This window comes from Rutidosis leptorrhynchoides, chromosome 8 (assembly GCF_046630445.1).
Source record: "Rutidosis leptorrhynchoides isolate AG116_Rl617_1_P2 chromosome 8, CSIRO_AGI_Rlap_v1, whole genome shotgun sequence".
Classification (NCBI taxonomy): Eukaryota; Viridiplantae; Streptophyta; class Magnoliopsida; order Asterales; family Asteraceae; genus Rutidosis; species Rutidosis leptorrhynchoides.
The window spans coordinates 26,005,676-26,077,764 of record NC_092340.1 but is presented as its reverse complement, the minus strand read 5'-3'; the positions used below and the strand labels follow the sequence as shown (position 1 = coordinate 26,077,764).

The window sequence follows — 72,089 nt, the reverse complement described above, 5'->3', positions numbered from 1 at the left end:
ACTATGACCTTGTGAAAGGAGATGTCCTCCCGACTTCTCCAATGCCTAAGAGTGTTAGGGACCTAAGTCCAGAAGTGTCGTTAGATCATCGAGTAGTGGTGTAGAATGAAAGAGATAAGTGACGGTCATGAAAGCGTACGGGATACGAGTTAACTTGCGGAAACTGAACATCCTTCTAATATTCATACATTGTATGTGGCTAATTAGGGTGAGCTCGGGGTGCGGTTACTCCGACAAGTCCTCACATATCTCCTCCTTCGAGGATCAACTTTAGTGGGTGTGTAATCCGAGGGGTACTCCTTCTAGATTGCGTGAAGTAATGTTTCGATCTCTGGAACGGCGGAACAGTAGTAACAGGTGGATTACATTACTAGTTCTTAGGGTTAGACGAGTGGGAAAGTAGTTCAGAAAAACATCTGAACTGGGAAGGATAAGTTCTCCAAGTCGGTACAGCAAAAAGCAGACGGGCAGCAAGCACGTAATCAGGCATAGTAACTACAGCAGCCTAGGTCGTCTACAGCAGTACATAGCATGGCAATAATAATAGTATTGAGCATGCAATCAAAAGCAGATAGTAGCATGCAGTAGCGAGAATAAGCAGAGCATACAGCGAGTTTACATGGCAGTAAAAGGAAACGGTAGCATGCAGCAAGTTCATACGGTAGTATAAGTAAGCAGTAACATGCAGCAGTAGTAAGCAGTAACATGCAGTAATATAACACAGTAGCATGCAGCAGGTTCCGCAGGAACAAGTAAACGAGCAAGTTGTAGATTAGTCCTATTAGTGAATCCTACTCGGTCTGGTCTAGACTCACTAATGCAACCTAATTCCCTACAACCAATGCTCTGATACATAGGGTTTGATACCCCGTACAAAACCATCATGTACGGTTCATCAACAACAGGATCATTACAAGGTCAAACACTATATGCTGTTTGAAAACCAGTTTTGCATTCATAAAAAGATTGCATTTTACAAAAGATAACGTGCTTCTTATGAATAGAAGCATTAACATAAGTATGTGACCCAAAGGTCGTTACAAAGCCATTGTTTAAAAAATAATGTAAGATACGAATGCAAAAGAAAAGTTCCATGATTGAGACATCTCTAAGTAATGCAGTGAAAATCAAACACAGCAGGTCCGTAACAGCAAGTCTATAACACCAAGACAGCAAGTCTAACAGCGAAAGCAACAACGTCTAAGCACCTGAGAAATACATGCTTAAAAAGTCAACACGGATGTTGGTGAGCTATAGTTTGTTTGTAATCAGTAATGTAGACCACGAGATTTCAGTGCTTCAACAAGCAGTTTAAATTAGTAATTCGAATCAGTATGATAAAGTATATGCTTATCCGTGGGCACCCGGTAACTAACTTAACGTAATAATAATACCCCCTAAAAGTACACTTGGCGAGTGCATATGTCCTCGAAGTATCAAACACCCGTTAAATGCTAGCGCGACTAGCCCAAGTGGGGATGTCAAACCCTATGGATCCATATCTAATATTCGCGTTCACCGGTTCAAAACCAATGATTAAACGTTACCGTGCTAAGGGGAATCTTTATGCCGTTATATAACCCACACATATGTAAAGTTTAAGTACTCGTGTCAAGTAAGTAAAACATAAAAAGCGCATGTATTCTCAGTCCCAAAAATAGTATAAGTAAAGAGGGAAGCTATAACTCACAGTGATAAATGCAGTAAAGTCGATATGCAAAGTATGCAAGTAGTAAGTCGGTACGAAAGGTCGTTGTGACAACCCGGAAATTTTTGACCAAATTTAAACTTTATCTTTAAATGATTTAACGTTTCCGACACGATAAGCAAAGTCTATGAAGTTGAATCTCAAAATTTTAGAACTGTTTCATTACATTTGACTGCTCTCGACGATTCATGAACAATTATATGTATGTATATATATATATATATGTACAAGTAAAAAAACGACTTTCCTACAGTAAAACACTATTTGCTACAGTAAAATGACTTTGCTACAGTAAAACACTATTTGCTACAGTGAAACGTATTTTACTACAGTGCTACAGTGAAAACGACTTTGCTACAGTGATTTGCTACAGTAAACACTATTTGCTACATTAAATACTATTTGATACAGTAAACACTATTTGCTACAGTAAACACTATTTGATGTCGACGAACTAGCAAACAAAAACGGATAAGGCGGCCATGCGATCGCATGGCAAAAACACTGAAAACTCATGCGATCGCATGAGGTACTGTAGCATGCCACATACTATAAAAGCTCGATTCATTCCTCCGTATTATTATTTTTTTATATTATTATTATATTATTATTATTATTATTATTATCATTAAGATTAATATTATTATTATTAATCTTATTATAATACTATTATTAGTAGTATATATACCTAAAATACTACGACGAGGTTATGAGCGTGTCACCTTCAAAATGGGTTTTTGAGCGGAATAGAGCTAAGGAAATTATGAGTTATTGCCAAGGAGGTTATGGGTAATGTTCGAGGGTATATTTGTGAATCAAATCTAGTGTTTATCATCTCTGTTGCGTCTACGTACTTTCCTACAATATTGAATCTCAATATTGATATGTAAGCACTCATATTTTATCTTTTATATATTAATTGTGTATCCATGTCTAGTGCTCGAGTATATATATTTATACATGCTTGTATGCTAAATTTCATCGTTAAACAGTTTATGATGAATCACGAATTAAATACATATATTACTGGTAAAAGGTATATGATATGCATGTTTTTGAAAAGCTGGCGAAAAATCAATGACTTTTCATTAGATATCGAATAGTTTCGATGAACGGATTAAAAGATATGATCAACCGAATTATGATTGATGTTAATTGAAATTGCTTTTGAATCTACAATTAAGATTTAAACAACTTGTTTACGAGATAGATAAAATGGATTTTTGAATATTACCAACCGAGTAAATAACTCCTTATATAAGGTATGTCTCGTTTTGTTGAACTATTGTCAAAATTGACTTTTTGAAACGACTTTGGATAACTTTTGTATGTCAATCTCGAGCATTAGGATTGTTATACACTATGACCTGACCTAGCATGATAGACATTTATTGACCAACATATGTTCTCTAGGTTGAGATCTATGGTTATTTGGTAATCCGAGTTTCGATCACATTTTGGTGAACGACTTTATATGCTGCTAAGGTGAGTTTCATTTGCTCCCTTTTTAAATAATTTTGCAATATATATTTTTGGACTGAGAATACATGCACTTTATTTTAAACGCAATGGATACAAGTACATACTAAATTCTACACTGAGTTTGAACCGAAAATCCCTTAGCTTTGGTAACTAGTAACTGTCAGTTATAAGAACTGGTGGGCGCGAGTAGTAGTATATGGATCCATAGGGCTTGATATCCCCGTCTGAGCTAGAGCACTAGCCTTTTAACGAACGTATGCTATTTGAGAAGCGTACATGTTGGTTTGCGTGTATTATTAAGATGATTATACAAAGGGTACAAATTATATATACGTTAAGTTTAGTTACCAGGGTGCTCAATTTCGTAGAATATTTTGATAAACGTTTCTGGATTGAACAACTGAAATCTTGTGATCCACCTTTATATACAGATTATGCGCAACATTAAAACTATGAACTCACTAACCTTTGTGTTGACACTTGTTAGCATGTTTATTCTCAGGTTCCCTAGAAGTCTTCCGCTGTTTGCTTATATGTTAGACAAGCTATGTGCATGGAGTCATACATGGCATATTTTTAAAGGAAATGTTGCATTCACCAAATCATCACCATGTATCTTATTTTAACTGCATTATCAATGGAAGTATTATTGTAAATTATTATATTACGGTGATTGTCTATATGTAGAAATCATCAGATGTCGAAAACCTTTGATTTAAATATTCATTTATGGTGTGCCTTTTCAAAAGAATGCAATGTTTACAAAACGTATCATATAGAGGTCAAATACCTCGCAATGAAATCGATGAATGACGTGTTCGTCCATATGGATTTGGAGCGATCGTCATAGTCGTCAACCTAAGTCAAAGGTCACTAGGTCAGTATGTTGTCCCAAAAGGTTTAAAATTGCGTAAATTAAGTTTAAGTGTCATTATCAACATCATCATCATTCATCAACACTAAGGTAAGTTTAACAAGAATAGAGATCGAAACAAAAGGCTGATTCGGACAGCTGTTACTACCTCTATACAAATTGAAAAGACGCGTAGTTAGTGGATATGGCTCCGTATGTGAGTCCTCTAACCGCTGACCAATTTTTAGAACCTAACTCGTCTTCGTTTGACCGTGGCGACGGTTTAAGTGCGAGTAGGTCAGAAATTTCAGCACAACGTTACAAAGGCGTAGTGACTTTCAGAAGGCTATAAATCCTAAAATGCATATTGGATTAAGTCGAGGCCTAAACAAAAATTCATCTACTCAAAATGAATTATCTGAAAATCAATTTTCCAGGAGTCCAGGAGTCTGATCAGACCCCGAAAAACAGCAAACAAGTGCTCCGGTGAGGTTCTTGGTGCTTGATGCTCATCACGGTTCTCATCCTTGATGCTTGTAAGCTTCAAGTGTACAACTCTTTAATGTTTTAGCATCACTTTGAACAAGGTTCAACCATCAATACACAACTAAGAGTAAAATCTATCATTCTGCAAGTTTTGAACATCAAGATTGCCTCTTTATTGCATAGATCAAATAAAGCTTTAACCTTTGTCCATTTTACACAAGTTTATGCATCTCCAACATATGTGATGATGAAGACTTGATCTTTATCATTACAACAAACACAAAAAGATTCCAAGTAAGTGAGATCTACAATAATAACTTAGATCTCAAGTATTAAGAAAACCCTAAGCTAGAAAGCTTGGATCCTTACAAGATTAATGAGACCATAAGCTAGAAAGCTAAGATCTTTAACAAAATAATGAAAATAATGAGACCATAAGATAAAAAGCTAAGATCTTTAGCATAATAATGAAACCCTAAGCTAGAAAGCTTGGATCTTTAGTGTTCTTGAAGATCTTGAAGCATAAAGCTTGGATCTTTAAGATACATGAAGATCATAAACACAAGTTTTGATCTTTATAACAAAACAAAGAAATTACAAGCTAGATCTAACAAGTAAATGAAGATTCCAAGCTAGAAAGCTTGAATTTTTCATGTTCTTGAAGAATTCAAACCCAAGTTTGAATCGATAAGATATAACAAGATCAAAAGCTAAAAGCTAGATCCATAAAATGATGATGATGATGTCGACTTTATGAAGAAGAAAATTTAAAACTTACACTTTTTAGAGTGAGAAAGACTAGAGATAGAATTAGAGAGTAAGTGTGTGTAATTTGTAAATGAGAGCAAGTGTGAATTGTGAGGAAATAGCTTGGTATTTATAGGAAATGAGGGTGGTGGGGAGGCTCCGAAACCGTAGCCTTTGGGAGGGGACAAGGGGGACCAACTTTTGCTTTTTGGTTAATGGTTCTCTAAAGTTGGTGCTTATGTTAGGATCACATGCAACATTAAGGATAATGCTTAACAAAAATGCTAGTATGTTCCCTCTAATAAATGGGCATCTGTCTTTCATTATTATGGGTCACTAACTTATTATAATTGGGCTAATTAAATAATCCATTAGCTAGTGTTGGGTGGGCTAAAGTCCAACAAGGTAGAAAGTCCAACAAGACTAACTAGTATGCTCTAGTAATTTACTAAGCATAATTAAGCATCCAAAAACCCAAGTAATTGTTATTATAAAATAACAATTAGTGTTTCGTAGTCATAATATTCCGATTATGACCAAAGTTAAACGTGTACCGAAATACATAGCTCGTTTCAAACGTCAAGTGACACCAACGGTCGTAAAAGCTTTCGGGGATCAAGTTAAGTGATTACACACTTAATAGCACGTTGTAAGATATTAATGAGAGTAATTAATCATTAAATAAGATCCCAGAGCATAAACTAGCTCAGTACGCACATATACGCAGTTTCGTGAAGGCACAAAGCACAAAAGCAAGTCGGAAAAAGCCGGGTCGTTACACTATGGCTCAAGTCTAACATGAATATATGATTTATATACTTGTTCTTGTCATTTTGATGTAACTAGCTTGAACTTGAAATGGGTGTGTTTGATTTTGAGATTTGGTTGCTTAAATGCTGTAACATGTTAAAAGTACATGTATCAAATGTGTTACTATCATCACTAGCTTCAATTTGGTATGTAGGTTGACATGGAAAAGCTTCATAAACATAATTGTTAAATTTGTGACTTTGAGTTAGGGTTTGATAGAAGTAAAATGAATTTTTGATGCATTAATGTAACATCCCGCCTTTTTTCCGTCAACTTTTCTGTTTAACTATTTAAGTTCCGTTAGATGTTTATAACACATCTCGTTAATATGCGTTTGAATTATCTTGTTAGGTAATTCCCGCACCCGATTTAAGTTGAGGGACCAATCTTGCCAATTGTTGAAACTTGTGACTAGGTCAAAGAGTCAAACTCTCATTCTATCCATTCATTCATCTCTTCCAATTTCTTAATACTTCAACTTTTCCTCTCAACCTCAAGAACAAAGATTCATCATCCAAAACCGAGCTAGTGATCTTCTTGCCAAACAAAATACATATTTGAACTCCTCGTGATCTCCTCTTCGATTCCATACCGATTTCATCAATTTTGGGTAACTTTCTAAAATCACTAATCTTTGTGTTCTTGAGATTTTTAAAGTTATAAGTTTGTTAATTAGTGTCTATGGCTCAAGTCTAGTTTGTTTATGTGTTTTGTATGCTCGTTTTTGATATTTTGAAGTAACTAGTTCATATGGAAAGTTAACATGTTTAATCTTGAGTTTTAAGTGTTTATATGTTGTTTGATGTTATGAGTTCATGTTTTAATCTTGTTCCTAGTGTTACTAGCTTCATTTGGATGTAAAGATTGATCAAAGAAACCCCTTAAACTTGATTATGAAATTTGGTGATTTTTGGTTAGGGTTTCATGAACTAAGAATGAATTTTTGATGCATTAAATGACATGAAATGTTAATGGTAAGTGTTAGGTTGTGTTGTATGCTTAATTACCTTCGAAACGGCATATTGTTCATGTAATTTGGTTGCCGAATCATTAAATGGCATTTATGACTTGTGTGTATTGAATGAGGGTCACTAAATGCGGTTTTTGGTTGTTGTATGTGAAAGTTTAATTGATAATAAGTGCATAGTTATGTTCCTCGTCAAAATACCTTTCCGGTGATATAAAATACATGCCTTGAATGTTTGCGGTTTGTAAATTGTGTGGGTTTGAGTTTTGATTCGTGTACTTAGGAGTTCAGCAAGCAGGGCCTGAAATCATGCCTAGACGCCGTCCCAGGAATCAGGACGCCGTCCTGCCCTTAAAACCTAGACGCCGTCTAGGCTACCAAGACGCCGTCTTTCTCTTTAAAATGGGACGCCGTCTAGCCTAATTGGGACGCCGTCCCATTTCACTAAAGTGGGCTGTTTGCGAGGCCTTTTGACATAAAATGTTTAGGACGTTCTAGACCTCCAATTTATGTGTAACTTGTTTTAACATGCTTATATATGATTAAAAACTTCAGAAAATTTGTCCGAGACCCGACCCGAACGCGTTGACTTTTTCGTTGACTTTGACCCGACCAAGTTTGACTTTTTGTCAAACTTAACCAATTGATTATGCAATCTTCCTAACATGCTTTTATACTTGTATCTTGCATGAAACTTGACAAATTGCTTCACATGCTATATTAATCGAGTCGTATTGAGCCATAGGACTAATTGAACAACTTTGACCCCTCGTGACTTTCGTTATTAATACAACCTATTTGTTTAGGTCAAGACTAGCATTGTTACTGCACGTTTACTTGTCGAAGTACTTTTTGGTTCGTGCATACAAGGTGAGATCATAGTCCCACTTTTACTCTTTTAAACTTACTTTTGGGATGAGAAAACATAAACGATACTTTTGAACTAAGTGAACACAAGAACGGGAAAACAAACATTCTACATACGAGTTAGAACGAAAATCCTCAATCCGATTATCATTAGTTACATCAGATGGTGTAAGCGAGAACTTATGTTATATGGCCATATGGGTTTGACAAACCCTCATTCAAACGGTTCGCTACCGTTTACGAATGAAATATATTTTCGGGAACAGTGTTGTTCTAGCACTAATTGATGGGGTATTCAACGGACGGAACGTTAAGCTTTGATAATTGGGTGCTCGTGAATATTAACTTTTAGAATGTACTATGGCTTTATCGATGTTGCAAATCTTGTGGTTCAACTTACTATTACTCATTTACTTATTTAAACCTATGATTTCACCAACGTTTTTCGTTGACAGATTCTCTATGTTTTTCTCAGGTCCTTGAACTTAAGTGATACATGCTTCCGCACATACTTTTTGATACTTGCATTGGATGTCGAGTATACTTGCATACGTGGAGCGTCTTTTTGGCTATTTTAAACTATGTCGCGCGTGTTTCACATGAATAATAACTTTTGTTATGTACTTGTCTTGGGAATTACTTTTGTAAACATTGGAACATCCTTTATGAATTGTATGCGACATATTTTCGGTCAAACGTTATCTTAAAGACTTATAATCAGGTAATGGGACCCACGTAGCCGACGCCGTCACTTGACGATTTGTCGGGGACGCTACAGTTGGTATCAGAGCCTAGGTTGTAGGGATTTAGAGTTCATTTGTGTCCATCCCGAGTCATAGGGTACATAGGTGAATCTAGACTACAACCGGCATATAGACTGAAGTAGGAATTATTTGACTAATTGTGCATTTATACTCGAACTCTTCTATCATATCTAACTCGTATTCGATCTTGATCTTACGTTGATAAATTTTGTTGATGCGCCACCTTGACTTTATGAAGTAATGTTAAATGCACATGAGAATCAGGGTAATATAATTTCCGGGATTATATTACGGTGATTCACATGGACGTTTCGACATTATGACATAAAGAATTTAAGGCGGGTCAAGGATAATTTTCTCTCTATCTTTATTCCATATCACGGTTAGTATTATTTAGAATACTAACCAACGGTATTCTTTTGTTTTGAAGGAACAATGGCTCCTCGTCGCGTACGCCGCAACGAAACTCCAGAACAAGCTCTCGAACGGATGATAGCTACCGCCGTAGATGCGGCCATGGCCGGTCACTCTTCCAACAACAATAACAATAACAACAGCCACAACAACAACAACAACAATGGAGCCGGTAACTCAAACGAGGGATGCTCCTACAAAGCTTTCATGGGGTGCAAACCTCACACTTATGATGGAACCGGTGGACCGGTTGTGCTTACTCGTTGGTTTGAACAAACCGAGGCCATCTTTAGCATAAGCGGTTGTCGGGATCAAGACAAGGTCAAATACTCCACCCACACGTTCTCCGGTGTTGCTCTCACTTGGTGGAACACCTATGTTCAATCGGTGGGTACCGATGAAGCTCATGCCCTCTCTTGGGCCGATTTGAAGGAAAAGATGATTGTCGAATACTTTCCGCGCGAAGAAACCCGAAAGCTCGAGGAAGAACTAAGAGCTTTGAAAGCGGTCGGAAACGATCTTAAGGCTTATAATCAACGCTTCGCCGAACTATCCTTAATGTGTCCTAATCTTGTTAACCCCGAATCTCAAAGGATTGAGCTCTACATGCTCGGTCTTCCAAAAAGCATCAAACAAGGGGTGATGTCATCCAAACCCACTACTCATCAAGCCGCTATGAACATGGCTCGCCAATTAATTGAAACGGTTGATGAAATCGTAGTACCGGCTCCTAAGGCCGAGGACAAGTCGGGTGGCAACAAAAGGAAATGGGAAGCCACTCCATCAACTAACTACAACAACACCTTCACCAAAAAGCCCTTCAACAACGACGGCAAGAAGGGTTATGTCGGAAACTTACCTTTGTGCAACAAGTGCCACAAACATCATTACGGCGAATGTAACAAGCTAATTTGTCACCGTTGCCAAGGAATTGGTCATAGGGCCAACAATTGCACAAGCACCGCCCCCGTCGCTCGAAAGGGGCTCAATCCTCCAAAAACGGTCACTTGTTACGAATGTGGCCAAACGGGCCATTATAAGAATGAATGCCCGAAAAAGAAAGCCAACCCCAACAACCGAGGTCGAGCCTTTAACATCAACACCGAGGAAGCCCGAGATGACAATGAACTAGTCACGGGTACGTTTCTTCTCAACAACTCTTATGTTACTTGCTTATTCGATTCGGGTGCCGATAAATGTTTTGTGTCTAAGACTTTGGCTCCTACCCTTTGCACTCCACCACACCCTTTAGATACTACTTATTCCATCGAAGTGGCCGACGGAAAACTCTTAAGTGCCGACACATATTACCGGGGGTGTACTTTGAACATTTTGGGTAAGGAATTTGAAATTGACTTGATACCCATGGAATTAGGGAGTTTTGATGTAATAATCGGTATGAATTGGATGGTCAAAAATAAATCTCACATTCTTTGCGATCTTCACGCAATCCGAATTCCTATCGAGAATGGTGAACCATTGATTGTCTATGGCGATAAGAGTTGCACCAGACTCAACCTTGTTTCGTGCCTTAAAGTTAGAAAACTGCTTCGCAAGGGTTGTTTCGCGATTCTTGCTCACGTTAAGAAAGTCGAGTCTGATGAGAAGCACATCGATGATGTGCCAATTGTTAGTGACTATTCCGATGTATTTCCCGACGAATTGCCGGGTCTTCCGCCTCATCGACCGATTGAATTCCAAATCGATCTTATTCCGGGAGCCGCACCCGTAGCACGTGCACCATATAGACTCGCCCCATCCGAAATGCAAGAATTGCAAAGTCAAATCCAAGAACTACTTGATCGTGGTTTTATCCAACCTAGCCATTCACCTTGGGGCGCTCCGATTTTGTTTGTTAAAAAGAAAGACGGATCCCTACGAATGTGCATTGATTATCGTGAACTAAATAAATTGACGGTCAAGAACCGATATCCTCTTCCTCGCATCGATGACCTCTTTGATCAACTACAAGGGTCTTGTGTATATTCGAAAATCGATCTCCGCTCGGGTTATCATCAATTGAGGGTTAAGGGGGAAGATGTTTCCAAAACCGCCTTCCGAACTCGTTATGGTAGTTATGAATTCCTTGTCATGCCATTTGGTCTCACTAACGCACCGGCGGTGTTCATGGATCTTATGAACCGCGTGTGCAAACCGTATCTCGATAAATTCGTTATTGTGTTCATCGATGACATATTGATTTATTCTAAAAATGAAGAAGAGCACGAACAACATCTCCGACTTGTGCTTGAACTCTTAAGACAAGAACAACTCTATGCCAAATTCTCCAAGTGTGAATTTTGGTTAAAGGAAGTTCAATTTCTTGGTCATGTTGTAAGTGACCAAGGTATTAAAGTCGATCCAACGAAAATCGAAGCCATTAGCAAATGGGAGACTCCTACTACTCCTACTCACATTCGTCAATTTTTGGGTCTCGCCGGGTACTATCGTAGATTCATCGAAAATTTCTCTTTGGTTGCACGTCCTCTAACCGCATTGACTCACAAGGGAAAGAAATTCATTTGGGCGACCGAACATGAATCAGCATTCCAAATCTTGAAAACGAAGCTAACCACCGCTCCTATCTTGTCACTTCCCGAAGGCAATGATGACTTTGTTGTATATTGCGATGCCTCAAAACATGGTTTTGGGTGTGTATTGATGCAACGAACGAAAGTCATTGCTTATGCTTCTCGGCAACTCAAAATTCATGAACGAAACTATACGACACATGATCTCGAACTCGGAGCCGTTGTCTTTGCACTTAAAATGTGGAGACACTATCTTTATGGAACCAAGAGTACTATCTTCACCGATCACAAAAGCCTTCAACACATTTTCGATCAAAAGCAACTAAACATGAGACAACGAAGGTGGATTGAAACCTTAAACGATTACGATTGCGAGCTTCGTTACCATCCCGGGAAGGCAAATGTAGTAGCCGATGCCTTAAGTCGAAAAGAAAGAGCGGTGCCTCTCCGTGTCCGAGCTTTAAACATCACCATTCACACCAACCTTAATAGCCAAATTCGGGTAGCTCAAGATGAGGCTCTCAAGGATGAAAACATCTCTCTCGAACACTTGAACGTCCTCACCTCTCGATTCGAAGTTAAAGAAACCGGACTCCGATATTTCGCCGGAAGGATTTGGGTGCCTAGTTATGGGGACCTACGAAGCCTTATTTTAGATGAAGCCCATAAGTCACGATACTCGATTCACCCCGGTGCCAATAAGATGTACCACGACCTTAAACAACTATATTGGTGGCCGAACATCAAAAGAGACGTAGCTACTTATGTTTCCAAGTGTTTGACATGTTCCAAAGTCAAAGCCGAACACCAAAGACCGTCCGGACTACTTCAACAACCCGAGATCCCGCAATGGAAGTGGGAAAGGATAACGATGGATTTTATCACCAAGCTACCAAAAACGACGGGCGGTTATGATACCATTTGGGTTATTGTTGACCGTCTCACCAAATCCGCACACTTCCTTGCCATGAAAGAAACGGACAAAATGGAGAAACTTGCACAACTTTACATTAAGGAGATCGTAGCCCGACACGGTGTACCTTTATCGATTATCTCCGACCGAGATGGCCGTTTCGTTTCTAGATTTTGGCGTACATTGCAAGAAGCGTTGGGAACGCGTTTAGACATGAGCACCGCATATCATCCTCAAACCGATGGACAAAGCGAACGTACAATTCAAACCTTAGAGGACATGTTACGAGCTTGCGTGGTTGATTTCGGAAAAGCTTGGGACAAGCACTTACCTCTCGCCGAGTTCTCTTACAACAATAGTTATCACGCGAGTATTAAAGCCGCACCTTTTGAAGCGCTATATGGCCGCAAATGTCGTTCACCTCTTTGTTGGGCCGAGGTAGGCGACGTGCAAATCACCGGACCCGAACTCATTCACGAAACCACCGAGAAAATCATTCAAATTCGAGATAGGCTTAGGACGGCCCGAAGTCGTCAAAAGAGCTATACCGACAAACGACGCAACGATCTTGAATTTCAAGCCGGTGACCGAGTAATGTTAAAAGTCGCACCTTGGAAGGGTGTAATCCGTTTTGGGAAACGCGGGAAGCTAAATCCGCGGTATATTGGTCCTTTCGAAATCTTGGAGCGTATTGGAACCGTTGCTTATCGTTTAGATCTTCCGCCTCAATTGAGCTCCGTTCATCCTACTTTCCATGTATCCAACTTGAAAAAGTGTCTTGCCGAACCCGATATCGTCATTCCTCTCGAGGAGCTCACCATTGATGACAAACTTCATTTCGTGGAGGAACCGGTTGAAATTGTGGACACCTCCGTCAAGACATTGAAACAAAGCCGAATCCCGATTGTTAAAGTCCGTTGGAACGCCAAAAGGGAACCCGAGTTTACTTGGGAAAGAGAAGACCAAATGCGAAAGAAGCACCCGCATCTATTCCCGATTCCGGAACCGTCAGATTCCGAGGAAGAAACAACGACTACAACGCCTGCTTAAATTTCGGGACGAAATTTCTTTTAAGGTGTAGGTAATGTAACATCCCGCCTTTTTCCGTCAACTTTTCCGTTTAACTATTTAAGTTCCGTTAGATGTTTATAACACATCTCGTTAATATGCGTTTGAATTATCTTGTTAGGTAATTCCCGCACCCGATTTAAGTTGAGGGACCAATCTTGCCAATTGTTGAAACTTGTGACTAGGTCAAAGAGTCAAACTCTCATTCTATCCATTCATTCATCTCTTCCAATTTCTTAATACTTCAACTTTTCCTCTCAACCTCAAGAACAAAGATTCATCATCCAAAACCGAGCTAGTGATCTTCTTGCCAAACAAAATACATATTTGAACTCCTCGTGATCTCCTCTTCGATTCCATACCGATTTCATCAATTTTGGGTAACTTTCTAAAATCACTAATCTTTGTGTTCTTGAGATTTTTAAAGTTATAAGTTTGTTAATTAGTGTCTATGGCTCAAGTCTAGTTTGTTTATGTGTTTTGTATGCTCGTTTTTGATATTTTGAAGTAACTAGTTCATATGGAAAGTTAACATGTTTAATCTTGAGTTTTAAGTGTTTATATGTTGTTTGATGTTATGAGTTCATGTTTTAATCTTGTTCCTAGTGTTACTAGCTTCATTTGGATGTAAAGATTGATCAAAGAAACCCCTTAAACTTGATTATGAAATTTGGTGATTTTTGGTTAGGGTTTCATGAACTAAGAATGAATTTTTGATGCATTAAATGACATGAAATGTTAATGGTAAGTGTTAGGTTGTGTTGTATGCTTAATTACCTTCGAAACGGCATATTGTTCATGTAATTTGGTTGCCGAATCATTAAATGGCATTTATGACTTGTGTGTATTGAATGAGGGTCACTAAATGCGGTTTTTGGTTGTTGTATGTGAAAGTTTAATTGATAATAAGTGCATAGTTATGTTCCTCGTCAAAATACCTTTCCGGTGATATAAAATACATGCCTTGAATGTTTGCGGTTTGTAAATTGTGTGGGTTTGAGTTTTGATTCGTGTACTTAGGAGTTCAGCAAGCAGGGCCTGAAATCATGCCTAGACGCCGTCCCAGGAATCAGGACGCCGTCCTGCCCTTAAAACCTAGACGCCGTCTAGGCTACCAAGACGCCGTCTTTCTCTTTAAAATGGGACGCCGTCTAGCCTAATTGGGACGCCGTCCCATTTCACTAAAGTGGGCTGTTTGCGAGGCCTTTTGACATAAAATGTTTAGGACGTTCCAGACCTCCAATTTACGTGTAACTTGTTTTAACATGCTTATATATGATTAAAAACTTCAGAAAATTTGTCCGAGACCCGACCCGAACGCGTTGACTTTTTCGTTGACTTTGACCCGACCAAGTTTGACTTTTTGTCAAACTTAACCAATTGATTATGCAATCTTCCTAACATGCTTTTATACTTGTATCTTGCATGAAACTTGACAAATTGCTTCACATGCTATATTAATCGAGTCGTATTGAGCCATAGGACTAATTGAACAACTTTGACCCCTCGTGACTTTCGTTATTAATACAACCTATTTGTTTAGGTCAAGACTAGCATTGTTACTGCACATTTACTTGTCGAAGTACTTTTTGGTTCGTGCATACAAGGTGAGATCATAGTCCCACTTTTACTCTTTTAAACTTACTTTTGGGATGAGAAAACATAAACGATACTTTTGAACTAAGTGAACACAAGAACGGGAAAACAAACATTCTACATACGAGTTAGAACGAAAATCCTCAATCCGATTATCATTAGTTACATCAGATGGTGTAAGCGAGAACTTATGTTATATGGCCATATGGGTTTGACAAACCCTCATTCAAACGGTTCGCTACCGTTTACGAATGAAATATATTTTCGGGAACAGTGTTGTTCTAGCACTAATTGATGGGGTATTCAACGGACGGAACGTTAAGCTTTGATAATTGGGTGCTCGTGAATATTAACTTTTAGAATGTACTATGGCTTTATCGATGTTGCAAATCTTGTGGTTCAACTTACTATTACTCATTTACTTATTTAAACCTATGATTTCACCAACGTTTTTCGTTGACAGATTCTCTATGTTTTTCTCAGGTCCTTGAACTTAAGTGATACATGCTTCCGCACATACTTTTTGATACTTGCATTGGATGTCGAGTATACTTGCATACGTGGAGCGTCTTTTTGGCTATTTTAAACTATGTCGCGCGTGTTTCACATGAATAATAACTTTTGTTATGTACTTGTCTTGGGAATTACTTTTGTAAACATTGGAACATCCTTTATGAATTGTATGCGACATATTTTCGGTCAAACGTTATCTTAAAGACTTATAATCAGGTAATGGGACCCACGTAGCCGACGCCGTCACTTGACGATTTGTCGGGGACGCTACAATTAAATGCTTTGCAATGTGGTTTGTAAGTGTTTAGTGGTATTATATGCATAATTACCTACAAAACAGCATATTATATGTATGCATTTAATTCCCGAATCATAAATGTGCATTTATGAACTTGAAAGCATTTATGGTGGGCATTTAATGAGCTTTCAACTTGGGTTTGTTTATTGTAAATGATGTTTTTGATTGATGAAATGTGTTTAGTTGTGTTCCTTGTTAAATTACCTTTCCAACGATGTATGGCATGCGTTTTGAATGTTTTCGGTCCATGAGTTATGTTAAATTGAGTTTTGGTTCGAGACTTAACAAAATGCTGCAAACAGCACTTTTTCCAGGAACGCGCGCCGCGTACCCTTTCGCGCGCCGCGCAAATGTGAAGTTTCAAATGCTTAACCCCTGAGATATTACCTGACCTGTTTCCACGCCTAAATGCGCGCCGCGCACTCCTGCGCGCACCGCGCATATCTCCAGGCCAAATTTCTTTGTTGTTTTATTTTTCACAAACTTTTTCCCGATTAACCGCAACTCCGATTAGCATGAAATTTGGATAGCATGCTCACATATGATTTCTCATCATGGGAAAATTGTCGGATACCCGACCCGACCCGGTTGACTTTGACTTTGACCAAGTTTGACTTTTAGTCAAACCTAACAAAATACGTATGCAATCGTTCTAACTTGCTTTTATACTTGTATCTTGCATGAAACTTGACAACGTGATTCACATGCTATATAATTGAGTCGTAACGAGCCATACGACTAATTGAACAACTTTGACCAACCGTGTTTACCGTTATTGATACAACCTATTTGTTTAGGTCAAGACTAGCATCCGTTCTTACACACATTCACTTGTGAAATGCCTTTACACTTTTGCACTCAAGGTGAGATCATAGTCCCAATTTTACTCTTTTTAACTTACATTTGGGATGAGAAAACATAAACGTTTCATTTTATAAAGTGAACACAAGTACGAAAACAAACATTCTACATACGAGTTAGAACAAAATCATCAATTCGATTATCATTAGTTACACTTGCCGGGTGTAAGCGAGAACTTATATTGTATGGCCATATGGGTTTGACAAACCCTCATTCGGACGGTTCGCTACCGTTATTCGGATGAAATATATTTTCGAGAAACAGTGTATGTTCTAACACTATTGTGATGGGGTTCGTGGAAAGTTAAGCCTTGATAATTGGGTGCTCGTGATAACAAATTTTAGAATGGTTTACTATTATTTCAACGTTATAAATCTTGTGGTTCATTTGTACTTACTCACTTACTTACTTAAACCTATGATTTCACCAACGTTTTTCGTTGACAGATTTCTATATTTTTATCAGGTCCTTGAACGTTTTGTGATACATGCTTCCGCTCACTGTTTTTGATACTTGCTTGGATGTCGAGTATACATGCATACATGGAGCATCTTTTGACTTACGTTAAATTGTGTCGCATAGGTTTCATTTGTACGTTAAACGTTGTAATGTAACTAGTCGTTGAACTACTTTTGTAAACTTGAAACATCTTTACATTTGAAATGAATGCGACATTTTTTTTGGTCAAACGTCATTTTAAAGACTTATGACCACGTAACAGGACCTAAGTAGACGGCGCCGTCAATGACGATTTTGTCGGGTCGCTACATATTTCCACTCTATTAATATATTAATATACTAGTTTTAGTTTTATGAATTCGAGCATTACACGGCAATTGTTCAAATTAGTATTCGAAAACGTTGGTATTAATTTTATCAAATGTATAACACAATTATTATTATTTTTTAGGAAAGGCTATAACACAATTACAATAGAAAAATCATTTATCATAATAAATTCCCTATCAAAAACATTAGTATTGAATACCAATGTGACCTCGTGCATTGCACGATTTAGATGTATAAATTGGTATCCGATAACGTTAATATTGATATTTATCAAATGTATAATACAATTACAATGAAAAAATCTTTTATTACTAATAATATTTGTATCATAAACATTAGTATTGAATACGAACGTAGATATTATGAGCCCGTTTATGTGACAGATTGTTTATTTAAAAATTTAAATATGGTAGCTTTTAATTATTATTAATATATTAAATTTAATGAATAATAATTAAAACTTAAAACCAATATGTTAAAAAGAAAAATCAGTTTGTACATGAATTGAATCCTTGTATTCCATTGCTGATGCAGGAATAATTAATAGGCTTATCAAAATTAGGTTCGCAAATTATTTTGGGGAGACGGGAGTTGGGCCACCTGTTGGGCCTCATGGAATGAATATTTGTGGGGAAAAGAAACAAAAGACACAAGTCACGTTAGATGCTTATTTGGTGGATATAGACTTTGTGCCCAATTAGATGTCAGGAGGAATTGAGAATGAATAATACTTGGTGGCTACGGTAGTTATGGATAAGTAGGAGTTTGTTTCAATATTGAGTTTATCTCTTTATTTGTTTTACGCTTATCCTCTTTTTATTTTGTATTTAATCGTTAGCTATTGAACAATGAGTTTAGTTTTAGTTTTGATATTTTTTGAGTGAATAAACTTTATAGCCGAGAAAGCTTTTTTGTTTAGCAATTATACTTTGCTATTTGTATTGGTGAGTAATATCCAATACTAATTATCTCGTTCATTTTTTTTTTTTTTTTTTTTTTTTTGAAAGGCATTTATCTCGTTCATTTTAGCCATCGGTCCTTCATTCTACATTATTTGGTATAATGATTTTGAACCCATCCTTTAATGATTTTGAGGGTGAAGTACCGGTAGTAGGAGTGTTTGCTAATTCAAGTGCGTTCTCAATTTTGGGTAATAGTAGGCTTTGTGGTGGCTTAGTTGAACTCGGGTTACCCAAATGTAAGGAGACGAATACGAAGAAACATAATGAGAAAAAGTTTCCTCTTTTTGTGATATTCATTTTAATTGTGTGTGCACTCGTCACCGTATTAGGTTTTATGTATGCTTTCTGTAAAAAGAAAAGTAGGGACCTAGTGTTTGAATCATCATCATCGATGGATGGGCGATTCTTAGAAGTTTCATACAGTCAACTTCTGAAAGCTACCAATGGCTTCTCTGAAGCCAATTTAATGGGCAAGGGTGGGTTTAATTCTGTTTATAAAGGAACACTTGGTGAAGATGACAAATTGGTTGCGGTCAAAGTATTACATCTTCAAAACCGAGGAGCTGAGAGAAGCTTCTTAGCGGAGTGCGAAGTATTGCGGAGTATTCGACATCGTAATTTGTTGAAGATAATAACCTCATGTTCAGGTGTTGACTTTCAAGGCAATGATTTTAAAGCATTGATTTATGAGTTCATGCCAATGGAAGTTTACATGATTGGGTGCATTCAAGTGAAAGTAATAAATGTAGACTCAGCCTTGTTCAAAGAATAAATATTCTCATTAACGTCGCAAGCGCCTTGATTATCTCCACAATCACTCCATAACAAGCATTGTTCATGGTGACTTGAAACCTAGCAACATTCTACTTGACGAAGATATGGTGGCCCATGTTGGAGACTTTGGTTTAGCTCGATTTCTTGGAACAAATTCAGACGTAAATAACTCATCTGTCGTTAAAGGAACATTTGGTTATGCACCTCCTGGTTAAGTATACATACATAATACACAATCTATTCATACGTTTTATATATTAATTGATTGCTTATAACTTGCAGAGTATGGTCTCGGGAATGAGATGACAAGCAGTGGGGATATCTATAGTTACGGAATATTATTATTGGAGGTTATGACCGGAAAAAATCCGACAGATGACACATTTAAGGAAGGTGTTAGCCTTCATAACTTTGCTTACATGGCTTTACCAGATCATGTAAATGATATTATCGATGGGGAACTTCTAAATTTTCATCATGAGGATTCTGTTGATGTGAAAAGTAAGCCTTCAAATGCGAAGATTATAGAGGAATGTATGGCTTTAACTCTGAAGATTGGAGTATCATGCTCTGTAGAATCGCCATCTCAAAGGATGAATATCAAAAATGTTGTTCATGAGTTGCAGCACATTCTAGACAGTTCAAGGCATTTGAGGTGCCTTCTTTTGGCCTTTCAGCTATAGTACCAACATTGCTTTGAAGAGCTGAAAGTAAATGCCAAGTAGAAGATGATGTATATTAAACCTGCATAATATTTGTTGTCAATATGTTCAATATATGGTTTGCTTTCATGGTAATATATGTATATGTCTAATGACTTTGGTAATAGTCCATGTGAGTAACCATGATAAATATAGTTCATGGTTATCCTTCTGCAATCTAATAACTACAAAAAGTTCAACAATTTCCATAATTATATGAAGAGAAAATTGGGCGGTTGGTCCCCGTGTTTTACATGAAATGAGGTGTTTGGTTCCTGAACTTCATTTTCGGGGTTGTTGGTCCCTGTGATTTTCAAAACACGTGCAATTGGTCCTGATAGGGACCAATAACCCCGAAAATGAAAGTTCAAAACAGATGTAGTTGGTCAGGGACCAACCACACGTGTTTTGAAAATCACAGGGACCAACAACCCGAAAATGCCGAAAATGAAGTTCAGGGACCAAACACCCCATTTCATGTAAACCACAGGGACCAACCGCCCAATTTTCTCTTATATGAATAACTTATAACCACTTAAACAGTGCATCTTTCCAACTAAACAACAAACTGACACAAATTGTCTTGCCAAGAACTAAAGACAGATTCAAATAAAGGCATAAAAACACTAGCGACCATGGTACGAAGGATAATCGTCTTCCAAAGACCCACGTCCCGAACGTTCCCTAGCCGCCACCTGTGACGAGTTACCACCACCTGAAGCCCGGCCCACCTGAGTATTCTGATACGGCCCAAGCCCATGTAACCCAAGTTGGGCCCCATAATTAGCCATCATACCTGGACTAACTGTACTCATTCCATAACCACTACTACCCTGATTCAAACCAGATACCAACATTGGATTTTGCCCAATCATAATTCCACCTGTAGGGTTCATAAGCTGAGGCGGATATAACCCATACCCATAACCCATATTCCCAATCTCACTATTATTAGAACCACCCGGTTGCATATTATTGTTAGTCTTTTTATTTTTGTTTCCACGTTGATTTTCTACAGCTTGTCTGCACTCCAACTTACAACCATCAAAAACCTTATTAGGTACTTCTAAAGCCTTCTTTAACCCATCAACTGTTTTGTATACAAACATAGTAAACCCTTTAAACTTTCCTGTTACATTATCAATCCCTAACGGTCCATCCTCAATTTCCCCAAACTTTGCAAAGTAGGTCCTTAGTGCGTTAGGGTTCACATGGGGTTTAACGTTTGCAACAAATATCTTTCGTCCAGTTGGATCTGGTGTACCAGTCGTATCCTTTTTATTACTGGGTTCACCGGGTCCTATAGCTGCCAGCTGGCAAGTAGTGAAACGGTTTCCTATCTTCTTTTGTGTATTTTTAAGTGATTTTTTTGCACTTTTTCTTGTTTTAAACAGAACAAAGCCGTAACCTTTAGCCTTCCCAGTTACCTTATCAGTAACAACCGTGCACTCTTCAATCTCACCATACTTTTTAAACACAGATTGTAGTTGGTTTGTTGTGGCATCCCAACCAAGGCCGAATACAAAGATTTTACGGTGAGCGGGGTCCACCTCAGCAGTATGGATAAGGCTATCAACTATCGAACGGTCATTTAACACTGCTTCTTTTAGGAGCTCAATTATCCTATCTTTTGGTAAGGGTTCTAGAAGCTTCCTAAGAGTCTCCTTTTTTGAACTCTCTTCATCTTCCTCTTCTTCTTCTTCATCATCATCTTCTTCTTCATCATCTTCGTCTTCTTCTTCTTCTTCTTCTTCTTCAACTTCTTCAAATTCTTCTTCTTCTTCGACTTGTTCATTATCCTCTTCCTCTACTTCTTCAGATTCGGATACTTCAACTTCTTCAATTTCTTCTTCATCTTCTTCTTCTTCTTCTTCTTCTTCAGATGTTTCATGTTTAACCTCAATTTTGGGTTTCTTTTCTTCAGCTTGAACTTTGAGTGCTGTGGCTGTTCTCTTTTTCTTCATTCTATAGACGAGATGGAAGGCAACCTAAAGCAAGAAAAATCATCACTTAAAAGTCTTTCTTTAATAAACATGTAAATGTAAATGTAACATATCATTCATTTTAGGAATGTTTAATTTATCTACTACAGGTAAGCAAAACTTATCAAAGTCCTCAAAACTTAAAGCAACCCATGAAACTTGACACCGACACCAGAAAGAATCAATAGCAAAATCCTTCGAAAATTTCTTAACAAAAAGACTAAAACTTCAATGATATTAATATATTTTCAAACTGTACCAATTCAGACGCATTCTTTGTTTATTGGCATACATTATAAGGTGGTTTCTCAAAATGCAAATTCATTGGTGCCAAAAAAAAAAAAAACAACTTGTGTACCATGTTTTTTTGAATAATACTCCATGTCCCTTTATAGTTTATGTATAACAGGTAAAAATGTAAGGACATAAACCAATCAAAGATCTTTGAACGGGGCAGAGTACAGTAAATACATATTCCAGGTGAAACATCAAGACGTTAAATCATTTTCAAAATGAAATTTTTAGCATGTTATATGTTACAAAGACTTACTAACTCCGAACTAACATCTTGAACATGAAAACATTCTATAACAGCTTCGGCTATGGCATATCAGAGTATATTGATATTAGTAAATTTAAGAATGAACAAACTTTCACACAAGCAAACTGACATCTGTAGCACGGTAGGAAAAGAAAGATGCTTCATACTTAGTGGTATCTGAATAAATGTTCTGTATTAGCGAGTCACCATTATCATATCGAACGTAAAGTATACAACTTATCTTATACTTTATTATTTCTCAGCTTAATTATGTGTCCTTGTTTGGAAAACTTATTGATCAACACTTACCCATACATATCTGTAAACTGATTAAGCAATAAATTATTGTAGGTATTTGATAAAACCGTTACAATTGGCTAAAAGCATATATCAAAATATTACTGTTAAACTGGTTTAAAGCAAACCTAGATATAACCTAATAAACTTTATTCCCAAATAATATGCATATCATACAATGAGAAATTAGGTAATACGAGTAACTACTTGACCTTCTCATTTGTAATTTATGTAACCATAGACAAATTGAATCGTTAACTCTGACCAATATTGAATAATAATCAGCGAAATCATTTGAATCATATAAACCCTAATATTCATTTGACAGAATATAAATACAAAGGGCAAAAATCGTTAGTACACAATTGAATGTTGGAATGAAGAATCGAAGAGTTATACCGTAGGGTTTTAGCGGACGTGAATAGCGGGGGAAGGAACCGGAGAATCAGAGTTGTGGGATTGAATGTGCTCGACTGTATCTGTATGTATTTTTGTGTTTAACGGAGCATATGTAGACGGAGTATGTAACTAGGAAAATCACCGTTAGTAGTTTACTGGAGGGCTGGAGTAGATATTTCTGATAAATCTACTATACATACATTAATGAATTAATGAGTTCTCATTTTTTTTTTTTTTAACAACATTTTTGGATCACTCGGTAAACAAAATCACTCACGTGTTCATTTTAGGCAGTTATATAAATCATTCACAACTGCTACTCAGGACGAAATTCGGCCAAATTTGAAGGTATGGGCAGTAAAACCTCCGCTCCCTCACTGCCCCCGCAACGCGATGTGCAGAAGGCACCTTGGTGGATTTCAACAGTTAAGGAGCAACCTTGTATGCAATGTTGCACCCTACATGAGTCGAACTTCTGATATCTCGCTAAGAGAGACATATCACTACCACGCGAGCTACAACACAACGTTTAATGAGTTCTTTTTTGACAAAAATAATAAAAACTTATATAAAAAAGAACACTTTATTTTTTTAAAAAGAAAAGTTTTCCAACGAGAGTATAAGAAGTGAAATCGATGAAGCTCATACCTAAAAGGCAATGATAACAAGCTGTCAACTAACTACCTATATCGAGCATCATCTTCACTATACCAAAATGACTGTACAAACTATACAAATGCTCCAAAACTAAAAACAACACCTTAAAGGACCTACCAAGAATGCAAATAATCACAAGAATACTCCGCATAAACAAGACCAGTGTTGTAAACGGCAGCGGTGCGGCTATTTTTTACTAATCTATCCTCACTCGAAGAAAAACGTCTAATAAGGCGGTTAACGGTCAAAAGTCAGGTCAAAATAGACAAATGTCAAGTCAACGTCAGTTAAAAGGTGACTTTTTGTATCCATTAAAGAAATATTAGTAATTAAATTATAGTCTTATAAAACATTATAAAAAACTTATATATTATGTAAATTATGACCACATCATCTTGTTATAAATTCTTTATTTTTAAAATATCCATATTTAAAGTATTTATGTCCGAAATATCTATATTCAGTGTATTTATATTTGAAAGACAATGTTGGTTAACTCTCGACTCGTCTCCGCCGCGTCTCCATCTCGATTGACTCATTCCTCCATAGTCTCTACCGACGTGTCCTTACTCGCGTCTTTTAGAACCTTGACTATATCCACAAAAAACAACCATAATCCGATATCGAAGGTAAAAATCTCTTTATCTGATATACTTTTGTTCTTTTCACTTTATTCATATTTATATATATTTAAAGACAAAATTGCCCTTTTCGTCCCCGTGTTTTCTACTTTTTGCCTGTTTCATCCCTATGTTTTATTTTCTGCATTTTTCATCCCTAATAACATTTTAAAGTCCCAATATCATCCCTCACTCTAACGAAGGTTAAGTGAGTTCGTTAAAATTATACACAAAGACTATCCACGTAATTTTTAGCCAATTAAATTATGAATTATGAAATTCCTTCTTCCTCTCACAAGTAAAAGTGTAAAATCAGATAGGGCTGAGTATGAAACCATTCTTGGAATTAGGTAACTACTTGTTTGCCTCTAAATTACTCTACACTCATTTTAGTAAAATCAACTTCAGCTTTACGTCTAACAAAAAATAAAATTGAATTTCAAATGTACGTAAGAATCGGACGAAATCTAATTAAAAATTTCATTATATTTTCTGTGATGATTATACGAATCAAACGCACCCTAAGCTCCGGTTTAATTGGAAAATTTGTGTTGGCCTCATTATATATTTGGACGAAGGAGTATATATGTCATATATGCTACGCTACGCTCTTATAAAATTATGGCGAAAGGACAATTTGCTGACGATTCAACGTCGGAGAAATGTAATCGCTTTGGAGACGATGAGTCGGTAACCGGAATAATCTAAACCTCAACGAATTTTACAGTAAGCAATTTGGCTTTCTACTATTTATTTTAAAACTAACTTCTTTTTTTTTTTACATTGTTTTGGAGTATTAAGATTAATTAGGGCTTATATTTTTTATTTTATTTTATATTCTATAATAATAATAAGGTACATGTTTGAAGCTTGTATCATACTCCCTCCGTATGTAGTAGTAGTTCATGTAGTTTTTATGCTGCATTCTCAAGTTAGACTTGACCATTAGTAAGTAATGCATAATCAGGCCGGCCACTTAGACTTGACCGGAAAAATACGGATTTATTTTTTATTTGGTCGCCCAAGATCTTGCGAGTTGCAATTGGAATTCAGAATCACACAAACTGAATGAAGCTTCAGTCGCAACCGGAATTTAGATATCTTTTTTTTCTTCTTTTATTCGCTTTATAGTGGTGACTACTGTCTATTTGTTAACATATAATGATGCTTTTAGACTGTTTAGGGTATGTTTGGCAAAACTAGCTGGAAGTTGCAAGCGTTTAGCTGCAGGCGTTTAGTTGCAAGCGTTTAGCTGAAGCTTAAATGTATTTAATTGTTTGTCAAAGTAGCTGAACCTGTTATAAAATAAGTAAAATGACAAAAATGGACACTAGAAAAAAATACTTAAATATCATTATTTTAGTTTAATAAAACATAGTCATTACTAAATAACCGAAAACATATATAATACTGCTAAATTTTTAATGACGATCATTCCATATTGAAGTAGCAATATTGTTACGAACATGTTTCATCTCATTCCTTCTTCCTTCAAATAGTCCTTCGGTGCGTGTTTCATGATTATTAACATCATTAAGCTTATCTGTGATGACCCGAAAATTTCTGACCAAATTTAAACTTAATCTTTGTATGATTAACATTTCCGACACGATACAAAGTCTGTAAAACTGAATCTCAAAATTTTTGAACTACTTTCATATATTCAAATACATTTCGGTTATCTTGACCATTCGCGAACAATTATATGTATATAGATACATATATATATACTATAACTTGAAAACGTAACAATGTATTAATTGTTTGATACTGTACATTAAACTTATTGGTTTAAATATTTATTTGAATATATATGATAAGTTGGAATATTAATTATATGAATAACTTGCGACGTATATTTAAAACGTGTTTATGAATGTTGAAAATATATATTAACTTGGTCATAAAACGATTTGTTATTATATATATATATATATATATATATATTAACAAATAGCGAGACAACGATTTATAGAAGTAAATGACCAAAACACTCGAAAGTTTAAGATACACTTTGAATGATATAGTTTATTGATAATTTAAGACTATATTTTGACAAAGGTACGAGTCACAAAACGTAAATTGCGAGTTTTCTAAGCGTACAAAAATGCGTTCGAGAAACCGAAACTGGGACATAAGTCGAGTGACAACGTACGAGTCATCGGAACGAAAATTACAAGTCAACTATGCACATGAATTTAATATAATATATAATTAATTATTTAAATTATATATATTATATATATTATAAAATATTATGTCGACAAACAAGAAGTTAAAAATTTGTGAGCTGTCCCAGGGTGCCATGCGATCGCATGGCCTTGAAGCACAAATCCCATGCGATCGCATGGGGTACTTTTTCAGAAAAGGTTCTATAAATTCAAACGATTTCATTTCAATCACACACACATTTATTTATGTTACTTCCTCCGTATTTAAATTATTATTATTATTATTATTATTATTATTATTATTATTATTATTATTATTATTATTATTATTAATCTTAATCTTATTAATTATTAGTATTATTATTTATTAATTAGTAATATACATAAAATACTACGACGAGGTTATGAGCGTGTCACTTTCAAAAATGGGTTTTTGAGCGGGATAAAGTTAAGGAAATTATGGGTTATAGCTATGGAGGTTATGGGTAATGTTCATGGGTATTATTTACAAGTCAAACCTACTGTTATCATCTATGTTGTATCTACGTACTTTTCTGCAATATTGAATCACAATATTGATACGTAAGCATTTATATTTTATCTTTTATACATTAATTGTGTATCCATGTCTAGTGCTCGAGTATATATATTTATACATGTTTGTATGCTAAATTTTGTCGTTAAACAGTTTATAATGAATCACGAATTAAATACATATATTACCGGTAAAAGGTATATGATATACATGTTTTCGGAAAGCTGACAAAAAAATCAATAACTTTTCATTTAGATATCGAATAGTTTCGAGGAACGAATCAAAAGATATGGTCAACTGAATTATAATTGACATTAATTGGAATTGCTTTTTGAATCTGCAATTAATACTTAAACAACTTGTTTACGAGATTGATAAAATGGATTTTTTTGAATATTACCAACCGAGTAAATGAATCCTTATATAAGGTACGTCTCGTTTGTTGAACTATTGTCAAAATTGACTTTTTGAAACAACTTTGGATAACTTTTATATGTCGATCTCGAGCATTAGGATTATGATACACTATGACCAGACCTAGCTTGGTAGACATTTATTGACCAACATATGCTCTCTAGGTTGAGATCTACGGATATTTGGTATTCCGAGCTTCAGTCACATTTTGGTGAACGACTTTATATGCTGCTAAGGTGAGTTTCATTTGCTCCCCTTTTAATTGCTTTTGCAATATATATTTTTGGGCTGAGAATACATGCACTTTATTTTAAACGCAATGGATACAAGTACATACTAAATTCTACACTGAGTTTGAACCGAAAATCCCTTAGCTTTGGTAACTAGTAACTGCCAGTTATAAGAACTGGTGGGCGCGAGTAGTAGTATATGGATCCATAGGGCTTGATATCCCCGTCCGAGCTAGAGCACTAGCCTTTTAACGGACGTATGCTATTTGAGAAGCGTACACGTTGGTTTACGTGTATTATTAAGATGATTATACAAAGGGTATAAATTATATATACGTTAAGTTTAGTTACCAGGGTGCTCAATTTTGTAGAATATTTTGATAAACGTTTCGGATGAAACAACTGAAATCTTGTGATCCACCTTTATATACAGATTATGCGAAACACTAAAACTATGAACTCACCAACCTTTGTGTTGACACTTGTTAGCATGTTTATTCTCAGGTTTCCTAGAAGTCTTCCGCTGTTTGCTTATATGTTAGACAAGCTATGTGCATGGAGTCGTACATGGCATATTTTTCAAGGAAACGTTGCATTCACCAAATCATCATCATGTATCTTATTTTGACTGCATTGTCAACGAAAGTACTATTGTAAACTATTATTTACGGTGATTATCTATATGTAGAAATCATCAGATGTCGAAAACCTTTGATTTAAATATTCATTTATGGTGTGTCTTTTCAAAAGAATGCAATGTTTACAAAACGTATCATATAGAGGTCAAATACCTCGCAATGAAATCAATGAATGACGTATTGTCCATATGAATTTGGAGCGATCGTCAAAGTTGGTATCAGAGCGTTGGTCCTAGCGAACCAGGTCTTGAATGAGTGTGTCTAACTGATAGTTGTTATGATGCATTAGTAAGTCTGGACTTCGACCGTGTCTGCATGTTAAAAGTTTTGCTTATCATTTCTTGTCGGAAATTATATGCTTATCATTCTTAAGTCTAGATACGTTTTCCTGCATTTATTGCATAAATAGTGTATAGACAAAAATTCATATCTTAGCATATCTGTTACTGTATACTTTTCCTGACATCTTCCGAAAATTTCTCCGTAATTTACGGGATTTTGGTATTATATATACATATGTAAATTATGTATTGAAGAGTACCAATCTAAATTCTATAATCTATCTTATATCAAAAATCAATTCCCTGATTATATAAGATGGATCACGTATCTAGTTCAAATTCCTTAAACTCCGACAGCTATTCCGATATGGATATTCACCTTAACTCCGAAGACAGTGTAACCGGAATGGATCAACCAATTAGTCATCATCTATTCTGGATGAATTGGGGATGGGTTCGTAGCCTACTTAATCGTTGGAGACAAGAATAAGACAATCCTTTCCATCCACCACATTGCCCTCTTGGCGAAGAACCTGAAGCACTTACCGGCGAACCTGTTCGAGACACCATTTTCTCTCTCATTTCCAGAGTATCTCGTCACGATAATATACTATCTCAAATTCTGAATCTTATTCATCCGCTCGTTCGAACCGACAATCATCCCGGTGTAGTAGAAGAAGCTTCGTGCTCGAGTGGTGACTTTAGAGAATATGGTACAAAGGTTACAAGCACCAGCAGCATCACCAGCATCAACAGTACCACCATCAACAGTACCACCATCATCAACGCCAACAATATCATTACCACCACCAACAACAACATCACCATCACACGCCTCAACATCACAATCTGTACCACGAACATCAACGTCATACGCACCATAGATACCAAGGAATACCAACAACAACAAACAATGAAGTATTGATTCATAACTTCATCGAAGAAATATTCTGCAGATAATATGTAGTTTCTAAAAGTGTTAGAGATTATATATTCTAGTCCTAGTCGAAAACCAGATGAGATTAATATTATGTTAACTCATTAAATCCATGATTACATATAAGGAAACTATATATATAGGTATATTTACGTAAAGATTGTAATTAAGAAAATTATTTTGTACAAACTGTTAATGGTGAGAATATTTTAACGGGTAGGTAATACCCGGAAAATATATAAGTTCACAATTAATATGTTACACAGTACATCATTCGATTATTCAATAATCATTAACTACACTACTTTAACAACGCTATACATTCGTTCATAGAAATCTGAAAAACCATTCTTATTCGAATTCAAATTACATATTCTGACAGAACAGAATCCAAGTCAAGATTTAACCAGTGACATCATTATTAGATTTCTACATCTTTCAAAGCTATACTTTGACTTCAAAACTGTGCAAGATCCTTTAGCGTTGTTTTTACCGAAAATAATCTTGAAATCTCTTTTCAAATTATCCAGTTTTACCACACTTCCAACCAGTCAACTTCGACTTTTCAGATTAGCCTTATTATAACCTTGATATATATGCGTGCTCTTTTATTGTTATCGGGGAACCGTTTATGTTCCACCACATTAGCAGTAAACTTACCAACAACTTCACTGATCTTTGACTTTTCGAAAAATCATTATATTTATCGAAACCCCATCATTTACTCATCTGCATCTTATAACAAGAATTGTCTTGCCAATTACTGGGAATCGGCAATCAGTATTTAAAAATCTCACAGCATGTCTACTCCAACAGTTATATGTGTACATATAACATCTATCTCCTATACTTACGTACTTTGAATGTGAAGTTTCCGAAAAACACCTTAAACCGCGAACTAGTTCTCGAAATTTTGAAAAAATATTGATGAAGCAGCAAAAACTGTAAACGAACTTAACAGTAAAAAGTTTGATGATAAAGAATAGTGTGTTGACAAAGCTCAGAAAAAGAAAAAGTTTGGAACTGGAAAACGGATTGAGCAAAGTATGAAGGAGGCTGTGGATAAATCACAAGGACGAAACCTACCTTCCAAGAATCCAAATGATTCAGTATTTGCTGAAGCCATTAACGAATACCTTGCTTCCGAATCTAAACCCTTGCGGACAATATTCTTCATCATCCTCTGATATTAGAAATTCTAAGATATCATCATATCTTTCATTATAAATATCCTCCATATTTCTGGAGATAATTCCATAATCATTCTTATCGGAAATCAATTTTCTCCTTATGATATCTGTGTTACATCATAAAAGAAACTATTTTAGTTTCTAAATTCTAAAACCTTCGAGTTTAAAATATGAATATTTTTGAAGTGGTGTTGGGAGCTGAAGCATGAGTTAGTATAATATAATGACACTTGATCAACGTGATTATATTACAGTAAGTCATGCTGAGTTTCTAAATAGAAGGTGATGATTCACAGATCATAACGTCATCATGTGCTATGTCATACGACTCTTGTATTCTAGTTAATCTCTAAGAATATCAAGAAAATATTTTCTTTATGATTCGGTCTTTTCCGGATATTCTGGTAATTTGACAAATCAAAATCGTGCCATTACAATTTCCTTCTTAGAATATTAACTATGTTCATTTCAAAATCCATACCTACGAATTCTGGACCATTACAAGCAATGCTTAGTCACAAGAAGAAGAAACGAAGGGACAAAACTCCGAAATAGAAATTGGGGTATAAATTACAGCAAATAAAAGAAAGCATTAACTGGGGATGATAATAATTATAGAAGACAGAAGCAGGAACTTTGAAATATAAGGGAAAATATAAAGCCTGACAACAACACATATATTACAAACCGTGTATATCAATGCGTATAGCAATATAAAGACACGGGAGAATGAAAAATACTATAACCCCAAGGTAATAGTAGAAGAAAATAATTTCCTCTGGTGGCAAATGAAAAAGAAGAATGAAGGATACGATAGCCAAGAAAATATCAAGAATCAGAACTGGATTAAGCATTTCACAATCTTTTGAAAGTATGAAATAAGGAAGAAGATGTAGGAGTGGTGAAAATAATGAAACGGAAATGGTTAACTTATAGCAAAATATCAGACATAGCAATCTAGGCAGATTACATATTTAAAGGAAATCTTAATTTCCTTAAATTTCGAAGAATCAAATCTTATTTAGATTATGAAGATTTTTTATTCCTTAAATTACGGAAATCAATCGTTAATACGTCAAGAGTTAAGACGAATCTCTATTCTCCATTTCACTCTATTACGATAACTTCCCTCATACGCTTCGAGTAATTGGATTTTTTTTTATCCATATTATTCAACGGTGATAAAAATTCTATTTATCAACACATAATCGTCATGAAAACATTTTTATTGTTAGCCATGACGACCTCACTCAAATTTCGGGACGAAATTTCTTTAACGGGTAGGTATTGTGATGACCCGAAAATTTCTGACCAAATTTAAACTTAATCTTTGTATGATTAACATTTCCGACACGATAAGCAAAGTCTGTAAAACTGAATCTCAAAATTTTTGAACTACTTTCATATATTCAAATACATTTCGGTTATCTTGACCATTCGCGAACAATTATATGTATATAGATACATATATATATACTATAACTTGAAAACGTAACAATGTATTAATTGTTTGATACTGTACATTAAACTTATTGGTTTAAATATTTATTTGAATATATATGATAAGTTGGAATATTAATTATATGAATAACTTGCGACGTATATTTAAAACGTGTTTATGAATGTTGAAAATATATATTAACTTGGTCATAAAACGATTTGTTATTATATATATATATATATTAACAAATAGCGAGACAACGATTTATAGAAGTAAATGACCAAAACACTCGAAAGTTTAAGATACACTTTGAATGATATAGTTTATTGATAATTTAAGACTATATTTTGACAAAGGTACGAGTCACAAAACGTAAATTGCGAGTTTTCTAAGCGTACAAAAATGCGTTCGAGAAACCGAAACTGGGACATAAGTCGAGTGACAACGTACGAGTCATCGGAACGAAAATTACAAGTCAACTATGCACATGAATTTAATATAATATATAATTAATTATTTAAATTATATATATTATATATATTATAAAATATTATGTCGACAAACAAGAAGTTAAAAATTTGTGAGCTGTCCCAGGGTGCCATGCGATCGCATGGCCTTGAAGCACAAATCCCATGCGATCGCATGGGGTACTTTTTCAGAAAAGGTTCTATAAATTCAAACGATTTCATTTCAATCACACACACATTTATTTATGTTACTTCCTCCGTATTTAAATTATTATTATTATTATTATTATTATTATTATTATTATTATTATTATTATTATTATTATTATTATTATTATTATTATTATTATTATTATTATTATTATTAATCTTAATCTTATTAATTATTAGTATTATTATTTATTAATTAGTAATATACATAAAATACTACGACGAGGTTATGAGCGTGTCACTTTCAAAAATGGGTTTTTGAGCGGGATAAAGTTAAGGAAATTATGGGTTATAGCTATGGAGGTTATGGGTAATGTTCATGGGTATTATTTACAAGTCAAACCTACTGTTATCATCTATGTTGTATCTACGTACTTTTCTGCAATATTGAATCACAATATTGATACGTAAGCATTTATATTTTATCTTTTATACATTAATTGTGTATCCATGTCTAGTGCTCGAGTATATATATTTATACATGTTTGTATGCTAAATTTTGTCGTTAAACAGTTTATAATGAATCACGAATTAAATACATATATTACCGGTAAAAGGTATATGATATACATGTTTTCGGAAAGCTGACAAAAAAATCAATAACTTTTCATTTAGATATCGAATAGTTTCGAGGAACGAATCAAAAGATATGGTCAACTGAATTATAATTGACATTAATTGGAATTGCTTTTTGAATCTGCAATTAATACTTAAACAACTTGTTTACGAGATTGATAAAATGGATTTTTTTGAATATTACCAACCGAGTAAATGAATCCTTATATAAGGTACGTCTCGTTTGTTGAACTATTGTCAAAATTGACTTTTTGAAACAACTTTGGATAACTTTTATATGTCGATCTCGAGCATTAGGATTATGATACACTATGACCAGACCTAGCTTGGTAGACATTTATTGACCAACATATGCTCTCTAGGTTGAGATCTACGGATATTTGGTATTCCGAGCTTCAGTCACATTTTGGTGAACGACTTTATATGCTGCTAAGGTGAGTTTCATTTGCTCCCCTTTTAATTGCTTTTGCAATATATATTTTTGGGCTGAGAATACATGCACTTTATTTTAAACGCAATGGATACAAGTACATACTAAATTCTACACTGAGTTTGAACCGAAAATCCCTTAGCTTTGGTAACTAGTAACTGCCAGTTATAAGAACTGGTGGGCGCGAGTAGTAGTATATGGATCCATAGGGCTTGATATCCCCGTCCGAGCTAGAGCACTAGCCTTTTAACGGACGTATGCTATTTGAGAAGCGTACACGTTGGTTTACGTGTATTATTAAGATGATTATACAAAGGGTATAAATTATATATACGTTAAGTTTAGTTACCAGGGTGCTCAATTTTGTAGAATATTTTGATAAACGTTTCGGATGAAACAACTGAAATCTTGTGATCCACCTTTATATACAGATTATGCGAAACACTAAAACTATGAACTCACCAACCTTTGTGTTGACACTTGTTAGCATGTTTATTCTCAGGTTTCCTAGAAGTCTTCCGCTGTTTGCTTATATGTTAGACAAGCTATGTGCATGGAGTCGTACATGGCATATTTTTCAAGGAAACGTTGCATTCACCAAATCATCATCATGTATCTTATTTTGACTGCATTGTCAACGAAAGTACTATTGTAAACTATTATTTACGGTGATTATCTATATGTAGAAATCATCAGATGTCGAAAACCTTTGATTTAAATATTCATTTATGGTGTGTCTTTTCAAAAGAATGCAATGTTTACAAAACGTATCATATAGAGGTCAAATACCTCGCAATGAAATCAATGAATGACGTATTGTCCATATGAATTTGGAGCGATCGTCAAATTATCTCGTGGTATGTAATTTGGATGTTCATCGATTATTGCAAACATAATATCTTCTTGACTATTAGTACCGGTCATATAAACACATCATAATCATAATTAGAATTGTAGAAGTAGAACAGAGTCTAGATCAAGCTCGAGAACAAAAGTTAAATAAAGAATACACGAGGCAACAAGCAAAAAGCAACAAGCAAAAAAAAAAAAATTTGGTTTCCACTGCCATCAATTAAGAAAAAAGGTTTCTCTTCCTATGTTTATTCAAAGTTTAGCAAATGAATATACGGACTAATTAATTTCTTTGCATGAATATGACTTGAATCAAATTAAAAGGTTCTATGCACAGGTTACTAAACTTTGAATAATTTTTTGTATCTCATATATGTTGCGGCCGTATTGAATGATTGAAGGCAGATTAATACATTATAATTTTACGTGAGAAATCCTAATATCTTGCAAGGGTATTTGAGTAAAAAAAAAAATTCAAACGCTATATGGGATTCCTAAACGCTAGATAGATTAGCGTTCAAACAATTAGCTTTTTCAGAACCCTAAAAGCTTTAAGCTCTTCTTAACCAAACAAAGCTTTTTATTATATGGAATCTTTTTCATAAAAGATAAAAAATAAAAGCTAAAAGCTACAAAAAGTTTCAAAAAGCAGATAGCCAAACATGCCCTTAATGCGTCGAATTGTTTGTTATTGATAAATTGAAGATTGTTTATTGATCGTTGAGCTCAACTTTTTTCTATTGGTTCTGCTTCCATGAATAGAATTTGCGAATGAAGAACCCATGGATTGATTTAAAGAATTGCTTTTAAGTTACGCAGGTTGGATAACGACTGTAAATACTTGTGAGAGCAAGAAGGAATTCCGTAATTCATAATTTAATTAGTTTATATATTACGTGGATAGTCCCTGTGTATAGTTTTAACGGACTCAGTTAACTTTCGTTAGGGTGGAAGATGAAATTGAGACTTTAAAATGCTTTTAAGCATGAAAAATGTAGAAAATAAAACACAAGAATTAAACGGGCAAAAAGTGAAAAATACGGGGAGAAATGGGCAATTTTGTCATATTTAAATAAAAACTAAATTAAATTAAATCAAATTTTAAACTCATTTTTAATTACAAAAGAAAAACAATATTCGATCGTGGAAATCTCCGTCATAAACACACATATTCATTTCACCACCACCACTAAATGGCCAGCCTATGGAGAGCCGTGATGGGGGAATCACCACCCAACCCCGACGACTACGACGGAATCGAGTACTGGTCAAACCCTGAACGCACCGGTTGGCTCACTAAGCAAGGCGAGTACATCAAAACCTGGCGTCGCCGTTGGTTCGTTTTAAAACAAGGAAAACTCTTTTGGTTCAAAGAGTCAATCGTCACTCGAGGTTCCCGTCCACGTGGCGTCATCCCAGTGGTTGCTTGTCTTACAGTCAAAGGAGCTGAAGATGTGATTAACAAAGAGTTTGCTTTCGAACTCTCGACCCGATCCGAAACCATGTATTTCATCGCGGATTCGGATAAAGAAAAAGAAGACTGGATCAATTCGATTGGTAGGTCAATTGTTCAGCTCTCGAGATCTGTTACTGATAAAGAGATAGTTGATTATGATAGCAAACGATGATCTGTACGTATTGCTTTTGTTCAACAATTTTGACTGTAAACTTTGTTACTGTGATCTATTTCTATGAATTTATAAAACTATTTATCTTGTTTGGTAAGACAATTGTGAAATGCTGTTAATGCGAAGTACTATATGAAAATTATCCGAGTGTTTTGGTTCAAATCAATGATTATTCAACCATCATTAACCTTTAAGTTAATTAGACTTGTTAGAATGAAGACCAGTTGCTAGTTTCCTTTGATATTCTTGGTTAATTTTATGCTTACAATTTGCTTTCTAATATACTAAAAAAAAAACCGAGAGTTGCGAAACTTAAAGGCTTAAAGTTAAAGCACGCATCAACATCACTTCAAGATAAAGTTTTGTTCATCCTTGGGGCAATAACTGATAACAATGAAGTCCCTCTTTTTTAACACCGACGATGAACATAACTTTCTTATGAGCTGATGTTTCTGCATTCTGTAACTTTCAAAAATCTTTGTTTTCATCGATTATCAACAGAAATCTACATAATGGTCAGTGGGTCGACTTGTAGACAACTAATAGAAAACTTCAATTTTTGAATGTTAATTATCACTAGCAATCTACAAGATGCTTTGTACTTGGTCAGGACTCAGGACCAACTCAAATGATAAATGAAGTAGAATGCACATGATAATTGTCAATGTGACCTCAGATTCTTTAGCTTTTACTCTTGGAGTTCCCAGTTTAGCATTTAAAAACTTATCTGATTGCAGTTATACTTCACTTGAATGAAAACATGTCTTTAAAATGTCACTTTTGAGTAGTTGTGACATTCAACACCTCTAAGCAAATGGAATCAACCATTATCAAGTAAAATGTACAGTATGAGATAGCGAGTGTTCATTTTCCCATTCTACATCATGTTAGTATGACAGCCGCTCATAGCAAACACCACAGCCAACAGTGGGTAAGCTTAATTTCTTGCAGGTTAACAACCCATATGAATAACATAGCAGAAGTGTCAGGATGATTACAGCAGTAATAATCTTCAGATGCACACAACATGCTCTTAAACCCAATCTATAAGTATCAGATATTCAGCTATATCTTATGTATATGATTTTCCATCACTACATTAATAATTCATGGCTTCACTTTCTGTTAAATTCTTACAAAGATACCTAAACGCCCTTCTTATGGTATCCCTACTACAGTTCAACAAAACGAAATGCATACATGAATGCAATATATTATACGACGCTATTTACATGTTGCCATACAATCACTATCTTTTCAATATGATTGAGGTTATCTCACTCGATCCTCTAGAATGCAGTGCTTACCGTAGGTCTTAAGACTTTAGAGTAAACACTGTACCATATAAACAGAGCAACACACATAGGCTAATGTGGATTTAAATATTTATTCAAATACAAAAAAAATTCTGGTGAATATATAGCAGAATGTGACAGATTCACCTTGAAAACAGATATTAAAACATACAACACAAAAGCGAAATCAACTCATGGAACTAAATGTTTATCAGTTTGAAAAGAGTGACTCATCTATCTCAATCTTAACAATTTCACCGTCGTCGAATTTATCCTTTCGTGGTGGTGCAGGTGGAACCGGCACTCTCGGAGGTCCTCTCCCCTTCTTCTTGTTCCTTGGTCTCGCCTGAATACATACACCATAACTATCAAACATAATAATCCTGAATTTGATAGATACAAAACGTGATGCTATCGCAAAGCTTATTTTCAACTTAAATAAACCATAATTTTCAAGTCCATTAAGTAAAAACATAAACAGTAGAATAAACTTACATTCCCAAACGAGTGATTGAATCGCTTTCCTTTAGCAGTCTTCTTATCACCTCTTCCACAATAAACTATATCACAAAACGTAAACATTGTTACTTTTAGGTAGGAAAACGTTATAATTTGCATTTAATTAAATCAATTATATAAAACTAGGGTTTATTTACGAACTGAGTGGTGCAATTGAGGTGGTATCAGAGGAAGTGAGAGAGATTGAAGAAGGCGAGACAGAAATTGGGACGGAGGTAACGGAGGGTGAGCGAGAGAAAGAGAGTGAATTTGAAGTAATCGGAATTGATGTAACGGCTAGCGCCATGGACGCCATCGTCGGAAGTAAGTAACTGACTGAGGTTCTTTCCGGTCGTTTTGTAGATAAGACTTTGCTTTATTCACTTCACACTTTATGAATCTATCTATACTCTGCTATATATTGCAAACGACGACGTTTTATTTTATATTTATTTTTTAATTCTCGGATGTATTAATATATATATATTTTTTAATTACTCTCATCCCAGTGTATAACTATAATAAAGATTTGGTCTTTTTTTTTTTTTTTTAAATTATGAATGTCACTTTGTTATTTAGTTGATTAAAAAAGATTTAAAGAAACTTATATTTGATTGTTAAAAGTTGATCAACGACACGTAACTGAGTTGGTAATGAGTAAAAATATTTTGTCACAATTAAGGTGATGTCACGGGATCCATCCCTGCCAACCCAGCCACAATTGTTGAGTAAGTCATGTATGCCCTTCACATTATAGAATCGGCTGCCGATTGTGAGTCAGTCGGAGTTACCGGTTATCAACCTTTTGCCATAAAAATATTGTTATAAAAATGTAACTAGTGAGATATCTAAAACTCCTTGCTCAGTCACAAGATAGTCCAGTGGTTGGGGCGCCGACTTTATTACTAGAAGTTTTAGATTCAAATCTTGTAATGACGAGAGAAGAGTTGGAAATAAATAAGTAACCTCCTAGATAACCTGAACATGGCAAACCATAAAGCTTTGTATAGTCAAAATGAACATATTTACCCTAACCCACTTTAGCTAAATTTAAAACTTAACTATCACTTAAAAACGGCCTAGTAATTCTATAATCAAACAATAATAATATAATGATTTTGGGCAAATTCGCAAAATATAGACTTGAAATGTAGGTACCAAAGACTACTCCAATTATAAATCACAACTTTAATTGATTGATCAACTTAAATTATTTGACACGGTTATTTTTATCGCCCGTATAATATGCGGGCTCTAAAGTCTGATATATATGAAGTAAATGAGTGGTCGTTTAATTGATATTACATTTGAAAAAATATTCTTTAATGTTTTGAACTATTAAAAAGTGATTATCACTTAAATGCCATTTTTTCTATCTATTTGCCTCAGAACCCATTAAAAAAAAGTTGACAATTTGCCCACGCAAGGCGCTTGGGCGCAAGGTGCCTCTTTGCAATCTTGCTTACCGGTGGAAGAAAGGACGCAAGGTGCCTCTTACGACCTTGTTCGCCGATGGAAGCAAGGACGCAAAGTGCCTCTTACTCATGCCTTCATATCATAATCAACGTTTTCTTTCAGATATTTCATCAAACACCTTACGTGCACTTTAGGTGCTTAATGGCATTGTCGAACCATGTACCTACAAAATGACCCGATTTTAGTTTTTGTTTTGGTTTTTGCACGTGTTAGATCCAAAAAGGTATGTTAAATAGGTTGAAAGTCGTTCGTGATATATTCAAAATACAAGAGGAAATAGTGCTTGGAATGGTTGAAATAATGCACATAAGGTGTTTGATGAAATGTCTGAAAGAAAAACATCGATTATGATATGCAGACATGAGCAAGAGGCAACTTGTGTTTATTCTTCCCGGTGGAAACAAGGTCGCAAGAGACACCTTACGTCCATGCTTCCACCGATGAGCAAGGTCACAAAGAAACACCTTGCGCCTTGCGCGAGAAAATTGTCAACTTTTTTATAGCATCTGATCCCGGTGGAAACAAGGTCGCAAGAGACACCTTACGTCCATGCTTCCACCGGTGAGCAAGGTCACAAAGAGACACCTTGCGCCTTGCGCGAGAAAATTGTTAACTTTTTTTATAGCATCTGAGGCAAAAAAAAATAGAAAAAATGCTCATTCAGTGATAATCCCATTAAAAAATGGTTTAATGGAATTGTGAATATATGAAAACGATAATTCTTATTTTGCTTTCATTCGATACTGATTAAAGGATTACATATGTGGGCTTTATATAGCCTATTGGGTCAATAACCCAATAGAATGAGGATTCTAATTTATATCCTGTTCTAATTCTAATACTTATACTTACTTCAATATAAATCTCAACATGGTTCACCTAATGGTTACTTTGCTAAACAAATACTCACATAGAAACATGTAGAATGTAAATTTACAAATTCTACTTCAATTACCTTAATAGTAAATTCATAAATATTTCAGAATTTCAGATACCTAGTAGTAACTGTTAACAATGTTAAGATATCTGATATAGCATCAATTGTTTTGTTAGCAATCCATCAGTTTTTGACCTGCACCTCCAACTTCTATAGAAATGAGAAGACTACATATCTTCAGGCCTTAAATCCCACCTTGTTCGACGTTTTGGGGTGCGTTTGTTACTCTCATCGGTAGACTCCGGTTGTGCTGGTGGTGTTCTTGGTGGTGAAAGCTGATGGCCACGTATTGACGGTAATATAATAAATTTCCTCTCATCATCATCATCATCATCACTGCCAATATAACCATAACATGGTTTTGTTCTGATTCTCGGTTGAGCTTTTACTGGTGAAACAACGACAGGTGTCATCACCGGTTGTGGCGGTGGTGGTGGTGGCGGCAGTGCAGTAGCCATCTCAGGTGGTGGTGGTGGTGGTGGAAGAACAGGAAGATCAGTGGACGAGCAAATTGGAATGTCAACGTACCCAGCGGGTACAATTTCGTGACCTTGTTCCACCTGTTCACTTTCAATGAGCTCACTCTGCATTTTTTTTTTTTTTTTTTTTATAAAAAAGGTTAGCCCTAAAACAATCTGCAAATTCATTTTGAATTTAAATGTGTGGTCAAAGTATCAAAAAGTGAATTGATTACAGCCATTGAAGTCTCCCCGAGTGCAATTTTTTCATTCTGTTCATGCTGGTTTTCATTTTGTTGATCAGCAATAAGAGCTTCAATTAGCACCGTATATGCATTCTCTTCGATAAATCTGTATTCCCCATCATACACCTAAATCAACATTCAACAAAGTAGTGTGATTTTAATATATTTTGTAAGTTGGATTATGATTTTGTTGAGTTCTATCTCCAATTTGTTTGAATTCCAAAAGAGAATCCTCATCTCTACTAACTTCATACCAATCTGGCAATCTATAGTAAAACCTAAATTTACCAGAAGCTAGTTAATCTATGTTGCAAATTAACGTCATCAGTTCTTAATTATACATATTTTAAATTAACTGATTACAGCAACACATCATTAGCAAATATATATAGTTAGTAAATATGTGACTTTGACTGTATTTGACTAATTTTGACCGACTTTGACCGATTAAATTTACTGCTCCACTCTAAACAATAAGCTAGGTGACAGATCAAACTAACTGAACCTACATCATTAAACGTTAAGCAATTATAATGAAACCAAAAGCCATACTAACCTTTATCATACCTGTTCAAATATCATATTTAGCCTATTGTAAAGTTTTATTTATTTAAAGAAAAAAAAAGAAGCCTAAAACACATCATTGAGTAACTCAAAATAAACCCTAAAAATCAAAATAACATACAAGCCTAAAACATGTTGTAAACAAACACTGAATAATATGAACTACAAGCATCAAAAAATAATTACTAAAAAAAACATAGCACATTAAGCATTTTTTAATTTAAGCATTAAAATAAAAAATAAAATAAAAAAGGAAGCAAAAACAGAGCAATTGGTGAATACCTTAAGTAACTCACTCATTTTCTTCAACACTGGCTGTGGTTCAAACCCAAAAGGAAGCATTGCATCAACGGCTGCAGCCATTCGAGTCGTACGCTGCATCGTTAATGTAAGAAACAAAAATGAGTTATGATCGAACAACATAAAAATTCATAAACAAATTATGAAAATCATGAAATAAAAATCTGACCTTTCGTGGTCTTCCTCTCGGAGCCATTTTCGTTCAAAGCGTGCTTTTTTTATGTGAGATGTAAAGAAATTAAGAAAATGGGTAACTTGAAGAGATGAATATAAACACACACACACACACGAAACACAGTCCTCAAGGTGTACGGTAACACAAATGGGAATCGTTTTTAAGTTTTTTAATTTTCTTTTTATACGATGATAAAATAAAATAATAATACTCCGTACTACGCAGTACTCCGTAATACTGTAATAAAAAAGACGACTCCGTTTTAATTTGCTGACTTGTTACTCCTCTTTACCAATTTTATTTTACACTTTTATATTTTCAACTAGTCCGCATCCGGCCCGCGCGATGCGGCGGGGGCTTTAGGCCTGTGTATTAGTGTATTTACAGAGGGAAAAACGGCGCATGTCGTAAGCGCCGTTTTAGATGTCGTTGTCTTAAGCGTTTTTTAAAAGTGTCTGATTCGAACGTAGTTAGTTTCGTTTTGTTCAAAAAAAAATTTCAAGTGTAACAGTGCTGTCGGAAAATTTTAACTTGCGGCGAATAGAAAGATACGGGTTGTCGTTGTGTTAAGCGTTTTTTAAAAAGTGTCCGTTTCGCGTATAGTTAGTCACGTTGTGTTCGTGTGACTTTTTCGAGTTGAACGGTGCCCGTTATAAATTTGGGGGGAAATTAGTTTCTTTTATTTTAAAAAAATTATGTGTTTACACTTTCTATCCCTGAAAAAAATGTAAATTTGAGGGGTTGTTGTGTAAATTGAGGCGAATTTGAGGGGCTGATTGTAGTGTGAACGTAAACTCGAAACTACAATACAAATGAACTAAAACTACATAATTAGGCATGGGTTTTAGTATATAAAGGTTAATGTAGTTAATGTATTATTTAATTTTCTGATGCTTGTGGTTCATATTCTTTTTTTTTTTTTGGCAGAAAAACGATTACTATTAAAATTAGGAAACTTTCATCAATAAATGAATGAACCTATAAACCGATACATCAAAGTAACATTGCTAGAATCACAAAAGAAAACTAAATCTAGCTAACTCTAACCGAGCCATAAACGGAAAATAAATCCTAAACCAAGACTAAACTAATCGCACAAACTAAACAAATTTACAAAGTGACAATAACAGGAAGAAGTAAACAAGACTTTAAAACATAACATCCATAAAACTCACCAACGAAACCAATTACACCAAATTAACCGACATTAGAATCACCCTTTCGATTTCTTTCATCCGGACGTGAAGTCATCCCGTCAATTTTATCAATGCGAACACCTTTTCCATTCCGGTTTGGAAATGAATAAGTCAAAACGTTAGACGATTTATCACTAATAAGCGTACCCGAAGATTGAGGAATAAGTCCTTGGTTCGCCAAATCTTGAAAAAAATCTTTGTGATTAGGACACGATGAACCTGCCACTTGATTGTCACGAGCCGAAGGAGTATCCTTGGAAACCTTTGATTTGCACTTGCCAATCTTATTCTTTAAACGCGACTGGACACATTCAGCAGTACATCGGCAACAGGCTGGTTCGAACCCAAAACAGTAGCTGCATCAGTGAGATTTGAAGCAAGAATAGAAGCTGCATCAGTGGCATTTACAATAGAAATTGTAGCTGTGGCAATGGGATTCGAAACATAAACCGAGGTTGCAACAGTATCTACAGCAATGGATTTTGAAACAAATAGTGGCTACATCAGAGGCTGCAGCAGTGAGGTTCGAAACATAAATAGAAGCTGCATCAGTAGCTGCAGCAGAGGCGTTCGAAACAGATTCATAAGCTGCAACGGTAGAAACTGTAGTTGAAAAACCTAAACCAGAAATAGTAACATTTGGTGAAACTTGAGCAGCAGGTTCATCATCCACATCCGGTACCGAGTTCAAATTAAATCGATCCGATCTAAACATCTTGTTCGACCGCAGATCATACTCCAAACCAGAAGCTTCCACAAGACCTAAGGTACCAAATTGTAAGTCTCCCACGCACGTAGCAGCCTCCCTGGAATCTTCTCTAAGACCCTAATATTTATTGTACACAAAGTATAAATGGTGTGCATAAACGGCGTAAAACGTAGTGTGAATTTAAAAGATCAGAAACTGCTCAGATCATTGTGCGCGCCGCGCACCATTAGGTGAGCGCGTCGCGCACCCTTCCAGTGACAGAATTCTGCTTTTTCTTATTTGAGTTAAATGAGGGGCTTTTTGGTCTTTTCACTTGAGGCCGGATTTGAGGCCTTATCAGCTGGATTGGATCCAACTTTGGATCATATTTCACATTCACAAACACTCTCAACTATCTAGAGAGAGAGGGAGAGTTCTAAAGAGAGAACTGGGGTTTTGAAGAAGAATGAGCTTGAATTGATCAAAAGCTCGAGTGTTAAAGTTGTTCACCTCGTTCCTAGCTACGTCTTGGTTGTTGTGGTAAGTTCTAACTCCGAATTTCATTGTTTGATTTTGATATTCAAGTTAGGGTTTGAACTTAAATTGTAGAGAAACTCATTTAAACTCTTGAAGTGAGTTCATTGATGCTATTAATCGGGTTTATTGTTGTTGTTGTTGGTGGGTTTTGGGTTGAAAACCGATTTGGCCATGATTTAGGACTTGAAATTTGGTTTAATCACTAGATTTGGTGATTATGGAAGTGTTGGAACCCATTTTAGTGTATTTGAATGACTAATTTTGAATTGAGTCAAAATTAGGGTTTATGGGTGATTTTGAGAATGATAAGTGTTTAACACTTGTGTTTGGGTTTAATTGGCGTATTAGAATCATTTTCACTTGTGTTAGTGATTATTGGTTAGCTTGGGCGCGTTTCATGCTTGGAAGTGCAATTGGTCGAAATTGCACTAAGTGTCGTTTTGAGTTGGTTTGTAAATCCACTGATATTACTCAAATTAGTCATATCTTTAATCGTAATATCGCGTCCTATTGTTATTTATTTCATATGTAAACATTGTAATTCCGTTTGTATTTCATAGTATTGTAATATAGTCTAGAATCTTTGTAAACTTGAAGAAATATGAAGATTATGTATGATAACAGCTCAGAGATCGAAAACAAGACCAGAGAGCCAAAGACAGAAGAGTGCGCTCAGCGCACCACAAAATGTGCGCTCAGCGCACATTGCATAATTTTGATCAGAGGATTTCTTGGCCAAAACCAAAGTGCGCCAAACACACTTTTTGATGGTGCGCGCCGCGCACAGTGGCGCGCTCAGCGCACCCATACGCGCACTTTTGACAGAAAAGCAGATTTGAACGTGCGTAGTAGAGCTGTAAAGTATAAAGTGAAGTAGGTGAGAGTGCGCTCAGCGCACCCTTACTGTGCGCGTTTCACCAACTTTTTAGCTTATTTAATTCCATTTCCAGTTTCATTTGAAGAGGACCATTTTCTTTTCTGCTCAGAGACGAAAATATACGATTCAAAGCAGTTTCTAGGCTTATCAAAGTGCATCTAAGCACTCAAATCATTGAAGAATCCAAGATTATTCAAGAGATTCATCCAAGATTACTCCTAAAAGGTTAATCTTGTATTTACAATGAATTCTATCTTTGTTACTGTTATGTTTAAGTTTTCAAGCATGATTGTTGGCTAGTCCATTTTATGTTCATCTAGATAAATAACCGAGATGTTGAATGTTTACTATTGATTGATTGTAATTATGCACGATAGTTTGATGTTTGAATACAAGAACCATTCTTGTTAAGTTTAATCCTTTCGATTCAACTAGTTGATATGTTCATTTGATTAAGAAACATCATCTTGTTAAGTTAATGTATTGATTTACACGTAGTGACATGTGTTTATCCGTCTTTTACCAAAAGGGATAAGTTGAGTTCAAATGGTTAATTTACATAAGAATGTAAGAACGACTCTTGTAGATACTTTGGAATGGCTTAATTAGTATGTGTAATTGTCTAGGAGAATGACCAATTCCTTAGAATCTATTATACACACTTTCAACTACCTAGTTCCATCAATTAACATGTGTTAGTGATTTGCCTTATCTAGTGACGTTTATAGGGATCTTATTATAACACTTAGTTAATTATTTGGGTTGGGTGAATTGAGCATTTAACCGGACCAAGGGAATGAACTAAGTTAAACCTTTAGTTGATATATGAGTGGATCATGTACAACACACCATTGACTTGATCATTCTTCAATTCTTCAAACTAGTTGAATTAGTTGATTACAAATAGGAGGTTTTAGATGATAAGAACATCACTTGCATCATGTAATCCCGTTTGAGTGTTTGCGCAAGACTACTCTTGGTGAACCAATTAATTAGTTCTCTTGCATAACCAATCAATCCGATCTTAATCCTAAATAACATTCAACATTAAGGGTAAAAAGTCTAGATGAGCATATTTCTTTAATTTGAATTCAAAACTATCTTTCTGTTTTCATAAACTAAAAATACCAAAAATATTATCTTTTTAATCTTATTCATCACTTGATTCGCCTATCGTAAAAGGGCAAACCAAAATATATCTTGTACTTGTAATTTTCTTAGATAATCACAATTTAGTCTATAATCCTAATTTGATTTAGATACCGTCCTTGGAACGATACACGGATTTTACCATTTACTATACTACTACACGATCGGGTACACTGCCCGTTAGTGTGTAGCAATCTCTAATCAGTATTTTTTCATACTATTTCATACGATAATTCATATACCACGTTTCACACATCAAGTTTTTGGCGCCGCTGCCGGGGACAGTTTTGTGTCAAAATAGAATTATTAACTAATTTGTGATTAAGTAGTTTCTTAATTCTTTTTAAATTATTAATAGTCTTTGAATTTTAAACTTATAGAATCGGTACGATTAATAGTTTTTGTTAGTTGTGTGATTGACAGATTTTAGGTTGCATATGCCACATATCCGAAGTTCAGATTCTCCATTACATACACTGCTTACAGAACCTGATAGAAAGCTTGGTAGGATCCCAAAAGAAGTACTTGAACTTTTTGAATCTTCGTCAAAGCAAGAAACTTTTGATTCAGAATCAAGTACAACCAAGCCGAGATATTCTGAATTTGGTGAGCCCGTTCATCCTCCAAAATTTGAAATGGATAGAGAAGCAAGACCGGTGGTACCAAGACAATCAATGGCGGCCAAGAAGAAGCCAACCCGAACCGGACAAGGTAGTGCTATTACTCCGCCCACTGGTGAGGTAAATTTTGAAATAAAAGGACCTATTCTCCAAATGATTAATAACAGGTGTCAATTTGGTGGTGGTCCGAATGAAGATGCAAACGAACATATTCGTCTTTTTCAAGAGATATGTTGATAATGCTAAAAATGAACATATATTTCATAGCATTATTCCTCAAGAAAGACAAGCTTTTAGTTGCAATTGTTCTATTTACAAGTGATATTCGTTTAAATAATAAAAGGTGAAGACAAAAGACAGATTCGACGAATTGAAGACGCAAACGACCAAAAAGCTCAAAAGTACAAAATACAATCAAAGAGGTTCCAATTATTGATAATAAACGTCTCAGAATTACAAGAGTACAAGTTACAAAACGCAAAGTACAAGATATTAAATTGTACGCAAGGAAGTTCGAAAATCCGGAACCGGGACCAGAGTCAACTCTCAACGCTCGACGCAACGGACTAAAAATTACAAGTCAACTATGCACATAAATATAATATAATATAATATTTAAATAATTCTTATAATTATTTATATATTATATAATATTTTATAAACCGTCGGCAAGCTAGGAGCCAAACCTTTATGAGCTGGATTTACGAACTCCACGAGTTGCGGAGTTTAAAGAACAAAAGGGCCGCGAGTCGCGGAGAAACCCTGGACAAAAATCCCTATAAAAGCTCGCGCATTCTGATCGTAAAAATATCCATAAAAATCAATCTCTCTCTATATATGTATACATAAATATTTATATTTATATTTTAATTTTAATTTTAATTTTAAATCCTAATAATAAGAGTATGTTAGCGAATGTTGTAAGGGTGTAAGTCGAAATTCTGTCCGTGTAACGCTACGCTATTTTTAATCATTGTAAGTTATGTTCAACCTTTTTAATTTAATGTCTCGTAGCTAAGTTATTATTATGCTTATTTAAATCGAAGTAATCATGATGTTGGGCTAATTACTAAAATTGGGTAATTGGGCTTTGTACCGTAATTGGGATTTGGACAAAAGAACGACACTTGTGGAAATTAGACTATGGGCTATTAATGGGCTTTATATTTGTTTAACTAAATGATAGTTTGTTAATTATAATATAAAGATTTACAATTGGACGTCCCTATAAATAACCATATACACTCGATCGGACACGATGGGCGGGGTATTTATATGTACGAATAATCGTTCATTTAACCGGACACGGGAATGAATTAATAGTCTATGGAATTATTAAAACAGGGGTGAAATTATGTACAAGGACACTTGGCGTAATTGTTAACAAAGTATTAAACCTTGGATTACACGCAGTCGATATCCTGGTGTAATTATTAAACAAAGTATTAAAACCTTGTTACAGTTTAAGTCCCCAATTAGTTGGAATATTTGACTTCGGGTATAAGGATAATTTGACGAGGATACTCGCATTTTATATTTATGACTGATGGACTGTTATGGACAAAAACCAGACAGATATATTGAATAATCCAGGACAAAGGACAATTAACCCATGGGCATAAAACTAAAATCAACACGTCAAACATCATGATTACAGAAGTTTAAATAAGCATAATTATTTTATTTCATATTTAATTTCCTTTATTTTATAATTAATTGCACTTCTAATTATCGCACTTTTATTTATTGTCATTGTATTTAATTGCACTTTTAATTATCGTACTTTTTAATTATCGCAATTTTATTTTATCGCACTTTTATTTATCGCAATTTCATTATCGTTATTTACTTTACGCTTTAAATTAAGTTATATTTATTTTTAATATTTTACATTAGGTTTTAACTGCGACTAAAGTTTTAAAATCGACAAACTGGTCATTAAACGGTAAAAACCCCCCTTTATAATAATAATATTACTTATTTATATATTTGTATTTTTATAAATTAAAACTAATATAGCGTTAAGCTTTGTTTAAAGATTTTTCCTTGTGGAACGAACCGGACTTATTAAAAACTACACTACTGTACGATTAGGTACACTGCCTATAAGTGTTGTAGCAAGGTTTAAGTATATCCATTCTATAAATAAATAAATATCTTGTGTAAAATTGTATCGTATATAATAGTTTTTCCTGCTAAAATTTAATAGTATTTTATACCCCTTAGCTTTAACCATCAAGTATTTTTGGCGCTGCTGCCGGGGAACTTAAAATCTAACTTAAACGCCGAAAGCGCAACGCTAATATAAAAAAAAGATTTTTATTTTTAGTTTACTTTTATAAAAAAATACGTTTTAAATATTCGAAAACAAAAAAAGAAAACAAAAATATAAATATTTTTAAGAGTTTGTTAAATATTTAAGTTTTATAAAGTTTCTTTATTTTTATTTTATAAAAATATAAGTTTTATTTAAATATTTTGTGTTTATTTAAAACATAAAAAAAATCGAAAAAAATATATATATAAATCTATTTTTAAGATTTTTATAAAATTATAAAGTATTTCTATTTTTATTTTAGTTTTTAAAACATAAGTTTTTATATATTTTATATAAATATTTAAACAGAAAATATAAAAAAACAAATAAATAAAAAAAAACTGACCTGTCGAATTTGACCTGCACCTCTTTTGGACTTGCAACCTCCGCGACTTGCGGAGGTTTTGAACTGGGATCACCGCGACTCGCGGAGTTCTCTCTGACAGGCCACAGGAAGCCCTAATCTGCATTAATTACGGGTTTTTATTATTATTATTTAAATTAAACCCTAATTAGGGTATTTTTATTATATAATTTAGTTTTTATTTTTATTTTGTATTTTTAGTTAAATTAAATTATAAAATTAATAGTTTTATTAAATAAATAATATAAAAATAATATTTTGTACTTTTTACAAATTTTAGTATATTTTTATATTTTGTATATTTTTATTTGTTTATTCGTAATATTTGTATTTTTCGCTCGTATTTAGTTTTAAATATAGTTTTTGCCATAGTGATTTTTATTTCTAGATTTTTAGGCTTTGCCGTAAAATCCCTTAAGTGCTTTTTCCTTAGACTAAGATCTAGGTGCTTTAGAATTTTGCGACGCCTTTTTAAGTTTTAGTACCTTTTTAAGTTATTGCCATTTGGGATATACTTTTACTTCTAAGCTTTAATATTTTTAGACGCAACTTTTAGTTTTTAGTTTTTAGTTCATTTTTAAGTTTTAACGCGCTACTTTCTTACTTTTATTTTTCGACGCCTTTTACCTATGTATCAATTATCACTCTAATTAGTAATCTCAATTTGCAATTTTAATTTTAAGTTAGTGATAGTAATAAGGTTGGGTTAGTCGAGTGTTTTAAAGTTTTATAGTCATTTTTTTTCTTTCTTATTTTTCGACGCCTTTTATTTTTCAACCCTTTTCTTTTTCGACCTTTTTCGACGCGCTCTTTCTTTTTCTTTCTTATTTCTCGCCATTCTAGTTTTAGGACATAGATTTTTATTCTACTTCTTCTCTAAATTTCTTAAAATTACGAAAATTTATTTTAAGTGGTTAAATTGATAGACATCAAAATTTTCTGGTTCGTAGTAATAGTTGGATTTGTACGTGGACCGGGTTATTGGAGCCAAACAGTACTCAATTATATTGAGACCAAACGAATCCTGCCCCTCTGCTGCATCTTTTGGCTATTCGAAACGTGGGCAAAATCAGAAAAGTCTATTAATTGGATAACTTATATAATTTTTCTTTCCTTTTAAAAACTAATAGGATATTCAGTGAATGCACCGATCAAGACATTCACCACCTTTTGTACGTTCACCACCTGTAACCAGATCAAGACATCTAGCTAATATTACCGCCGTTGATTTTTCTTTAGAATCGTCATCCAGTCAACCAAGTACTCCAATTCAAATTTTCGATAATCCATTTTTTGAACCCGATCTCACAATTGAGAATTCGGAGAATATTCAGGGACAATTCATAGATCCTGAACCATTAATTTTTCCTCCGGAACCACCAATCATTCAAACAGAGATTGTTGAGGAACGAACCATTAAATCAGAATCCTCTAGTGATTCAGATTCAATAAATTCAATTATGGAAGTAACAGAACCTTTAAGTATGGAAGACCGAATGAGAGCTAAAGGCACTAGCCAAGGTCACGCAATTACTCATCCTGACATTAATGCGCCAGATTATGAAATCAAAGGACAAATTCTACACATGGTGACTAATCAATGCCAATTTAGTGGTTCACCGAAGGAAGATCCAAATGAACATCTTCGTACCTTTAATAGGATCTGCACACTATTTAAAATAAGAGAAGTTGAAGATGAACAGATATATATCTCATGTTAATTTCCCTGGACTTTAAAGGGAGAAGCCAAAGATTGGTTGGAATCGTTACCTGAAGGGGCGATTGATACATGGGACGTTTTAGTTGAAAAATTTCTTAAACAATTCTTTCCTGCATCTAAAGCCGTAAGACTTCAAGAAGAAATTGTTACGTTCACACAGAAACTGAATGAAACTCTATATGAGGCATGGACAAGATTTGGAAAGTTATTGAGAGGATGTCCGCAACATAGTTTAGACACTTATCAAATAGTACAAATATTCTACCAAGGATGCGACATCACTACAAGAAAAGACATCGACATAGCAGCTGGTGGTTCTATTATGAAGAAAACCGAAACTATTATGAAGAAAACCGAAACTGATGCTTACAAAATTATTGATAACACTACTTCCCACTCACATGAGTGGCACCAAGAAAAAGATATCGTTAGATCATCTAAAGCAGCTAGAGCCGATTCTAGCCATGACTTAGATTCCATTTCAGCAAAGATAGATGCTGTCGAGAGACGAATGGAAAAGATGACTAAAGATATCCACTCAATACGAATTAGTTGTGAGCAGTGTGGAGGACCACATTTGACAAAAGATTGTCTCAGTATTGAGCTAACAATTGAACAAAGAGAGAATATTTCATACATAAACCAAAGGCCTGGAAATAATTATCAGAATAATTATCAACCGCCAAGACCGATCTACAATCAAAACCAGAATTATAACCAAAATGTTCCATACAACAACCAACAAGGTCCTAGTAATCAACAAGTATCCAATAATACTTACAACCTGCAAAGACCTAATTTTCAAAACAAACCACCACAACCCGATGATAAAAAGCCGAATTTAGAAGATATGATGACGAAGCTAGTTGAATCTCAAACGCAGTTTTTCACATCTCAGAAACAAACCAATGAACAAAATGCTCAAGCATTTAGAAATCAACAAGCTTCTATTCAAAATTTGGAACAAGAAGTAAGTAACCTAGCAAGGTTAATAGGTGAAAGAAAATCGGGAAGTTTACCTAGTGATACAAATGCTAACCCCCGGAATGAAACAGCTAAAGCCATTACCACAAGAAGTGGTACAACACTTAAACCACCTGAAATACCTGTAATTTTTGATGAAGCTATTCCTACTCCACAAGAACCACAACCGGAGCAAGATAAGGAAACAGAACCGGTAGTTGAAAAGGTTAATGAAGATAACACAGTTAAGGCTAAACCTTATGTTAAACCATACCAACCACCACTTCCTTACCCAAGTAAATTAAGAAAAGAGAAACTTGAAGCCTAGCAATCCAAATTCTTGGATATGTTTAAACAAATAAATGTCAATCTTCCTTTCATTGATGTGATTTCAGGAATGCCTAGATATGCTAAATTCTTGAAAGATCTGGTCACAAATAGAAAGAAAATGGAAGAACTCTCGGCTGTTACTATGAATGCTAATTGCTCAGCAGTGCTGTTGAATAAGATACCAGAAAAACTATCTGATCCAGGAAGTTTCACAATTCCATGTTTTCTGGGAAGTCTTAGTTCAATAGAAGCATTGGCAGACTTAGGTGCTAGTATAAATTTAATGCCGTATTCACTATACGCTAAACTAGACCTTTGAGAATTAAAACCAACAAGAATAAGCATACAACTAGCCGATAGATCAATAAAATATCCTAGAGGGATAATGGAGAACATGCTAGTTAAAGTTGGTACTTTAGTATTTCCAGTAGATTTTGTTGTTCTGGACATGGAAGAAGATTCTCAAGTTCCTCTCATATTAGGAAGACCATTCTTAAACACGGCTAAAGCAATGATAGACGTGTTCGGTAAGAAACTAACCCTAAGTATAGAGGACGTGAGTGTTACCTTTTCAGTTGATAGAGCAATGCAACAACCGCAATCTGCAGATGATACATGCTACTATATTCAAACTATAGATTCACATGCAGAATTGTTAGAAGAATTTCCAGAATTACAAGGAACAGGAGAATGTTCTTTAGGAGAAGGAACTGAACCAATTGATGAAACTGAAATGTTAGCTACACTAATGGCTAATGGATATGAACCAACAATAGAAGAAATTCAAATGCTAAAAGAAGAAGACAGATATCGATATAAATCATCGATAGAAGAACCTCCGACATCAGAGTTAAAGCCACTTCCAAAACATTTGGAATACGCTTATTTACATGGTGAATCTGAAGTACCTGTAATAATATCGTCTTCTCTTACTGAAAATGAGAAATCACAAATCATTTCGGTGTTGAAAGCTCATAAACCAGCCATTGCATGGAAGATTCATGATATTAAAGGAATAAGTCCTTCGTATTGCACACATAAAATCCTTATGGAAGAAGGTCATAAAACGTATGTGCAACGCCAATGAAGACTAAATCCTAATATGCAAGATGTAGTTAAGAAAGAAATTATTAAACTGCTAGATGCAGGTTTAATTTATCCCATCTCTGATAGTCCATGGGTAAGCCCAGTTTAATGCGTACCTAAGAAGGGTGGCATGACTGTCATTACAAATGAGAAAAATGAGCTTATTCCTACTAGGACTGTAACAGGATGGCGTGTTTGTATTGATTATAGAAAATTAAATGACGCCACCAGAAAAGATCACTTTCCCTTACCTTTTATTGATCAAATGTTGGAAAGGTTAGCCGGAAACAGTTACTATTGTTTTCTAGATGGTTTTTCTGGATACTTTCAAATTCCAATTGCACCCGAGGATCAAGAGAAAACCACGTTCATGTGCCCTTATGGTACTTTTGCTTACAAACGTAGGCCATTTGGACTTTGTAACGCCCCTGCAACCTTTCAAAGGTGCATGATGGCGATTTTTCACGACATGATAGAAGAATGCATGGAATTTTTCATGGATGACTTTTCAGTCTTCGATGATACATTTGAAACATGTCTAGTTAATCTGGAACGAATGCTTATTAGATGCGAACAATCAAATCTAGTTCTTAATTGGGAGAAATGCCATTTCATGGTTAAAGAAGGCATCGTTCTTGGACATAAAATTTAAAAGGAAGGAATTGAAGTGGATAGAGCTAAAGTAGATGTAATTGCTAAACTTCCACATCCCACCAATGTTAGAGGAGTTAGGAGTTTTCTAGGGCATGCCGGTTTTTACCGACGTTTCATAAAAGATTTTTCTAAAATTGCCACTCCTATGAATAAACTCCTAGAAAAGGATGCTCCATTCATCTTTTCAGATGAATGTATCAAATCTTTTAATATTCTTAAAGAGAAACTCACTAATGCGCCGATCATGATAACACCAAATTGGAATCTACCGTTTGAACTTATGTGCGATGCAAGTGATTTTGCAATGGGATCCGTTTTAGGACAAAGGATTGAAAAACGATTTCAACCTATATATTATGCTAGTGAGACGTTACAAGGAGCACAAACAAATTATACAACTACTGAAAAAGAACTCCTTGCTATTGTCTTTGCTTTTGACAAATTTCGTTCATATCTCGTTCTAGCAAAAACGGTGGTCTATACCGACCATTCTGCTCTTAGATACCTATTTTCGAAACAAGATGTCAAACCACGATTAATCCGTTGGATCTTACTCTTACAAGAATTCGATATTGAAATCCGAGATAAAAGAGGAGCAGAAAATCTCGCCGTTGATCATCTTTCTCGTCTTGAAAATCCCGAATTAGAAGTTCTAAATGAATCGGCCATACAAGACAACTTTCCTGATGAATATCTATTGAAGATAGATTATAATGAAATTCCATGGTTTGCAGGCTATGCAAACTACTTAGTATGTGGATTCCTTGAAAAAGGATTATCGTACCAAAAACGAAAGAAATTCTTTAGTGATATAAAACACTATTTCTGGGAAGATCCACATCTGTTTAAAAGTTGTCCAGATGGAATAATACGCCGATGTGTATTCGGAGATGAAGCTAGTAAAATCTTAAACCATTGTCACACAGGACCAACAGGAGGGCACTATGGGCCTCAACTAACAGCAAGAAAAGTTTATGATGCTGGATTCTATTGGCCTACAATTTACAAAGACGCACACCTTCTTTGCAAATCCTGTGATGCTTGTCAAAGGGCCGGAAAAATAAGTCAACGTGATGAAATGCCACAAAATGTCATTCAAGTATGTGAAGTATTTGACATTTGGGGTATTGACTTTATGGGTCCATTTTCAAAATCTCATAATAATCTCTACATTCTAGTAGCCATTGATTATGTATCTAAATGGGCAGAAGCACAAGCTCTCCCAACTAACGATGCACGAGTTGTAGTCAACTTCTTAAAACGTCTTTTTGCACGGTTTGGAACACCGAAAGCTTTAATAAGTGATCGGGGAACTCATTTTTGTAATAATCAACTTGAGAAAGTTCTTAAAAGATATGGAGTAACTCATAAAATCTCCACCGCATATCATCCACAAACAAGTGAACAAGTTGAAAATACCAACCGAGCTTTGAAACGTATTCTAGAGAAAACCGTAGGATCAAATCCGAAGGAATGGTCCATAAAATTGGAGGATGCACTCTGGGCTTTTAGAACAGCCTACAAAACTCCAATTGGAACCACACCTTTTAAACTCGTTTATGGAAAAGCATGTCATCTTTCAGTAGAAATTGAACACAAAGCATTTTGGGCTTTGAAGACATGTAATCTTGATTTACATGAAGCCGGACGTCTACGATTAAGTCAACTAAACGAATTAGAAGAATTAAGACATGAAGCATACGAAAATTCGTTAATCTATAAAGAAAGAACGAAGAAATGGCATGATAAAAGAATCAGAAGTTCTAAAGAATTTAAAGAAGGAGACATAGTTCTTCTTTTCAATTCACGATTCAAGCTATTTCCTGGAAAATTGAAATCAAGATGGTCTGGACCATTCATAGTCAAAAGAGTTTTCCCATACGGAACAGTAGAATTAATAAATTCAAATGGGATTGAATTTAAGGTTAATGGTCACAGAGTGAAACATTACATAGATAGTCCGATGAAAATTGACAACGAAGTTAATCACAATTGCGATACCATAGCTAACTAAGTGTGGGGAGAATCAAGTCTTTAAAGGATAATATGTATTTCTGTTAGAGTTAGATTTTCTGTTTTCGTGTAGTTCTCGAAAATGGAACCCGAATGGTCTTTCCCTAGCAGACCCTAAAGAACTAGTCTTCTCCCCCCATTCTGAATTTTTATTTTTTTAGGTTTTTACGAAATGAAGACTTCCTGTGAACTAAACCATGGTCTAATGCTACACGCTTTGATCACTAAACGTAATAATGACACACTTCCAAGTGAAATCGTATCATTAATCAGAGGTAAATTGGACGGAGTAAGAAAAGAATCCAGATGCGAAGATAATAAGTTACAATTTGGTAAAGGAAAATCAAAATCCGCAGCGAAAAGGTGAGCACGACACCTTGAAAAATGTCACAAATGCGGAAAATGGTCACACGAAGGTGAATGTTCAAATAATCAAACCTATTCAAACACCGAATTTGTTACTTTATGCAGAGATGGACCGTTCATATGTTTAGAAGAAAAAACATTAAATGCTCGAGGTTACGCCTATGTAGCCATGGAAAATCAATTAGTCCGACTATCTTATGAGTGGGCTAGAGCATATCACTAAGAAATATATTTCACAGGTAAGTCTGTACAGTTTTTTTATATTTTTATTTTTATTTTTAACCTTTTGATAATAAACGCTAAATTGTTCGCTATAAAGTATTAAATTGGTATTCGATAAAATTAGGTCTTGCGACCGAAATTATTGATATCATACAAAAATTTATTACATCACTGCAAAATTTAACGTTTATTCTTAAGGTATAAATATCTTTAATCAATCAACCCAAAATATTTCAAAAATTGGTCATGAGTTAAATTAGGTCATGAAACCGAAATTACTTTACCGAAAAGAGGGGCGCATATTTTTGATAATATTTGATTGATTAAAGTGGGATAAAAGCCAAAAAGATTTTTAATTTTAGTTTTACCATGTTTTTAAAATTAATATATAAATATTAATTTAATATTGTAAACTTCTTTTAAAATTATAAATATCTAAAAAATTAATATTTTTAATATAAGTTTGTATGTATAAAAACATAAATAAAATTTAAGTTTGGTGTGAATTTTTAATTTTATGCATTTTAAATTTAAGTTTGGTGTGAATTTATAATATGAATTTTTAATTAAGTTTGGTGTGAATTTTTATTTTATGCATTTTAAATTTAAGTTTGGTGTGAATTTAAAAACAAAAATTTACTTTATTTCGCTAAGTTAAAAATATGATTTTTAAAATTTTTCGTGAGTTGAAGACTAGGTCGTTGAGCCGAAATTGCTTTACCCGAGGGAGGGACGAGAACTTTTATTATCATTATTTTTAATTTTATTGAATTAAAGTATGCCAAAAACATTAAAAAACCCAAAAATCTTTGCTTTTAAAACAATCGCTAAAAAAAAAGACAAATTTTAAAATTTTGTCGAGGGACGAACTAGGACATCGATCCGAAATGACCTCGTCCTAAATAACAAGGGAAACAAAATTTTAAATTTAATTAATTAATTGTTTTATAAGTTAAGGTTTTTATAAAAAAAAAAAAAAAATACAAACTCCGCGACTCGCGGAGTTTGAAGAGGAAATTCACCGCGACTCGCGGAGGACCAAAAATACAGAAAAAAATAAAACGCTGGAACAGATCAGTCCCCAACACAAAACACTCAAAATACTGCGAAAAACCCGAAAAACACACACAAATTCATAATTTTTTCACTTTTTTTCATCAAATCTTTCACAAAATCATGTTGAGAAGAATGCTATCAAGGAAAACGGTAAATTTCTACACCAAAACACCCTTTAATCCAAAAATTTAGTGTTCTTGAGCAAATTTATACCCAATTCGATTTTGATGCTTTTTAGTGTAATTATGCTTAAATTGCTTATGTATTATGCTTGTATAACCTAGATTGATGCTATTTAACATGATTAGAAGCCTTAAACTTCAAATTTTGAGTAATCTAGGGTTTGTGTTCTTGAGCAAATTTGGGGCTTTTTGATATAAACAGGTTATGGCCGATTTTTGTTATGAATTATTGCTAAATTAAGTAGTGTAACATGTTTAGGTAGTTAAATGATCCAAACTTTGAGCCTAAACATGATTTTTGAGAATTAAAGTGGAATTTTTCAAGTCTAAAATTCATGAACTTGATTTTTGAGAGATAATGCCATTTGAAACTTGTTTAATTGCTAATAATGATTATTTTGACATGTTATTTGAGTTGAATGCTTATGAACTTGGCGAACATTTTCGTATATGCTTATTTGAAAAAGTGTAGATTTGATAAAAATATGAAAATGAGCATAAGTTTGATATAAATTGAACATGTCATTGTAATTATTTTGATTGATGATTTTGCTGACACTAATGCATATTTGGATGCACAAAAATTGTGTTTGATGTGTTTTGCAGACTGAAAGGGGTGAATCTTCATCCCAAGCTCGCATTGCTCCTCCTGAGAATGCGGAACAACAAGATGTTGATAACCATTACAAACAAGATATACCTCATCCAGTTATGACATTTTCAGATATGCACGTGGAAAATTTGCACCCGAACTTGAGATTAGACAGACGTTGGATAGATTATCCAAAATACCAAAGGGGCTTGCATACTCTTCATTCTAAAGCTGTTGAAGTACCTAGGGTAATAGAATGGGAACCGTTAGAAGCTGTAGAATTAGCCGAGCCAATTAGAGAATTACTTACATAGAGGTATGGTAATTCTACTTTTAACGATTGGGTACGATTATTCAACATGCGTAGACCTGTATATAAAGTATGGTGTGAAGAATTATTGTGTAGTATAGAAATAAATGATCGGGTAGCTAGTTTAACCGATCAAACTTTTATTAGATTTTTGTTAGGAGGTTCGATGCGCAGCATGTCTCTACTAGACATGGCTCAGGCCTTACGTATATATACGCCTGAGGAGCTAGCATCTACCGATTGTCAAGGGTTGATATTAAATGGTAGGAAGATTGATGAAAATTTTGATACGCATGGTGTATGGAGTCAAATGACTAGCCATCACTGATTTAAAGGGGGAAATTACTCTTATTTGGATATAGATAGAGCTGAGTTAAGAGTAATTCACAGGTTTCTAGTGAACTCGATTACACAGCGAGGTAAAAATAAGGAAATGGTAAATGAGCAAGATTTATTTTACCACATGTGTATTCGAGACCCACAAAGCGCTGTAAGTATACCTTATTGTGTGGGTTATTATTTATCAGTTATGGTTAGGGGGATGAGACCGCACAGTATAATAGGAGGTGGTATATTTATTACATTAATTGCTGAGTATCTCAATGTGGATATAAGTCGGGGGGGATTATTAATCGAAGAACCAGAACCCCGCGATACAATTGGTTTAAATGTATATCATGGTGCTAAGGTTTTGAAGAGGCAAAATAACGCCGCAGTAGCATATAATGGAAGACATCCACAGGTTGAGAGAAATCAACAGCCAGGTAATGTGGGAGGGGGAAATGAAATGACAGAAATGCAAAGGTTTATAGCTTCACAAGAATATGAAAATGCTAGACATCGCGTATTTGAAGATTGGCAAGTTCATCAAAACCAAATCATAGCTCATTGCCAACATGTAGGTAGAAACTATATTCCTACTCCAACGCCCGTATTTCCTCCCTGGTCTATAGAGATCCAACCACCGTATCCTACTTATAACCCAGCTGAAGCATTTTATAACACATACGGTTATGCATGGAACCCCTACTGGTATCAGTATCAACCCTAGTTTATTTAATTTTATTTATTTTATTTTTGTAATGTTACTACATTTAACACTTATGTTGATATTGTAATAGTTTTTATAATTTTCTAACTTTTATTATTAGATTTTAATAATTTTTGAATGTGGGGTAATATACCAAACTTCAAAAATATGTATATATGTTTGCAGTTTATCTTATGTACACAACAGGGTAAAACAACGCATTTTCAAAGACTGGCATTAAGTTCAGCAAAAGCAACTAATTTTGACGACAAGATGCAAAATATATGTGAAATAACAACAAGACGGAATGAACAAATGATATGCACCATTTATCATTCAGCAAACAAACGCCAATATGTTTGGAAACTTTGGTAAAATTTAATCATTTTTCTACGCTAATCACCCTCAATAATTTAAATTGTTACTGATTTCTTGCAAATGAGGGCATTGCAAGATCTTAAGTGTGGGAAGGGATTAAATTCTTTCGGATTTTTAAATTTTTTACTTTAAACACTTGGTTACCATTAGAAATACTAGTAAAGCAGTAGTTGTATTAGAATCTAGTGCTCTCTGATAATAAAGAACAGCTCTAGTCTTATATACTGACTACCCAATTCTAGTAAAATTTTTTAAAATTTTCAATTAAATGAATTCAAAATCATGTTTATACATATTTATGAACGATAAAACTAGGTGTTAACACCGAAATTATTGTTACCTCGGAAAGGACATAAATTAAGAAACAAACCAAAGTGTTAAAATTCATTTAAAATGGAATAGAGGACAATAAAAAGGAAAATAAAAGCCAAGTGTGAGAAATTTACCAAGTTATTTTAAACATATGCACATATTTCTGTAACAAATAACTGAAAATACTTTTGCTTTGGACTAAACTAAAAAGTTTTACCCAATTTATTGTAAGAAAGATGGATCTACACGATGAATCAATTCCATCATTAAAAGGAAGTAAAGTCTTCCGAAAAAGAAACGCGCTTCTTGATTTAGGTCAGGAAGTTGTCGTCCAGACCAGCTGTAGGTTGACAAAAAATCTAGAAAAGTCATCTCTAAAATCAGCAGGAAATCCACGGACCTCAGCATCAAACAGGGTCGCCAAGTGGTCAGATTTATCCTAACCATGAGAGGATCTGTCTTGTAAAATGGGGAGGACACCGTGCAAATTAGCTGGATAAGACTAATGAATCAGATCCCCAGAAAGGATAATCTCCTTAAAGATCAAAAATCAGCTTTTAAGACTGATATTACTCAATCCTAGAGATTGACCTTAAAGATTGAGAATTATAAACTCATGGAATTCGATGATATCTAAACTTGAGCTTGAACGAGAAAATATTTTGATCAAAATTACAAACCGATTTGTTTTCTGAAAACCCATTTTCAATGCGTTCATTACCATTGAACGTAAAATCCTAAGAATTCACCTGGAATTCATTAGGTCACCTGAACTAAATCGGGTGTCAACCGTAAGAACGGTTGTTGCATAGCATGGTCGAAGACAGGACCTTGTGCCAGACCGAAAAATTATAAGGGTGAGCTTTACTATTGCTCCTACAAAGGATAGTAATTGCGTCCGACACGTTATAGACCATAATTAAAAGTATGTCAGGGGACATTGCCTTAACAGTTGCTTGTTCAACGCTTTCCTTTACAACTGGACGGTAGTTTACCGAAAGGTAATATACGGAGCAAGTATACTGGACGTGTTGCTTTCCTAATACAAGGTTAGCAAGTGGGTGACACAAAACCGCAAGTTTTGAGCTAAAATTTTCAAATCTGAAACCCACCAAACCCACAAAAAGAATTTGCAAACACGGGTGAAGGGTTATTCCGGAAAACTTATCTAGGGTAAAAGCTAAATTTAATTTTCAAAAGATCAAATGTTTTCATAAAGATCCAATTTCCTTAAGGATCTAATTTTTTATAGTCATGTGGGACTGTAAACCATAACGTTACTACCATTGTTTATACCGCCATATAGAAATCACTGATATACAAAGTGTGAAGAATAAATAAGTGATTCTAGTATTTCAAGACTATATTGCTTGAGGACAAGCAACGCTCAAGTGTGGGAATATTTGATAATGCTAAAAACGAACATATATTTCATAGCATTATTCCTCAAGAAAGACAAGCTTTTAGTTGCAATTGTTCTATTTACAAGTGATATTCGTTTAAATAATAAAAGGTGAAGACAAAAGATAGATTCGATGAATTGAAGACGCAAACGACCAAAAAGCTCAAAAGTACAAAATACAATCAAAGAGGTTCCAATTATTGATAAGAAACGTCTCAGAATTACAAGAGTACAAGTTACAAAACGCAAAGTACAAGATATTAAATTGTACGCAAGGACGTTCGAAAATCCGGAACAGGGACCAGAGTCAATTCTCAACGCTCGACGCAACGGACTAAAAATTACAAGTCAACTATGCACATAAATATAATATAATATTTAAATAATTCTTAAAATTATTTATATATTATATAATATTTTATAAATCGTCGGCAAGCTAGGAGCCAAACCTTTGTGAGCTGGATTTACGAACTCCACGAGTTGCGGAGTTTGAAGAACAAAAGGGCCGCGAGTCGCGGAGAAACCTTGGACAAAAATCCCTATAAAAGCTCGCGCATTCTGATCGTAAAAATATCCATAAAAATCAATCTCTCTCTATATATGTATACGTAAATATTTATATTTATATTTATATTTTAATTTTAATTTTAATTTTAAATCCTAATAATAAGGGTATGTTAGCGAATGTTGTAAGGGTCTAAGTCGAAATTCTGTCCGTATAACGCTACGCTATTTTTAATTATTGTAAGTTATGTTCAACCTTTTTAATTTAATGTCTCGTAGCTAAGTTATTATTATGCTTATTTAAATCGAAGTAATCATGATGTTGGGCTAATTACTAAAATTGGGTAATTGGGCTTTGTACCATAATTGGGGTTTGGACAAAAGAACGACACTTGTGGAAATTAGACTATGGGCTATTAATGGGCTTTATATTTGTTTAACTAAATGATAGTTTGTTAATTGTAAAATAAAGATTTACAATTGGACGTCGCTATAAATAACCATATACACTCGATCGGACACGATGGGCGGGGTATTTATATGTACGAATAATCGTTCATTTAACCGGACACGGGAATGAATTAATAGTCTATGGAATTATTAAAACAGGGGTGAAATTATGTACAAGGACACTTGGCGTAATTGTTAACAAAGTATTAAACCTTGGATTACACGCAGTCGATATCCTGGTGTAATTATTAAACAAAGTATTAAAACCTTGTTACAGTTTAAGTCCCCAATTAGTTGGAATATTTGACTTCGGGTATAAGGATAATTTGACGAGATACTCACATTTTATATTTATGACTGATGGACTGTTATGGACAAAAACCAGACGGACATATTGAATAATCCAGGACAAAGGACAATTAACCCATGGGCATAAAACTAAAATCAACACGTCAAACATCATGATTACGGAAGTTTAAATAAGCATAATTATTTTATTTCATATTTAATTTCCTTTATTTTATATTTAATTGCACTTCTAATTATCGCACTTTTATTTATTGTCATTGTATTTAATTGCACTTTTAATTATCGTACTTTTTAATTATCGCACTTTTATTTATCGCAATTTCATTATCGTTATTTACTTTACGCTTTAAATTAAGTTATATTTATTTTTAATATTTTACATTAGGTTTTAACTGCGACTAAAGTTTTAAAATCGACAAATCGGTCATTAAACGGTAAAAACCCTCCTTTATAATAATAATATTACTTATTTATATATTTGTATTTTTATAAATTAAAACTAATATAGCGTTAAGCTTTGTTTAAAGATTTTTCCCTGTGGAACGAACCGGATTTACTAAAAACTACACTACTGTACGATTAGGTACACTGCCTATAAGTGTTGTAGCAAGGTTTAAGTATATCCATTCTATAAATAAATAAATATCTTGTGTAAAATTGTATCGTATTTAATAGTTTTTCCTGCTAAAATTTAATAGTATTTTATACCCCTTAGCTTTAACCATCATATGTCTTCTTTTCAAACTTAAACCAGACACTGACCAAGCCATATTTTTAAGACTTTTCCCATGGATACTCTACGGGAAAGCACGAAGTTGGTTAGATTCATTGGCCGAGGCTACGATAGAAACTTGGATGGTATGTTGGAAAAATTTCTTAAGAAATATTTTTCAACTTCTAAGTCCGCGAGACTCCAACACGAAATTACCCAATTCTGTCAAAAGCCGATGAAAACCTTGTACGAAGAATGGAATCGGTTTTCCAAAATGCTAAGAGGTTGTCCAAACCATGGTTTGGACACCTTCCAAAAAGTCCAAATCTTTTACAAGGGCTGTGATGTTACAACCCGAATTTCCATTGAACAAGCATCCGGAGGTTCACTCATGGACAAAACCGAGCAAGAGGCTTATGAGATAATCAAGAAGCTAGCCGATTATTCTCATGAATGGCATCAAGAACGACCAATTACTCGTAATGCTCAAGTCCAAAGCGCCGGTGCTTATGATGACCTTAGTTCCCTAAGTGTGAAAATAGACGGTGTTGCTCGAAACATGGACAAAATCACCAAGGAAATTCATAGTATGAAAATAGGTTGTGAATACTGTGGTGGTCTCCATTTAGGAAAAGATTGTGATGTCGGTTTAACAATGGCTCAAAAAGAAGAAGTGGCTTTCATAAGCTAAAGAAATAATAATCAATTTCAAGGAAGAGCCCAGTTTAACCGAAACTTCAACAACCCATACAACCCTCAAGGTCAAAATTCCAATTACCAACAAGGGTCAAGTAGTGGGTTCCAACAACAAACTCTGGGTTTTTATCAAAAACCCCAACAGGAAGAAAAAAAGTCAAATTTGGAGAGTATGTTGGAAAAGTTGATTGCATCACAAACTCAGCTTGTTACAAACATAAACCAAACAAACGAGAAAAATGAACACCAGTTTAGAAACCAACAAGCCTCAATTCAGAATTTGGAGAAGCAAATGAGTGGTTTAGCTAGTTTACTTAGTGAGAGAAAACCAGGAAGTTTACCGGGCGATACCAATAAGAACCCCCAAAATGAGCATGCCAATGTTATCACCACACGGAGTGGTCTAGCATACGAAGCTCCAAGAATGCCTGAAGATTCTGATTTTAGTGTTCTGTTGAACAAAAATGATGAACCGGTTAAGGAGCCGGAACAAGTGGTTGAGAAGGAAGAACGGGAAAAACCCGTAGTGAAGCCATATCAACCACCGCTCCCATACCCAAGGAAACAACATCAAGAAAGGCTCGAAGCCGAAAGGTCAAAATTTTTAGATATGTTTAAACAAATTAACATAAATATGCTTTTCATTGATGTGATTTCAGGTATGCCCAAGTCTGCTAAGTTCTTAAAAGACTTACTTACTAATCAGAAGAAAATGGAGGAACTTTCATCCATCACCATGAATGCTAATTGTTCCGCAATTTTGATGAACAAAATACCAAAGAAGTTAGCAGATCCTGGGAGTTTTACCATACCACGTCTTCTCGGAGATTTGGAATGCATTAAAGCATTAGCGGATTTAGGGGCTAGAATTAATTTGATGCCTTATTCATTATATGTTAAGCTAGACCCCGGGGTGCTAAAACCAACCCGAATGGCAATTCAACTAGCAGACCGCTCTGTTAAATTCCCTCGTGGAATTTTAGAGAATATGTTAGTAAAAGTGGGTACCCTTGTATTTCCGGCCAATTTTGTAATTCTGGACATGGAAGAGGACACACGTGTGCCTCTTATATTGGGTCGACCTTTCCTCAATACCGCTAGAGCTATGATAGATGTTCATGGTCAAAAATTGACCCTTAGCATTGAGGATATTAAGGTTACCTTTTCCGTTGACCATGCCTTGCAATACCCCGAGTCTACTGATGATAAATGTTATTATTTGCAAACCGTAGACACGTATTCAGAGTTGTTGCAGGAATTTCCAGAATTGCGAGGTTCGGGAGAATGCATTTTGGCGGAAGGTGATGAAGAAAACATGGTGGAAGAAGTGGAGATGTTGACCACTTTGATGGCTAACGGTTATGAGCCAAATGATGAAGAATACAGAAAGTTGGATTTAAAAAATGAGTACCGATGTAAAACATCGATTGAAGAACCTCCCATTTTGGAACTGAAGCCACTTCCAAGTCACTTGAAATATGCTTACCTTCAAAAGGATTCTACTCTCCCGGTTATCATTTCATCCGAACTCTCTGTAAGTGAGAAATCTAAACTTGTTTCCATGTTAAAAGCCCATAAACCGGCTCTAGCATGGAAAATTCATGACATCAAGGGTATAAGTCCCTCTTATTGTACACATAGATTTTAATGGAAGATGACTATAAGCCATGTGTATAAAGACAAAGGCGACTGAACCCTAATATGCAAGAAGTCGTTAAAAAGGAGATTGTCAAACTCCTTGATGCAGGTCTTATTTACCCAATTTCGGATAGTCCTTGGGTGAGTCCTGTAGTGACCCGAACTTTTCCATGTTTATATATATATTAAATGAAATTGTTATTTACATGATTAAGTGTTTCCAACATGTTAAGCAATCAAACTTGTTAAGACTTGATTAATTGAAATAGGTTTCATATAGACAATTGACCACCCAAGTTGACCGGTGATTCACGAACGTTAAAACTTGTAAAAACTATATGATGACATATATATGGATATATATATAGTTAACATGATATTATTGTAAGTAAACATATCATTAAGTATATTAACAATGAACTACATATGTAAAAGCAAGACTACTAACTTAATGATTTTGAAACGAGACATATATGTAACGATTATCGTTGTAACGACATTTAATGTATATATATCATATTAAGAGATATTCATACATCATATTATCATGATAATATAATAATTTAAAATATCATTTGATATTATAAACATTGGGTTAACAACATTTAACATGATCGTTAACCTAAAGGTTTCAAAACAACACTTACATGTAACGACTAACGATGACTTAACGACTCAGTTAAAATGTATATACATGTAGTGTTTTAATATGTATTCATACACTTTTGAAAGACTTCAAGACACTTATCAAAATACTTCCACTTAATAAAAATTCTTACAATTACATCCTCGTTCAGTTTCATCAACAATTCTACTCGTATGTACCCGTATTCATACTCGTACAATACACAGCTTTTAGATGTATGTACTATTGGTATATACACTCCAATGATCAGCTCTTAGCAGCCCATGTGAGTCACCTAACACATGTGGGAACCATCATTTGGCAACTAGCATGAAATATCTCAGAAATTACAAAAATATGAGTAATCATTCATGACTTATTTACATGAAAACAAAATTACATATCCTTTATATCTAATCCATACACCAACGACCAAAAACACCTACAAACACTTTCATTCTTAAATTTTCTTCATCTAATTGATCTCTCTCAAGTTCTATCTTCAAGTTCTAAGTGTTCTTCATAAATTCTACAAGTTCTAGTTTCATAAAATCAAGAATACTTCCAAGTTTGCTATCTTACTTCTAATCTTGTAGAGTGATCATCCAACCTCAAGAAATCTTTCTTATTTACAGTAAGATATCTTTCTAATACAAGGTAATACTCATATTCAAACTTTGATTCAATTTCTATAACTATAACAATCTTATTTTGAGTGGAAATCTTACTTGAACTTGTTTTTCGTGTCATGATTCTGCTTCAAGAACTTTCAAGCCATCCAAGGATCCTTTGAAGCTAGATCCATTTTTCTCATTTCCAGTATCTTTATCCAGAAAACTTGAGGTTCATGAATCGACCAGTGGCCAAGTCTTACTTCCCGACGAAGTAAAAATCTGTGAAAGTGAGTTATAGTCCCACTTTTAAAATCTAATATTTTTGGGATGAGAATACATTCAGGTTTTATAAATGATTTACAAAATAGACACAAGTACGTGAAACTACATTCTATGGTTGAATTATCGAAATCGAATATGCCCCTTTTTATTAAGTCTGGTAATCTAAGAATTAGGGAACAGACACCCTAATTGACGCGAATCCTAAAGATAGATCTATTGGGCCTAACAAACCCCATCCAAAGTACCGGATGCTTTAGTACTTCAAAATTTATATCATATCCGAAGGGTGTCCCGAAATGATGGGGATATTCTTATATATGCATCTTATTAATGTTGGTTACCAGGTGTTCACCATATGAATGATTTTTATCTCTATGTATGGGATGTATATTGAAATATGAAATCTTGTGGTCTATTGTTACGATTTGATATATATAGGTTAAACCTATAACTCACCAACATTTTTGTTGACGTTTTAAGCATGTTTATTCTCAGGTGATTATTAAGAGCTTCCGCTATCGCATACTTAAATAAGGACAAGATTTGGAGTCCATGCTTGTATGATATTGTGTAAAAACTGCATTCAAGAAACTTATTTCGTTGTAACATATTTGTATTGTAAACCATTATGTAATAGTCGTGTGTAAACAGGATATTTTAGATTATCATTATTTGATAATCTACGTAAAGCTTTTTAAACCTTTATTAATGAAATAAAGGTTATGGTTTGTTTTAAAATGAATGCAGTCTTTGAAAAACGTCTCATATAGAGGTCAAAACCTCGCAACAAAATCAATTAATATGGAACGTTTTTAATCAATAAGAACGGGACATTTCAGTTGGTATCCGAGCGTTGGTCTTAGAGAACCAGAATTTTGCATTAGTGTGTCTTATCGAGTTTGTTTGGATGCATTAGTGAGTCTGGACTTCGATCGTGTTTACTTGAAAAATGATTGCTTAACAAATTTTGTTAGAAACTATATATTTTAACATGTGAATATTATGTGATATATTAATCTCTTAACGCATTTGATATTATGTGATAGATGTCTACCTCTAGAACAAGTCTCATTGACTCACCTAATAATAATGAAGAGTCAAATGTAAATTGGAATGATTCGTGGACTGATTCACAAGTTCCAGAAGAGGAACCGGAAGAAGAGTCGAAACCGAAAGAAGAATCAGAACCGGAAGAAGAATCGGAACCGGAAGAAGAAATAGAACCAGTGGGGGAAATAATAAAATGGTTAAGTAGAAGAAAATCCTCAACCAACCGACCAAAGTTAATTATGGTCAATGGTGTTTCCGCCAAGGAAGCAAAGTATTTGTAGTGACCCGAACTTTTCCATGTTTATATATATATTAAATGAAATTGTTATTTACATGATTAAGTGTTTCCAACATGTTAAGCAATCAAACTTGTTAAGACTTGATTAATTGAAATAGATTTCATATAGACAATTGACCACCCAAGTTGACCGGTGATTCACGAACGTTAAAACTTGTAAAAACTATACGATGACATATATATGGTTATATATATAGTTAACATGATTTTATTATAAGTATGTATCTCATTAGGTATTTTAACAATGAGTTATATACGTAAAAATGAGACTATTAATTTAAGAAACTCGAAAACGATATATATAACGATTATCGTTATAACAACGTCTTACTAGGTACATATGAATCATATTAAGATATTGATACACTTGGTTAATTATGTTAAATGATAAGTAAATATATTATTAAGTGTATTAACAATGAAATACATATGTAAAAATAAGACTACTAACTTAATGATTTCGAAACGAGACATATATGTAACGATTATCGTTGTAACGGCATTTAACTGTATATATATATCATACTAAGATATATTATATATCATAATATCATGATAATATAACAATTTAACATCTCATTTGTTATAATAAACAATGGGTTAACAACATTCAACAAGATCGTTAACTTAAAGGTTTCAAAACAACATTTACATGTAACGACTAACGATGACTTAACGACTCAGTTAAAATGTATATACATGTAGTGTTTTAATATGTATTCATACACTTTTGAAAGACTTCAAGACACTTATCAAAATACTTCTACTTAACAAAAATGCTTACAATTACATCCTCGTTCAGTTTCATCAACAATTCTACTCGTATGCACCCGTATTCGTACTCGTACAATACACAGCTTTTAGATGTATGTACTATTGGTATATACACTCCAATGATCAGCTCTTAGCAGCCCATGTGAGTCACCTAACACATGTGGGAACCATCATTTGGCAACTAGCATGAAATATCTCATAAAATTACAAAAATATGAGTAATCATTCATGACTTATTTACATGAAAACAAAATTACATATCCTTTATATCTAATCCATACACCAACGACCAAAAACACCTACAAACACTTTTATTCTTCAATTTTCTTCATCTAATTGATCTCTCTCAAGTTCTATCTTCAAGTTCTAAGTGTTCTTCATAAATTCCAAAAGTTCTAGTTTCATAAAATCAAGAATACTTCCAAGATTGCAAGTTTACTTCCAAGTTTTCTAAATCCATTCCAAGTAATCATCCAAGATCAAGAAACCTTTGTTAATTACAGTAGTTTATCTTTCTAATACAAGGTAATAATTATATTCAAACTTTAATTCAATTTCTATAACTATAACAATCTTATTTCGAGTGGAAATCTTACTTGAAATTGTTTTCGTGTCATGATTCTGCTTCAAGAACTTTCAAGCCATCCAAGGATCCTTTGAAGCTAGATCTATTTTTCTCATTTCCAGTAGGTTTATCCAAGGAACTTGAGGTAGTAATGATATTCATAACATCATTCGATTCATACATATAAAGCTATCTTATTCGAAGGTTTAAACTTGTAATCACTAGAACATAGTTTAGTTAATTCTAAACTTGTTCGCAAATAAAAGTTAATCCTTCTAACTTGACTTTTAAAATCAACTAAACACATGTTCTATATCTATATGATATGCTAACTTAATGATTTAAAACCTGGAAACACGAAAAACACCGTAAAACCGGATTTACACCGTCGTAGTAACACCACAGGTTGTTTTGGGTTAGATAATTAAAAACTATGATAAACTTTGATTTAAAAGTTGTTATTCTGGGAAAATGATTTTTATTATGAACATGAAACTATATCCAAAAATTATGGATAAACTCAAAGTGGAAGTATGTTTTCTAAAATGGTCATCTAGACGTCGTTCTTTCGACTGAAATGACTACCTTTACAAAAATGACTTGTAACTTATTTTTCTGACTATAAACCTATACTTTTTTTGTTTAAATTCATAAAATAGA

General features: G+C 34.5%; 5 protein-coding genes and 1 non-coding gene across 6 annotated transcripts; 3 read left to right on the top strand and 3 right to left on the bottom strand.

The window, feature by feature from the left end:
- Positions 1-18,729: 18,729 nt before the first annotated feature.
- LOC139863243 (probable LRR receptor-like serine/threonine-protein kinase At3g47570) lies at positions 18,730-19,401 on the top strand. The gene has a single exon (XM_071851886.1). It carries the CDS (start codon positions 18,730-18,732, stop codon positions 19,399-19,401), a length of 672 nt encoding a protein of 223 aa, XP_071707987.1.
- A 106-nt stretch (positions 19,402-19,507) lies between these two features.
- LOC139863242 (receptor kinase-like protein Xa21) lies at positions 19,508-20,086 on the top strand. The gene is made up of 2 exons (XM_071851885.1): positions 19,508-19,613; positions 19,686-20,086. The coding sequence occupies exons 1-2, from the start codon at positions 19,508-19,510 to the stop codon at positions 20,084-20,086; spliced, it is 507 nt and encodes a 168-aa protein (XP_071707986.1).
- A 561-nt stretch (positions 20,087-20,647) lies between these two features.
- On the bottom strand, positions 20,648-23,421 carry LOC139862979 (UBP1-associated protein 2B-like). The gene is made up of 2 exons (XM_071851614.1): positions 23,324-23,421; positions 20,648-22,069 (listed from the first exon to the last, which is right to left on the bottom strand). The coding sequence occupies exon 2, from the start codon at positions 22,066-22,068 to the stop codon at positions 20,731-20,733; it is 1,338 nt and encodes a 445-aa protein (XP_071707715.1). The 5' UTR covers position 22,069; positions 23,324-23,421; the 3' UTR covers positions 20,648-20,730.
- Positions 23,422-36,106: 12,685 nt separating this feature from the next.
- On the top strand, positions 36,107-36,750 carry LOC139862864 (pleckstrin homology domain-containing protein 1-like). Its single transcript, XM_071851495.1, has one exon. It carries the CDS (start codon positions 36,166-36,168, stop codon positions 36,598-36,600), a length of 435 nt encoding a protein of 144 aa, XP_071707596.1. The 5' UTR covers positions 36,107-36,165; the 3' UTR covers positions 36,601-36,750.
- Positions 36,751-37,963: 1,213 nt separating this feature from the next.
- LOC139862942 (small ribosomal subunit protein bTHXc-like) lies at positions 37,964-38,792 on the bottom strand. Its single transcript, XM_071851570.1, has 3 exons — positions 38,556-38,792; positions 38,391-38,455; positions 37,964-38,241 (listed from the first exon to the last, which is right to left on the bottom strand). The coding sequence occupies exons 1-3, from the start codon at positions 38,707-38,709 to the stop codon at positions 38,107-38,109; spliced, it is 354 nt and encodes a 117-aa protein (XP_071707671.1). The 5' UTR covers positions 38,710-38,792; the 3' UTR covers positions 37,964-38,106.
- A 13,351-nt stretch (positions 38,793-52,143) lies between these two features.
- Positions 52,144-52,250, bottom strand: LOC139865491 (small nucleolar RNA R71). Its single transcript, XR_011765008.1, has one exon. It is a non-coding gene; the product is annotated as a small nucleolar RNA R71 (small nucleolar RNA).
- Between the last annotated feature and the right edge of the window lie 19,839 nt (positions 52,251-72,089).

Excerpts from the sequence above, each read along its gene's own strand:
- LOC139863243 (XM_071851886.1), top strand. The coding sequence starts at position 18,730 with ATGATTTTGAACCCATCCTTTAATGATTTTGAGGGTGAAGTACCGGTA.
- LOC139863242 (XM_071851885.1), top strand. The coding sequence starts at position 19,508 with ATGGTGGCCCATGTTGGAGACTTTGGTTTAGCTCGATTTCTTGGAACA. Across the intron at positions 19,614-19,685 it reads ATTTGGTTATGCACCTCCTG|AGTATGGTCTCGGGAATGAG; the intron begins GTTAAGTATACA and ends TATAACTTGCAG.
- LOC139862864 (XM_071851495.1), top strand. The coding sequence starts at position 36,166 with ATGGCCAGCCTATGGAGAGCCGTGATGGGGGAATCACCACCCAACCCC.
- LOC139862979 (XM_071851614.1), bottom strand. The coding sequence starts at position 22,068 with ATGAAGAAAAAGAGAACAGCCACAGCACTCAAAGTTCAAGCTGAAGAA.
- LOC139862942 (XM_071851570.1), bottom strand. The coding sequence starts at position 38,709 with ATGGCGTCCATGGCGCTAGCCGTTACATCAATTCCGATTACTTCAAAT. Across the intron at positions 38,456-38,555 it reads CACCTCAATTGCACCACTCA|TTTATTGTGGAAGAGGTGAT; the intron begins GTTCGTAAATAA and ends TTTGTGATATAG. Across the intron at positions 38,242-38,390 it reads TCAATCACTCGTTTGGGAAT|GCGAGACCAAGGAACAAGAA; the intron begins GTAAGTTTATTC and ends GTATGTATTCAG.